The sequence below is a fragment of the Pristiophorus japonicus genome, chromosome 12 (assembly GCF_044704955.1).
Source record: "Pristiophorus japonicus isolate sPriJap1 chromosome 12, sPriJap1.hap1, whole genome shotgun sequence".
Lineage (NCBI taxonomy): Eukaryota > Metazoa > Chordata > Chondrichthyes > Pristiophoridae > Pristiophorus > Pristiophorus japonicus.
Window position 1 is genome coordinate 89,819,408 of NC_091988.1, and position 72,089 is coordinate 89,891,496.

The 72,089-nt window shown below is 46.4% G+C and overlaps 1 protein-coding gene across 2 annotated transcripts; it reads right to left on the minus strand.

The window, feature by feature from the left end:
• Nucleotides 1-20,459: 20,459 nt before the first annotated feature.
• On the minus strand, nucleotides 20,460-57,265 carry setmar (SET domain and mariner transposase fusion gene). 2 transcript variants are annotated; one of them, XM_070894955.1, is made up of 2 exons: nucleotides 56,921-57,265; nucleotides 20,460-21,997 (listed from the first exon to the last, which is right to left on the minus strand). In XM_070894955.1, exons 1-2 carry the CDS (start codon nucleotides 57,212-57,214, stop codon nucleotides 21,200-21,202), a joined length of 1,092 nt encoding a protein of 363 aa, XP_070751056.1. In that variant the 5' UTR covers nucleotides 57,215-57,265; the 3' UTR covers nucleotides 20,460-21,199. The 2 variants fall into 2 exon arrangements, with proteins under 2 accessions (XP_070751056.1, XP_070751057.1); XM_070894956.1 differs by lacking the exon at nucleotides 56,921-57,265 and adding an exon at nucleotides 48,204-48,284.
• Nucleotides 57,266-72,089: the final 14,824 nt, after the last annotated feature.

Consider the following 72,089-nt stretch of genomic DNA (forward strand, 5'->3'; position numbering starts at 1 on the left):
CACATCCTGGTCTTCCGTAATACTATCATCATGCACTGGACCCTCACGTGGGTCTTCGGGTTCCACTACCAGCTCCTGCTGCCTCATGATGGCTAAGTTATGAAGCATGCAGCACACAACAGTGAAGTGACCGACCATCTCAGGAGAGTATTGCAACTGTCCTCCGAAATGGTCCAGGCATCGGAATCGCTGTTTCAATATGCCAATGGTCCTCTCAATGATGCTGCGCGTTGCAATGTGCGCCATGTTGTATTGATGGTCAGCTTCTGTCCGTGTCACGCGTAGAGGTGTCATGAGCCAGGTGGTCAGGCCGTACCCTTTGTCTCCCAGTATCCAGCTCTGCCCTTCTGGCTGCTGCTCAAACATGTCAGATAGAACGCTGTTGCGTAGGATGAACGCATCGTGGGTGCTGCCAGGGTATCTCGCATCGACTGACATGATGCGCTGCTTGTCGTCACACACGAGCTGCACATTGATAGAGTGGAAACCTTTCCTATTTCGGTACTGCTCAGAATCCTCCACGGGTGCTCGCAAGGCTATGTGGGTACAATCAATGCAGCCCTGTACCTTTGGGAAACCGGCAATCCTGAAGAAGCCTACAGCCCTCTCATGGATCGCTTGTGCGGTCATTGGGAAATTGATGAAGTCATTCCTTCGCGCATAAAGTGCAGCCGTGACCTGGTAAACGCAGGTATGTATTGCACGTTGAGAGATGGCACACACATCTCCAGTTGTAGCCTGAAACGATCCCGAGGCATAGAAAGAAAGTGCAGCTGTTACCTTCACTTCAACAGACAAGGCAGTTGTCCTTCTGCTTCTGGGCTGCAAATCTGCTCTCACCATATCACAGATCTCAGTGAAAACTTCTCTGCGAAAACGCAGCCTTTTCACACAATCAGCCTCGCTCATGTCCAGATACGAGCGCCTGGTTCGATATTGTCGATGTGGGTAAGGTCACGACGTTACTGTTGTGGTGAGCTCTAATCAATTCTCTCCTATGCAGTGAATTGATGGCGAACCATTGCATAATATGTGGTGTTGACAATGCAGCACCCATTCTGCAAATGTAAATATAAAACTGTCGATGTGGCTGCCTCTCCCTGTCCAAATGGCCTCAGTCCCCCTCACAGTTCGAAGCCTGCTGCTGTATCTTTGGCTGGCTGCCTGCCTGCCCCTCCCTCTCTCCTCCTCCCCCCCCCCCCCCCCCCCGTTCGCGGGAACATCGCTGAGCTGACTAAGGCTTCCACCTCAAGTGGAAAGCTGTTTGCTGCCTGCCCCTCCCTCCCCCCCCCCCCCCGTTCACGGGAACATCGCTGAGCTCACTAAGGCTTCCACCTGAAGTGGAAAGCTGTTTGCTGCCTCGTTACTGCCTGCCCCTCCCTCCCCCCCTCCCGTTCACGGGAACATCGCTGAGCTGCCTGAAGCACTTTCACACAGGTAGGAAGATGGTTTATTTAATCTTTTCTTTGCTTATAAATGTTTATTCAGGTTGGATTTATTTGTATAAGTATAAATAAGGATTTATTGTCGAATTTAATGAGTTCTCTTTCCCCCCCCCTCCCCCCCACCTCGTTCTGGACGCCTAATTTGTAACCTGCGCCTGATTTTTTAATTTCTACAAAAATCTTCACTTGCTCCATTCTACTTTAGTTTGGAGTACGTTTTCACTGTGGAAACTTTCAAATCAGGCGTCAGTGGCCGGACACGCCCCCTTTTGAAGAAAAAATTGTTCTAAAGTAGAACTGTTCTACCTGACTAGAACTGCAGAAAAAAAAATGTGGAGAATTGCGATTTCTAAGATAGTCCGTTCTCCACCAGTTGCTCCTAAAAATCAGGCGCAAATCATGTGGAAACTTGGGCCCTTAATGTCATGCTATAATTGCACCCTCCCACCACTGGTAGCACTGTAGTGCATCCGTTTTGTGTCTCCCACCTCCTCAGCCTTCACTAAATAGATACTACCACACTTCAACCAACTCTTCTCCATGTTTTAACATTTTACTATGAACACCAGAAACTTGCATTTATACAGCGTCTTTAGGAAAGTAAAACATCCCAAGGTGCTTCACGTGAGCGTAGTCAGACAAAATTTGACACAGCCAAAGAAGGAGACATTAGGACAAGTGACCAAAAGCTTGGTCAAAGAGGGAGGTTTTAAGGAGCTTCTTAAAGGAGTAGAGAGGGGGCGGGAATTCCAGAGCTTAATAATTAATAATAATAAAGTATTGTATAAAAAGGACGGAATGTATGGCCGAATTACATCTGCACACTGGTCTAATTATCTCCTCCCCTCTAACCCCTTTTCCCCTGAAGATTGCACTCGGTTTTGTTTCCCCGTGTGTAATGTCACGGGGAAATCGACTAGTCTGTACTGCTTACTTTTGTTTTGCTTGATCTGAATGACTATTTTATTGGAGCACTGAGTGCTGGTGACCTGATTGGGAGGAGATGACTTACAACAGCAACAATCCAATCATTAAAACTAGCTCCTAGTGTGTTTTGTTAATTCAGCGCCTTCACACAGTTGGGGCTCAACAACTCCTCCAAGCCACAACACTAGCAGTTTAAACAAAAGTACGACAGAAATAAATAGAGGGATGGTAAAGTTGATAATTATTCAAAGTTTAATTTGCTATAGAAAGAGGTCACTGAAGGTGACAGTACCTCATTAATATCAGCTATCTCCCTGGCAGGTAAGAATTACTCTGAAGTGTTTCTCGGTATTTGTGGCTCTGGCTAAGTATAAACGCGTTTGTTCTTCAGTGTCCTTGTCTCATTTATGGAAATACTGTTTTGCAGCTGAATGGTGTTCTGTGGCTGAACCTACCCAGTAGAATTAGCTCATTCTACACAGGGGGTTTTCACAGAAACATTGGTGTGCTTTGGCACTGCAAATGTCTCCGAGTATGTTACACATCCCCAAAGGAAGAAAGACTTTCATTTATATAACACCCTTCACAACTTCAGGACATCCCAAAGCGCTTTACAATCAATTAAGTACTTTTGAAATGTCATGGCTACTGTAAAGTAGGAAGCGTGGCAGCCAGTTTGCACACAGCAATGAGATAATGACTAGATTATCAGTTTTATGTATTGGTTGAGGGATAAATATTGGCCAGGGTGCCAGAGAAACTCCCTGCTCTTCATCAAATAATGCCATGTGATCTTTTACAGCTACCAGAGAGTTTAATGTCTCATCCAAAAGATGGTTACCTCTGAGCCTAGATTATGTGCTCAAGTCTCTGGAGGGGGGACTTGAGCCCATGACCTCCTGATTGAGAGGCGAGCTTGCTACCACTGAGCCATGGCTGGCACATATCTTGCTTCTGGGAGCAATGCCACTCCAAGGAGCTTTCAGTGTACGATGCAAAACACTCACTTTGCCAGAGAATGGAAGCAATGCAAGGAGAGGCCTGATATTCAGAGCACACAACAGTGTTAAACACCCCTCTGTAATTCATTGCAGATTGGTTGTGCTCACTTTATGTTGATTGCAAAAGAAAATTCAACGGCAGCAATTCCTAATGTGTATAAAAGCTGTAAACTAAAGATCTATCCTATGTGTATGTTTTGTTTTATACATTCTTGGGATATGTGCATTGCTAGCAAGGCCAGCATTGATTGCCCATCCTTAGTTGTCCTTGAGAAGGTGGTGGTGAGCCACTGCAGTCTATGGGATGAATGTGTTATTGCTCAAAGAATCCTACTCAAAACTGTCCATTAAACAGTGCCTTTACTAATGAATCCTGCTGCAGTGGCTCCGTGAGTGCACCGCATGATGTGGTACTAAGCTCAACATCATTATAGACAGTCCCTCGGATTCGAGGAAGACTTGCTTCCACTCTTAGAATGAGTCCTTAGGTGGCTGAACAGTCCAATACGAGAACCACAGTCCCTGTCACAGATGGGCCAGATAGTCGTTGAGGGTAAGGGAGGGTGGGATAAGTTTGCCACACGTTCTTTCTGCTGCCTGCGCTTGTCTTCTGTATGCAGTCGACGATGAGACTTGAGGCGCTCAGCACCCTCCCGGATGCACTTCATCCACCTAGGGCAGTCTTTGGCCAGGGACTCCTAGGTGTCAGTGGGGATGTTGCACTTTATCAGGGAAGCTTTGAGCGAGTCCTTGTAACGTTTCCTCTGTCCACCTTTGGCTCATTTGTCATGAAGGAGTTCCGAGTAGAGCGCTTGTTTTGGGAGTCTCGCGTCTGGCATGTGGACAATGTGGCCTGCCCAGCGGAGCTGATCAACTGTGGTCAGTGCTTCAATGCTGGGGATGTTGGCCTGGACGAGGACACTGATGTTGGTGCATCTGTCCTCCCAGGGAATTTGTAGGATCTTGCGGAGGCATCGTTGGTGGTATTTCTCCAGCGACTTGAGGGAAGCTACACAAGCACTAGGACACGGTCTGATCCCTGAATTGTGCTGCGTTGGCTGATCAAGGTAGGACACCAGCACAGCTAACCTCAGTACCCTGAGCTATAGAGGTCATTAATGTGGTAGGGCATCCGATCCTGTTTACTATCCAGCGATCACGTTGGACAGCGCGGGTACATTAACAAATGAGAGAAGGCTCGGCTGCCATACCCCTCTCCCAGTTGAATAGTTTGCCAAACCTCCTAAACTGGGTTCACGCTCGATGAATGGCCTTTGGGGTGAAGTACAGGATGGCTGCCGGCAAAAAGAAGCAGCTTCAAGGAAGCAGAAGCGAATGAATAGGAAGAAGCCCTTTATTGGGGTGTGGGAAGGAATCAGAATGCAGGCACTACATTTTCTCAGCTTTCTGTAGGATTTATCATTTTGATAAACTGTGAATAAGGGGAGGATGGTGAAGTTAGCAGTTCTATAAATACCAGCATTGCCTTGAGATTTACAAACAATCTTAATCGGGGATGATGCGTTATTTGACTATTTTCACAAGTGATAAAGCACATCAGTAACTCTTTAGATGACACATTGCTCTACTTATTTCATGGGTTTTTAAGCCTCTGCTTTAAATTTTCTTCCTTACCTCTCCGCTCTTTAGGTTTTCCCCAGCTGACAGCAGTGAGTGCCTTCTCCCCATGCCCCGACTGATGCTGCTCTGTAAATGTTGGTGAGGAGGTGCAGTGCTCTGTGTTAAGGAACGGCTAATAGTGCTAGGAATTACAACTACCAACCCATCCACCTAACTGGCGTGAGGGTCATTGCAGCAGTGTCTGGTCAACTAGAACCCTGAAATGAGTGAGGCCATTCCAACATCATATCTAGTTTCTTTCTGGAGTATGCCAATAAACCCCACCCATTGTCTCAAACTGCTATGGATAACTGTTTTAATGTCGAGCTCATTTCCTTTGGGCGAGAATGGCCTACTCCTGCACCTATTTTGTATATGTATGTTTCTATGAGACCATGGAAATCCCTAGCCGTCTCTGATTCAGCAGCTCTAGGCCGCTTTCTTTCCTGTAGGTCCGGTCAGAAAAGTATGCTAAACCTTTGGGCTTGAACCCTTTGGAGTCCGGGCCCTGAATTTAGATCAAAACCATATTCTAACTTAAACCAAAAAATCGTGAGTTGTGACAATCCTTCTGACGGGGCCTCATCTGTGTTGGAGCTCTTAAAGGGGCAGAGGCTTTTTATTAAATTGTCTCTCAATATTTAATTGGGTTTTTAGTATTACATTGTTTTAGAATTGTTTTTTTTTAGCCATTTTTAAAACTTTTCTGGAATAATATTTATTTTGTCGTAGTTCATCAGATGAGCTTAAAAAAAAAACTATTCTTAGTAACCAGAAAGCTGACTGAAAGTGCAGCAATTGCAAGGCTTCAGTAGAATGGGACTAGATGGGGGGGGTGGGGGGGGGCGGAGAAAGAAAGGGCACATGAAAATGAGTTCTTCCACCATCAACTTTTGTAGGAACTCAAGGAGCTACAGCGTCCTGTGGCCTCCGCGGAGTCAAGTTAAAAATGAGGGACAGAGGTTGGTTCTCATGTGCCCCAAATATAGTATTTCATGGTTGAAGTGGTATGAGATTAAAAGTTGCCAGGATGATCAAGAGCGAAGTTGCCTGATTACCTGCACCCACAAAGCTGCCACCAGGAATTTCTGCAGGGTCTGAGACACGGGCTAGCACAGGCTGAACAGGAGCAGTCAACTGGAGCTGAAAACCTGGCTGCACCTTCTTGCAGACATCATCATAGACAGTCCCTTTAAAATCGAGGAAGACTTGCTTCCACTCTTAAAATGAGTCCTTAGGTGGCTGAACAGTCCAATACGAGAGCCACAGCCCCTGTCACAGGTGGGACAGATAGTCGTTGAGGGAAAGGGTGGGTCGGACTGGTTTGCCGCACATTCCTTCAGCTGCCTGTGCTTGATTTCTGCATGCAGTCGGCGATGAGACTCGAGGTGCTCAGCACCCTCCCGGATACACTTCCTCCACTTAGTGCAGTCTTTGGCCAGGGACTCCCAGGTGTCAGTGGGGATGTTGTACTTTATCAGGCAGACTTTGAGGATGTCCTTGTAACGTTTCCCCTGCCCATCTTTGGCTCGTTTGCCATGAAGGAACTCAGAGTAGAGCTTTGAGAGTCTCGTGTCTGGCATTCGAACGATGTGGCCTGCCCAGCGGAGCTGATCAAATGTGGTCAGTGCTTCGATGCTGGGGATGCGGCCGTGCCGACCTATAAGGATGGTATAATGGAATGGCTTAGAGAGCAACCCCTCGCCTGCACTTCCATGGCACTACCTTGACTCCAACAGCTATCGAACAGGTCAGGCACTGGGCTGGTCCATTACTTATCTGCAGATTCATGCCTGCACCTAGCCTTCCCCTTTTTCTGTTCATGTTTGCCTACCACTTCTTAATCCCTGACCCGTTCAGCCTTGGGAAAAGTTCCTGATGTTTAGATAGAATTTATGGCTTTTCAAAAGCATGTTGAATTATTGTTTTCTCCCAGCATTGTGTGGCTCTTCTCTTTAATTGCCCCCACCCTTTTAAATTTTACTGACAGCCAATTTTCCTTTTCTTTCCAAGAGTTGCCTGAATTTGTACCCAGAGTTGTGAATAATTATACAAATGAGCTTAGACTGGAGTAGGAAAGAAATGCACGTGCTTCTTTGCGACAGAAAAATCGGCAACGTATTCGGCAACAGCACAGCAGCTCCGGGCTCCTCAGCAAAGTAACGTGGTTAGCAGCAAATCCGGGCTCGATACAGGTCTCACTGCCGGTTTCAGGTTCGAGTGTGCGCATGCGTGGGACAGAGGAGGCGGAGTCCAGGGCGCGCATACGCAGAAGGACGCACAAAAAACTTGAAAATAATCACTCCGTTTACACAGACGTCTTTCCCAACTACTGCATGTCCCAAAGTACTTTACAGCCAATGAAGTACTTTTGAAGTGTAGTCACTGTGTTCTAATGTGGGAAACACGGTAGCCAATTTGCGCACAGCAAGATCACACAAACAGCAATGAGATAAATGATCAGATGTTGATTGAGGGATAAATATTGGCCAGGGCACCGGGGAGAACTCCCCTGCTCTTCTTCGAAATACTTCCATGGGATCTTTTATATCTACCCGAGAGGCAGATGGAGCCTCGGTTTAACATCTCAGCCAAAAAAATAGCACCTCTAATAGTGCAGCGCTTCCTCAGTCCTGTGCTGAAGTGGAGTGGGACTGCAAACTCACTTCAAAGGCAAGAGTGGTACCTCTGAGCCACAGCTGGATTAAGTGGCAAAATGCTTCCCACTGTTTAGAAGGTTGTGGGTTCAAGTCCCACTCCAGGGACTTGAGCACATAAATCTAGGCTGACACTCCAGTGCAGTGCTGAGGGAATCCTGCACTGTCGGAGGTGCCGTCTTTCAGATGAGACGTTACACCGAGGCCCCGCCTGCCCGCTCAAGTGGACGTAAAAGATCCTGTGGCACTATTTTGAAGAGCAGGGGAGTTATCCCTCAATCATCATCACTGAAACAGATTATTACCTCATTATCACATTGCTGTTTGTGGGAGCTTGCTGTGAGCAGATTTGGCTGCTGCATTTCCCACATTACAACTGTGACTACACTCCAAAAGTACTTAATTGGCTGTAAAGCACTTTTGAGACGTCCGGTGGTCATGAAAGGTGCGATATAAATGCAAGTCGTTCATCTTTTAGGGTTTTGCCATCCGCTTTCTGCTGACAATCTATTACTGGTTAGGTTGCTGTGCTTTTTTTCTTGCCAAGTTGCAGCTTAATTTGGACTTGCTTCCACTCATTGTGCACTGTATGTTACAGCAGTCATGTCCATGAAGATGGCACAGCCTCTCAAAGAGGTTAGTGCTGCAAACTTTGAATGGGAACTTGGGATTACGGCTACAACTGAGTGAACTACTTTGCAAATATATAATAGACAGAGCTGTTCGTGGCCTGATTATTTCAGTCCCCTCTCTTGGGGGGCTGAAAATGGTGCTGTTATTAGTGGAATGTGGGACAGTGTCTAACGTTTGCAGTTAATTGAACAGCACAGTGCCCCACATCTCTTAGGCACAATTAGCAATCATTTCCAGCCACTCAATTAGAACAAAAAGAAACACCTGCGAACATTTGTATGGTCCCTCTTCACATCCCTCAGAAACGTGCTTTACAGACAATGAGTGACTTTGAAATGCACAGACTTCAGATCTCATATAAAGGATTACAATACAAAATACTACAAGCCATGTCAGAGACTTAAAAACGAACATATAATTAACAACAGCCCTCCCCCTCCTGCCCCAAGCTGAGTTACAAAACGAGTGGCTGAATTGGATTTCAGGAATAGAGTGCAAGAGAGCGAGTTACTGGCACCTTGTCCACCACAGTCGAACCAGAGGACATGGCCTGCACTTGAAGTGGGGTAAATTCAAAACTAATCTGCTGAAACATAGGGCCTGAAATTCCGATTGAGGCCTTCCCGCGGGAAAACGCGTGAAATAGGGAAAAGATTTACGCACTTACCTGTTGCAGCTGCGTCCACTGGAACTTCCGAGCTTGAGGCCTCTCGTGACTGCACGTTGTAGTGCGTGCACGTGGGGACGTGTGCAGGCCGGGAGCTGCAGACAGCAGCCAATCAGATGTGGCATAGATTCTCATTCAAGTCTGGAACTCCTATGAGAACCCCCCCCCCCCCAACAAACACCCCAAAACACAATAAAAAATAGTAAATAAACTACATATTTAACATTCATTTAAATTAATTTTCTTATTAAAAAAAACATTTTTCCGACTTTTTAAAACGTTTTTTTAATTAAGTCTTAAAATAAACTTACCATAGTGGGGAGGCTTTTTAAAAATACAATTTGTTTTTCTAACTTTGTTTTAAAATGTTTGTGTATTTTTAAACACTTGCGCCTGTAAAAGTAGGCTATACATAGAAACATAGAAAATAGGTGCAGGAGTAGGCCATTCGGCCCTTCGAGCCTGCACCACCATTCAATATGATCATGCAACTTCAGTACCCCATTCCTGCTTTCTCTCCATACCCTTTGATCCCTTTAGCCATAAGGGCCACATCTAACTCCATTTTGAATATATCTAATGAACTGGCCTCAACAACTTTCTGTGGTAGAGAATTCCACAGGTTCACAATTCTCTGAGTGAAGAAGTTTCTCCTCATCTCGGTCCTAATTGGCTTACCCCTTATCCTTAGACTGTGACCCCTGGTTCTGGACTTCCCCAACATTGGGAACATTCTTCCTATATCTAACCTGTCCAATCCCGTCAGAATTTTATATGTTTCTATGAGATCCCCTCTCATTCTTCGAAATTCCAGTGAATATAAGCCTAGTCGATCCAGTCTTTCTTCATATGTCAGTCTGCCATCTGGGAATCAGTCTGGTGAACCTTCGCTGCACTCCCTCAATAGCAAGAATGGCCTTCCTCAAATTAGGAGACCAAAACTGTACACAATATTCAAGGTGTGGCCTCACCAAGGCCCTGTACAACTGCAGTAAGACCTCCCCTGCTCCTGTACTCAATTCCTCTCACTATGAAGGCCAAGATGCCATTTGCCGCCTTCACCCCCTGCTGTACCTGCATGCCAACTTTCAATGACTGATGTACCATGACACCCAGGTCTCGTTGCACCTCCCCTTTTCCTAATCTGTCACCATTCAGATAATATTCTATCTTCATGTTTTTGCCACCAAAGTGAATATCCTCACATTTATCTACATTATACTGCATCTGCCATGCATTTGCCCGCTCACTTAACCTGTCCAAGTCACCCTGCAGCCTCTTAGCATCCTCCTCACAGCTCTCACTGCCACCCAGCTTAGTGTCATCTGCAAACTTAGAGATATTGCATTCAATTCCTTTGTCTAAATCATTAATGTATATTGTAAATAGCTGGGGTCCCAGCACTGAACCTGGGGTACCCCACTAGTCACTGCCTGCCATTCTGAAAAGGACCCGTTTATTCCTACTCTTTGCTTCCTGTCTGCCAACCAGTTCTCTATCCACGTCAATACATTACCCCCAATACCATGTGCTTTAATTTTGCACACTAATCTCTTGTGTGGGACCTTGTCAAAACCCTTTTGAAAGTCCAAATACACCACATCCACTGGTTCTCCTTTGTCCACTCTACTAGTTACATCCTCAAAAAATTCTAGAAGATTTGTCAAGCATGATTTCCCTTTCATAAATCCATGCTGACTTGGACCGATCCTGTCACTGCTTTCCAAATGCGCTGCTATTACATCTTTAATAATTGATTTCAACATTTTCCCCACGACTGATGTGAGGCTAACAGATTTATAATTCCCTGTGTTCTCTCTCCCCTCCTTTTTTAAAAAGTATGGTTACATTAGCTACCCTCCAATCCATAGGAACTGATCCAGAGTCTATAGAATGTTGGAAAATGATCACCAATGCATCCACTATTTATAGGGCCACTTCCTTAAGTACTCTGGGATGCAGACTATCAGGCCCTGGGGATTTATCGGCCTTCGATCCCATCAATTTCCCTAACACAATTTCGTGACTAATAAGGATTTCCTTCGGTTCCTCTTCCTCGCTAGACCCTCAGTCCCCTAGTATTTCCGGAGTGTTATTTGTGTCTTCCTTAGTGAAGACAGAACCAAAGTATTTGTTCAATTGGTCTGCCATTTCTTTGTTCCCCATTATAAATTCACCTGATTCTGATTGCAAGGGACCTACATTTGTCTTCACTGATATTTTTCTCTTCACCTATCTATAGAAGCTTTTGCAGTCAGTTTTTATGTTCCCTGCAAGCTTACTCTCATACTCTATTTCCCCCTCCTAATTAAACCCTTTGTCCTCCTCTGCTGAAGTAAAACTTTCTCCCAGTCCTCAGGTTTGCGGCTTTTTCTGGCCAATTTATATGCCTCTTCTTTGGATTTAACACTATCGCTAATTTCACTTGTTAGCTTTTTCAGGCGCAAGATTTTAAAGGACATTTGCTGGGCAAGATATTGGTAAATATCGGAAATCTTTCCCTGCAAGTGTCCTCGCTCCCGATATGAGCAAGATCTGTCAAGCCAAAAACTTAACAGATCGGAAAAACTGGTTTTCATCACATGCGCATTGAGTGCTGAAACCCAGCTTTTCCGATGCTTTCCCGGTTCTGTAGAAACTTCATACAGCCCCGGGACGTCGGAATTTCAGGGCCATTATTTCTGTGAGCAAGTGGTCAATATGTGGAACAGGTTCCCTCGGAAGACAGTGCAAGCAATTAGTATTGGTCCATTCAAATTAAATAGATTTCTTTTGAGATACAGTCTGTGAGTAATTTGAGACATGACTAAAAGCAGGAAATTATAGACTAGTTCGCCGAACATCTGTCATTGGGAAAATGCTGGAGTCCATTATTAAGGAAGCAGTAGTAGGACATTTGGAAAAACATAATTCAATCAAGCAAAGTCAGCATGGTTTTATGAAAGGGAAATGTTTGACAAATTTGCTGAAGTTCTTTGAGGATGTAGTGAGCAGGATGGATAAGGGAGAACCAGTGGATGTGGTGTATTTGGATTTCCAGAAGGCATTCAATAAGGTGCCACATAAAAGGTTACTGCACAAGATAAAAGCTCACTGGGTTGGGGATAATAGATTAGTATGGATAGAGGATTGGCTAACTAACAGAAAACAGAGAGGCGGGATAAATGTGTCATTTTCCGGTTGGCAAACAGTAAATAGTGGGGTGCTCCGGGGATCAGTGCCGGGGCCTTAACTATTTATAATCTATATTAATGACTTGGATGAAGGGTCCGAGTGTAATGTAGCCAAGTTTTCTGATGATACAAAGATGGGTTGTAAAGCAAATTGAGAGGAAGACACAAAAAGGGATAGAGACAGGCTAAGTGAGTGAGCAAAAAATTGGCAGTTGGAGTATAATGTTGGAAAATGTAAGGTTATCCACTTTGGCAGAAAAAATAGAAAAGCAAATGATCATTTAAATGGAGAAAAATTGCAAAATGCTGCAGTACAGAGAGACCTGGGGATCCTTGTGCATGAAACACAAAAAGTTAGTATGCAGGTACAGTAAGTAATCAGAAGGCAAATGGAATGTTGGCCTTTATTGTAAGGGGGATGGAGTATAAAAGCAGAAAAGTCCTGCTACAATTGTACAGGGAATTGGTGAGGCCTCACCTGGCGTACTGCGTACAGTTTTGGTCTCCATATTTAAGGAAGGATATACTTGCATTGGAGGCTGTTCAGAGAAGGTTCACAAGGTTGATTCTGGAAATGAGGGGCTTGACTTATGAAGATAGGTTGAGTATGTTGAGCCAATACTCACTGGAGTTCAGAAGAATGAGAGGTGATCTTATCGAAGATATAAGATAATGAAGGGGCTCGACAAGCTGGATGCAGAGAGAATATTTCCACTCATAGGGGAAACTAAAACTAGGGGACGTAGGGCTAGAACCTCCACTTTTGTGCTTATCGGCCAAAAATGGGCGTTATTTCCGGCGTGGGCGGTAAAAAAGGGTTTTCAGATCGCCGACTTCTCGCCCACTCTCAAAGCACCTAATCTCCATTTTTGAAAATGTGCATTACCGCGAGCGATATGAAATGGGCAATAGCGTTAAATTTTTTTACCTTCTACCGTAAAGTGTAGCCATTCTTAGCAACGGCATGGCATGATTCCCATGATTCAGGAGGTCAAGAGTCATCATGACATGAGCAGAAGAGGAGAGAAATAGGGTGCTCTGATGCACTGAAAGCGTGTGGCTGTGGTGTGTGCTTGTCTGGCTGTTGTGGGAGGCACGAGGGAGATTCACCAGCAGCAAAAAGCCTACTAAGCACCAAGAACATAGTTGGCACCGAGTTTTTGTCCAACAAATAAGGTATAACATGGAAGGGATGGAGGAAGCCCTGGAGCTGGTAGCCAGGAACACTGGTGGCAGAGGTCTCGCAGTGGTCTCTGAGTGTGGCACTGCACCCCAAGGTGCCGCACCCCCATTGCCAACCACACGGGACAGGAGCAACATCTTGCTTCTGGCTCGGAGCATATTCCCACCTCGGGACCGTCCTCTCCCGTATCCATCCAAGCAGCGCTTCGGCCGTCAGCCCGCCGCACCCCCCCACCCCCACCCCAATGAAGCATCGCCTGAGGAGCTCCTCGGCCAGGCGGCTTGGAGTCAGTAGGGGAAGGGGTAGAGGCAGTGAGTTGAAGCAGGCGGGGGTGAAGCGTTGGTTTGTACAGAAATACTGACGATTTCAGACTAACGTTCGGTTTAAATGTTTTTTATTTAACAAACCCTTGTAGCGCATTGGCTCAGCTAGCTGCACCACTACACGCTGGTGATTTCTTATCAAAGGGTATAATTACACTTAACTTCAATCAACTTAAACTTTAACTGTCACCAAGGTGATGCCCACCATTGATGTATGACCTGCACACCCAGCAGTGTGTCAGCCTTGTAAATAACACCAACGTTCTTTCAGACAAAGCGATCATTGATGAGCTCCTGATGTAAAGCTCTTGCAGCTATCATGCCACCACGTGCCCTTTCATGCGGTCTACAGGGGGGCGGGGGCATGGCTTCAGCGTCAGCCTGATTGTCTGGCCCGATGTCAGTGTCCACCTCCTTGTCCTACTCCTCCTCTCTCTGGTGAGGTGGACTGTCAGAATCATCAGGCAATTCTTGTCCCCTCCTGATAGCCAAGTTGTGTAGCATGGAGCATACCACCATGAATTGAGCTACCTACTCAGGGTGGTATTGGAGCTCGCCTTCTGAGTGGTCCAGGCATCTAAAGCGCTGCTTCAGCACTCCCAATGGTTTTCTGAACGATATTGCGAGTTGCTCTGTGGCTTTCTTATCGCCTCTCGGCTTCGGTGTGGGTGTCATGCAGGGGGGGTCATCAGCCACGTGGCAAGGCTATATCCTTTGTCACCAAGCTTCAAGTATTGACCTTGTGGCTGATTGTTAAACAAGTCAGGTACAGTGCTCCCACGCAGGATGTGAGCATCATGGATGCTGCCCAGAAATTGAGCATTCACTGCCAGTATAATTTGCTGGTGGTCGACAACAAGTTGGACTTTCAGGGAGTGGAATCCCTTACAGTTCCTGAAAACTTCAGTATCCTGAACAGGTGCCCGCATCGCAATGTGCGTACAGTCTATTGCTCCCTGCACCTTGGGGAAGTTTGCAATTCTGGAGAATCCTAGAGCCTTCTCATTCTGTGCCTCCCTGGTCATAGGGAAGCTGATTAAGTCCCTCCTGCGTGCGTACAGGACTTCAGTGACCTATCTAATGCTGAGAAAGTCCGCAAATGTCTCCAGCTGTGGCCTGAAAAGAACCCGAGGCATAGACCGACAGTGCCGTGGTGACTTTGACCTTGTGGACAGAGCAGTACTGATGGTGCTGGCAGGCTGCAGACCTGCCCTTATCAGCTGGCAAACCTCAGTGATAACCTCTTTGTGGAAGCGCAGTCTCCGAAGGCAGGTGCTGTTGGGCAAGTCAAGGTAAGAATGCTTGCGGGGGGTGTAACGTCTGGTCCTCCTCATCAGTCTGTCACGTCTTACATTGGGCACATAATGCAGTGGAGCGTACCTTCGGCAATGTCAAGTCTGCTGGTCACCAAGAGAGGGTGAGAAAGGACAGGCCTCATTGCAGTAGCTCTCTGTTTTCCACCGATTGGTCACAAAGAAGGAATGTCTCGCCGAAGATACCTATTCAATTCCAATCGGTCACTGTATGGTCAAGATGTTTGTAGAGACGTTCACATCAACTCCAACGACCTCCACAGTACATCCAAACTCCGCCGAGGTTGAAGCACAGCAGCCTTTTAAAGGATGCAACATGTAATCTAGAACATGGCGTCCATAACACTGTGATTAGTTCCGGTTAGTTCCACTTTTTCTGGGTGGTTTTTTGGGCGAGCGATATTGTGGGCAATATGTGTGCGAGGTGGTGAAATTGATGCTGAGCGATCTCCATGGCCGCTAGTTTCGGTAAATAATCTCTTTACTACAAAAAACAGTGGGCGGGCGTTAATACTGAATCTCGGTGTTAATTCCGTGCAGAAAGTAACGCTGGGCGATATTATGGGCATTGATTTCACCCATTCTGATGATTTGGCCCAAAAAAGTGGGTGGGCTGTAATATTTTTCCCCAGCATTAAGCACATGGGGAAAGTAACGCTCAGTGATAAGTTTATGAAAAATGCCTGTCGGTTTCCATTTTGTGCCAAAATGGGCGATATATGGGCGTTATACGTCATTTCAGCGGTAAAATGGGCGTTAAGTGGGCGTTAAGCATGCAAAAAAAGTGGAGGTTCTAGCCCATAGTCTTAGAATAAGGGGCCGCCCATTTAAAACTGAGATGAGGAGGAATTACTTCTCAGAGGGTTGTAAATCTATAGAATTCTCTGCCCCAGAGAGCTGTGGAAGCCGGGTCATTGAATATATTTAAGGCGGAGATAGATAGATTTTTGAGCGAGAAGGGAATAAAGGGTTATGGGGAGTGGGCAGGGAAGTGGAGCTGAGTCCATAGAAACATAGAAAATAGGTGCAGGAGTAGGCCATTCGGCACTTTGAGCCTGCACCACCATTCAATAAGATCATGGCTGATAATTCACCTCAGTACCCACTTCCTGCTTTTTCTCCATACCCCTTGATCCCTTTAGCCGTAAGGGCCATATCTAACTCCCTCTTGAATATAAGCAATGAATTGGCATCAACAACTCTCTGCGGTAGGGAATTCCACAGGTTAACAACTCTCTGAGTGAAGAAGTTTCTCCTCATCTCAGTCCTAAATGGCTTATCCTTATCCTTAGACTATGTCCCCTGGTTCTGGACTTCCCCAACATCGGGAACATTCTTCCTGCATCTAACCTGTCCAGAATTTTATATGTTTCTATGAGATCCCCTCGCATCCTTCTAAACTCAAGCGAATACAGGCCCAGTTGATCCAGTCTCTCCTCATATGTCAGTCCTGCCATCCCGGGAATCAGTCTGGTGAACCTTCGCTGCACTCCCTCAATAGCAAGAAAGTCCTTCCTCAGATTAGGAGACCAAAACTGAACACAATATTCCAGGTGAGGCCTCATTAAGGCCCTGTACAACTGCAGCAACACCTCCCTGTTCCTATACTCAAATCCCCTAGCTATGAAGATCAACATACCATTTGCCTTCTTCACCGCCTGCTGTACCTGCATGCCAACTTTCAATGACTGATGTACCATGACACCCAGGTCTCGTTGCACCTCCCCTTTTCATAATCTACCTCCATTCAGATAATATTCTGCCTTCGTGTTTTTCCCACCAAAGTGGATAACCTCACATTTATCCACATTATACTGCATCTTTCATGCGTTTGCCCACTCACCTAACCTGTCCAAGTCACCCTGCAGCCTCTTAGCGTCCTCCTCACAGCTCACAACGCCACCCAGCTTAGTGTCATCTGCAAACTTGGAGATATTACATTCAATTCCTTTATCTAAATTATTAATGTATATTGTAAATAGCTCGGGTCCTAGCAATGAGCCCTGCGGCACCCAACAAGTCACCGCCTGCCATTCTGAAAAGGACCCGTTTATCCCGACTCTCTGCTTCCAGTCTGCTAACCAGTTTTCTAACCACGTCAGTACATTACCCCCAATACCATGTGCTTTAATTTTGCACACCAATCTCTTTTGTGGGACCTTGTCAAAAGCCTTTTGAAAGTCCAAATACACCACCTCCACTGCTTCTCCCTTGTCCACTCTACCAGTTACAACCTCAAAAAATTCTCGAACATTTATCAAGCATGATTTCCCTTTCATAAATCCATGCAGACTTGGACCGATCCTGTCACTGCTTTCCAAATGTGCTGCTATTTCATCTTTAATAATTGATTCCAACATTTTCCCCATTACTGATGTCAGGCTAACTGGTCTATAATTACATGTTTTCTCCCTCCCTCTTTTCTTAAAAAGTGGTGTTACTCTCCAGTCCATAGGAACTGATCCAGAGTCGATAGACTGTTGGAAAATGATCACCAATGCATCCACTATTTCTAGGGCCACTTCCTAAGTACTCTGGGATGCAGACTATCAGGCCCTGGGGATTTATCGGCCTTCAATCCGATCAATTTCCCGAACACAAATTCCCACCTAATAAGGATTTCCTTCAGTTCTTCCTTCTCGCTAGACCCTCGGTCCCCTAGTACTTCCGGAAGGTTATTTGTGTCTTCCTTCGTGAAGACAGAACCAAAGTATTTGTTCAACTGGGCCGCCATTTCTTTGTTCCCCATTATAAATTCACCTGAACCTGACTGCAAAGGACCTACGTTTGTCTTCACTAATCTTTTTCTCTTCACTTATCTATAGAAGCTTTTGCAGTCAGTTTTTATGTTCCCAGCAAGCTTCCTCTCATACTCGATCTTCCCCCTCCTAATTAAACCCTTTGCCCTCCTCTGCTGAATTATAAAATTCTCCCAGTCCTCAGGTTTGCTGCTTTTTCTGACCAATTTATCTGCCTCTTCCTTAGATTTAACACTATCCTTAATTTCCCTTGTTAGCCATGGTTGAGCCACCTTCCCAGTTTTATTTTTACTCCAGACAGGGATGTACAATTGTTGAAGTTCATCCATGTGATCTTTAAATGTTTGCCATTGCCTATCCACCGTCAATCCTTTAAGTATCACTCGCCAGTCTATTCTAGCCAATTCATACTATCGAAGTTATCTTTCCTTAAGTTCAGGACCCTAGTCTCTGAATTAACTGTGTCACTCTCAATCTTAATAAAGAATTCTACCATATTATGGTCATTCTTCCCCAAGGGGCCTTGCACAACAAGATTGCTAATTAGTCTTTTCTCATTACACATCACCCAGTCTAGGGATGGCCAGCCCTCTAGTTGGTTCCTCGACATATTGGTCTAGAAAACCATCCCTAATACACTCCAGGAAATCCTCCTCCACCGCATTGCTACCAGTTTGGTTAGCCCAAATAATATGTAGATTAAAGTCGCCCATGATAACTGCTGTACCTTTATTGCACGCATCCCTAATTTCTTGTTTGATGCTGTCCCCAACCTTACTTCTACTGTTTAGTGGTCTGTACACAACTCCCACTAGTGTATTCCATAGCTCCACCCATACCGATTCCACATCATCCAAGACAATGTCTTTCCTTACTATTGTGTTAATTTCCTCTTTAACCAGCAACCTCCTTTTTCTTTCTGTCTATCCTTCCTGAATGTTGAACACCCCTGGACGTTGAGTTCCCAGCCTTGGTCACCCTGGAGCCATGTCTCCGTGATGCCAATTACATCATATCCGTTAACAGCTATCTGCACAGTTAATTTGTCCACCTTATTACGAACACTCCTCGCATTGAAGCACAGTGCCTTCAGACTTGTCTTTTTAACACACTTTGCCCATTTAGAATTTTGGTGTAATGTGGACCTTTTTGCTTTGGGTCTATCTTTTGCTTCTGCCCCCATTCTACTTCCCTCTGTCTCCCTGCAAAGGTTCCCAGCCCCCTGCCATATTAGTTTAACCCCTCCCCAACAGCACTAGCAAACACTCCCCCTAGGACATTGGTTCCGATCCTGCCCAGGTGCAGACCGTCTGGTTTATACTGGTCCCATCTCCCCCAGAACCGGTTCCAATGTCGCAGGAATTTGAATCCCTCCCTTCTGCACCACTCCTCAAGCCACGTATTCATATGAGCTATCCTGCTATTCCTACTCTGATTAGCACGTGGCACTGGTAGCAATCCTGAGATTACTATCTTTGAGGTCCTACTTTTTAATTTAGCTCCTAGCTCCCTAAATTCATCTTGTAGGACCTCATCCCGTTTTTTACCCATATCGTTGGTACCTATATGCACCATGACAACTGGCTGTTCATCCTCCCCCTTCAAAATGTCCTGCAGCCGCTCAGAGACATCCTTGACCCTTGCACCAGGGAGGCAACATACCATCCTGAAGTCTCGGTTGCAGCCGCAGAAACGTCTATCTATTCCCCTTACAATAGAATCCCCTACCACTATAGCTCTCCCACTCTTTTTCCTGAACTCTGGTGCAGCAGAGCTACCTACGGTGCCATGAACTTGGCTGCTGCTGCTCTCTCCTGATGAGTCATCCCCCTCAACAGTACCCAAAGCGGTGTATCTGTTTTGCAGGGGGATGACCGCAGGGGACCCCTGCACTACCTTCCTTCCACTACTCTTCCTGTTGGTCACCCATCCCCTATCGGGCTGTGTAACCTTTACCTGCGGTGTGGCCAACTCACTAAACATGCTATTCACAACATCCTCAGCATCACGGATGCTCCAGAGTAATTCCACCCGCAGCTCCAGTGCCTCAATGCGGTCTGTCAGTTGCTGCAGCCGGATACACTTCCTGCACATGTAGTCGTCAGGGACACTTCCCACATAGCATAGTGTCCGAGCTCTCCTGCCATGACTTAACCCTTAGATTAACATAATTTGGCCATCATCAGATCAGCCATGATTTTATTAAATGGCGGAGCAGGCTCAAGGGGCCAAATGGCCTACTCCTGCTCCTATTTCTTACGTTCTTATTGGTCAGTGTAGCGTGCTTGGGAGGAACAGGTGACTTTGGACCTGTTGTTCCCAAAGCTCTCCCCCATTGGCAGTTTTCCTCGCCTCATGTCTGGGTTTGTTGTAGATTAATCGATAGAGATTGATGGCCATAATTAGTCAATTATTGTTTTTATCATGTGACTACCAGGATGGACGGACCGTGGTCCTATTTTCATCTAGCAATTCCTATGTTCTTATGTGGGGTTTCAATAATATCCACGAACACCAGCTTTGAGTTAACGGGAAGAATCACCGAGCCACTATCAAAGCCAACTAGACCAGTGTTCTGCAATAGAAACTGACTAGCCACAGAAGAGCCTACGGCACTAATTTTAGTTGAAAATTGCCGTACACACAGTCACACCATACAGGTAAACGTACTTCGCGGGTGTATATGTACTTAACAAACATCCAGCACCATTCAGTAAGCAAGGAAGTAAAGGACTCAAAAAACACTCACAAACTCTACTTTTCATCTTACCATTTTACCAACAAATGCACAAAGGTTAAAGTTCACATGCATACATGTGCTAATATGAGTACTGAGAATCACATGACCAACAATGGTGTCTTGCTCATTTTTAGTCACTGATCGGAAATGCAGTTAGCCACATCTGGATTCCCAATTGGCCAGTGGCTGATGTATTGAACAATACTGATCTAGGCAACAAAGTATTGGAAGCTTCCGAGTAAGGTAATAATAATAATAAAAATAATAAAGTGCAACCTCAGCCTTACCTCCTTCCCTTCCTGCCTGTATAACAACAACTTCAAAACGCACGCTGAGATGAGTCACTGTGAACACAATAATGGACCGATGGTTGATGGGAGTCAGTACAAATTAATCGGTTGGTTCTGCCACACATTTATTCGGATACTCACACGAGTACAAATGAATTAAACATTTTCTCTGATCGGAACAAATTTCTCCAGTTCTCTGATCAAAGGACCTAAATTACCCTAAAAGCTTAAGGAAAGTAAGAAAAATGGTCATTGAAATATATAATTGAAATGTTCTTTCTGAAAACTAAACACAAGTGGCTACGTAGCAACTGTGACCAGTTATAAATAAACCCAATCGGTGTTTTCATAAGTATATACTTCAGGAGTGCAAATTGCAAACACATTCACCACCTGCAATATCAGTATGCATAAATTGCAACGTCAAATCTATTAAACGAAGATATGATAGGCTGCAACAAGCCAGCACTAGATTGCACTCCACTTGTCCTTCAGGTTATAGAGTGAGCTGTCAAATGGAAGAGAGCCAGTACATGACTGTGCACCACAGTAACACGGTTTCAGGGCACGAGTGTCCCTGCAGGACTCTTCCTTTGTCGTGCCTTCCTTTGGAAGATTATTGAACCTTCCAGAGTAGTCATATGACAGTTCCTCCTCAGCTGCGATGTCACAAGCTGCAAAAAGAGCTAATCTTGGAAGCAGGGAATTGACACGGACAGGAACCATGTACAGATTGGGATTGCAAGAATGGTTGAGGAATCGACCCACATTGCCAATGTGGGTAGGGTCGACAAATGTCTGTAGTACTTCTCCGCTGCTCACGTGTTCTCTCACTGCGATGATATAGTTCATGTCACCTATATTTTGGGACTGAATTCGTCTGCTGGCTTCTGGAAAACTGATGACTTCACCTCCATACTCGCACACAAACCTCCCTCTCCTAATAGGTTCCAGTGTACGAAGGCCCCATCCTTTCTTTGAGGTCTTGAACACCTGCAGTTTGAATGTGAGGCCTCGTTGGACAAGCCTGTTCCTGCAGGCCTCACTGCATTTGCACATAATGTTACACTCAAACACTGGCCTTGAGTAGCCCGTCTCCTCCGTAGAGTCCACAAGACACAGGTTATCATCATAAGCTCCTTCGTAGCGCTGTAGGCAAGTGCATGTGTCCCACTCACAGGAAGAGCTAGAGCACTCACATCCTGGAAGGGTTATTTCAGTGGGATCGAGATCTTCTCCTGGTCCAGCCACGTTTTCAGGCGTGTACTGCAAGACAAACACAAAACAGTCTTAAAAGGGGTTTATTCCACACAGTCTCTTTCAGAAGGTCACTGCACCCACTGTAGACACTATGGAGTTCATACTTAACTACTAAAGGGATAAAACCTTCAGCTATGTAACAGGTTCCTGCCTCATTACAAAGATATTGCTGATAAGTTAGAACACTCCACAAGTCATGCATGATCAAGGCACAGTGCCAAAGGTAACTCATTTCGGCAATGTTTAGTGTGTTTAAATGCTGCTTAAATACACTCAGCGCTGCATGGAAACTTTGTACACAGAGCAGCGTTTGGGAATTCCAGCATCCTAATACTAAAGCAAAAGTACTCGTAATCGGGCACCTGTCACATTATTACTCCTCTTGGTACGAAACTGTCAGCATAACGTACTTTGTGCATGAAAAAAAGAGACGGTATAACAAAGTATATAAACAGAGAATTCCAAAAATGATTCCAATCATCGTCAAACACAACAAGCTGTGCAACAAAAGTCCCAAGTACATCACCGCACATCCCATGGCCAACCCATCCTGACCTACAAAGCAATGTTTACTTACTTACATTTAAAATGACAGCAGCCTGACCAAGGGAACGTTTAGAGTCCAGGTTAGCGAGACTTCATTGCCCACATCTCAATCTGGATTTCAGTGTCTCTCAACAAGAACTTAACAATCTTGGCCTTAATTAACTTGTGTAAGTATGGCTTTCAGATAAATGGTCCCTGGGCTCGGTATAACGTGCTATATCTACTAACTGAAGTGGGAAAAGCAGGCAGGCCAGGCACACGGAGCCCACTGACAGTGCCCTTTTCATGGAATAGGGAGGAACCAGGGGGGAAAAAGGAAAAGAAGAGAAGGATATAGTCCAAGTTGCCAAATGCACACTTAGGGGTAAAAATTCACCTCCGCCCGAAGCGGGGCGCACCTTCCGTGTTTTCAAGTTTTGGAGGGCCCGTCGATATTCGGAACTTCTTTGTTCGGGGTGGGTGTAGTCGCGGCTGAAAGGTGGATGTGCCCTTGCAGCAACTCGGCCGCCCCGATCACTCACCAGCACCGCACTGACGCGTCACAGTGTCTTCCGCTTCAGTTAAAGGGGAGGGCCGCTGCGAGCTCGACATATTTTTAAGTTATGTCCACTGGGCTACCAGGGAGGGTTTTGGCCGGGCCAGCGGCCTGGCACCCAAGAGGCTGCCTGCGGACGGCCCGGCCGAACCGGGGGGGCATAATTGTCGGGCCGACCTGGCAGTCGGCCAACAATAAAAAATAAAATGGCGTCGCCGGAAGCGCCACCTCCCCTTTAAGGGCGGTCGCGCCGCTGACCAACAGGAACCAACAAGGAACGCACCGACACAAAAAGCTGCCAGTGGGACCACTCGATCGGCAAAAAAGATATTTCCAGCGGGGCAATCTCGGGAAGCAGTTGCCGCTGGTCGGTAAGGGGTCGGTGCGTGCATGCCATGGTGGGAAAACAGGCGGAGCAGTCCCGTACATTGCTCCGCCCCTGATGAAGGGCATTTGCAAAATGGCAGCCATTCCACGCCGCCCCGTGGCCGCATTATCGGTTTGGGAAGTTTTGGCCCGGCAGTCATAAGAGGGGGTGAATTATAGAAACTGCCAAATAAGCATGATCCATCCAATAGAGTGGGGAGGAGAGAAGGTTATATAAAAAAAAAACTGCACCCATGCATGCCCATTTTTAATAAATATTGAAGCGTTCACCTAAGTCTCTCAAACTGGTGTTGTACCAGGAGCAAAGGGTTAGCAGGAGGACTGTGCCCAGCTTACCCAGGTGGTGGTCCTTCTTTAGAATCAAAGAAATTTACAGCACAGGAGGGCATTCGGCCCATCGTGTCCGCGCCAACCGAAAGAGAGCTATCCAGCCTCATCCCACTTTCCAGCTTGTGGTCCGTAGCTGTCACGTATTCAACTATCATTGTAACCCATGTATAAGCTGACCTAAGTTGTACACCTTGAGAACATTGACCACAAGGGGGTGAACTTGTGGGAGACACTCCTAACCTGGACTTTTAGGTATAAAAAGGGAATCTCCACCCACCTTCATCACTTGAGGTCTTGGTAATAAAGGTAACTGGTCACAGAGTGACCTTCTCTCAAGTTTGGGCCTCTTGTGCATTTGTACTGTATAGTAAGGACATATCATTGGCGACGAGAAACTGTGATTTAAACCACGCGAGCATGGCCACCAGCAGCACAGAAGAGAGGTGCTGTGTTGGTGATGATTGGGACGACTTTGTTGAGAGACTACAGCAAAGTTTTATCACTAAGAAATGGTTGGGACAGGATTCGGCCGACAAACGCAGGGCTCATCTCCTGACGGTTTGTGGATCCAGAACGTACTCCCTGATGAAGGACCTTCTAGCACCAGAGAAGCCGGCGGACAAGACGTTCGAAGAGCTCAGTAAGTTGATTGGGGAACACCTTAAACCGGCGAGCAGCATGTACATGGCGAGACAACGGTTTTACACGCACCGGCGGCGAGAAGGGCAAAGCGTTCCAGACTTCGTGGCAGATCTCCGGCGACTGGCGAGCCTATGTAAGTTCACAGATGCATGCAGATCGGAGATGCTGCGAGACTTTTTTATTGAGGGCATCGGGCACGCTGGGGTTTTCAGGAAACTGATTGAGACCAAAGACTTGACCTTGGAAGCGGCGACTCTGATAGCCCAGACAATTATCTCAGGGGAGGAAGAGAGCAGAATGATGTATGACAAAAATCTTGGCTCAAATGTGGCAAACGACCAGGGAGCCAACATTGTTAACGCGGCACACAGTTCTCTAGGCAGACAAGGCCAATCGGACATGCCCCAGCATGTAGTCGAACCCAAAGGGGGAATTCAACAGAGACAATGGCTAGCTGAACGGCAAGTCATGCCATCGCAATGGACAATACGGCCAGTAATGGGGCCATCAACACCTGTTAATGGTGCGCTTAAGGATAGTTACAGAGGCAGTCAGAGACGATCGACTGGTAATGGACCTTTTGTTTCCAACAACCGGGCCTCCAGCTCATGCGAAGTTCAGCGAGTTCAGGTGGAGCACATATACAGTTCATACACCAGGACGCCACCGATAATGATGAAAGTGCTCCTCAATGGCATCCCAGTATTAATGGAGCTAGACACGGGGGCCAGCCAGTCCCTGATGAGTATCAAACAGTTCGAAAGGTTGTGGGTGTCCAAGGCCAGGAGGCCAAAATTATTGCCGAATGACGCACAGCTACGGACATATACAAAGGAAATCATTTCGGTGCTAGGCAGCGCCACGGTAGTCGTGACCCATAAAGATTCGGAGAACAGGTTGCCACTCTGGATTGTCCCAGGGGACAGTCCCGCACTACTGGAGAGGAGTTGGCTTGCTGTCATGAACTGGAAATGGGGCGATGTCAATGCAATTTCTTCTGTGGAACGAGTATCATGCTCACAGATCCTGGACAAATTTGACTCATTATTTCAACCCGGCATCGGCACTTTCATGGGAACCAAGGTAGTGATTCACATAAACCCAGACGCCAGGCCAGTACACCACAAGGCCAGAGCGGTGCCGTACGTGATGCAGGAAAAGATAGAATGCGAATTGGACCGCGTGCTAAGGGAAGGCATCATCTCGCCAGTCGAATTCAGTGACTGGGCGAGCCCGATCATGCCAGTGCTCAAGGCGGATGGATCGGTTAGGATATGTGGCGATTACAAGGCCACCATCAATCGGGTGTCACTCCAAGACCAGTACCCGATACCGAGAGCGGTGGACCTCTTTGCGACGCTATCCGGTGGCAAACTGTTTTCAAAATTGGACCGGACCTCAGCTTACATGATCCAGGAGCTGGCGAGTGAGTCGAAGAAGCTGACCACCATCACGACACACAAGGGGTTGTTTGAGTAAAACAGATGTCCGTTCGGGATTCGTTTGGCCGCCGCGATCTTTCAGCGAAATGTGGCAAGCCTCCTCAAATCGATTCCAAGGACGGTGGTTTTTCAAGACGACATCCTCATCACGGGTCACAATACTGAAGAACACCTCCACAACCTGGAGGTGCTACGCAGAGTGGACTGGGTAGGGCTGTGACTGAAAAGGGCGAAGTGCGTCTTCCTAGCTCCAGAGGTAGAATTCCTGGGGAGGAGGGTAGCAGCAGACAGGATCAGACCTACTGTATCCAAAACGGAAGCGATTCCAGAGAGCACCCAGACCCCGTAACACGACGGAGCTGCGTTCATTCCTGGGGCTCCTGAACTATTTTGGTAACTTTCTTCCCAAATTGAGCACACTGTTAGAGATGCTACACGTGCTCCCACACGATTGGGTCTGGGGGGACAGCCAGGAAAGGGCTTTTGATAGAGCACGAAATTTATTATGCTCCAACAAACTGTTAACGTTACATGACCCGTGTAAGAAACTTGTTTTAACGTGCGATGCGTCGTCCTATGGTGTTGGGTGTGTGTTGCAGCATGTGAATGCCAATGGTCAGTTACAGCCGGTAGCTTATGCCTCCAGAAGTCTGTCCCAGGCAGAAAGGGGCTACGGGATGGTAGAAAAGGAAGCGCTAGCATGTGTATATGCAGTAAAAAAAAATGCACCAGTACCTGTTTGGCAGGAAATTTGAGCTGGAGACAGGTCACAAACCGCTAACATCCCTTTTGGCCGACAACAAGGCCATAAATGCGAATGCATCCGCCCGCATACAGAGGTGGGCACTCATGTTAGCCGCCTATGACTACACAATTCGGCACAGACCGGGCACTGAAAACTGCGCCGATGCACTCAGCAGGCTCCCACTAGCCTCGACTGAGGGGGCAACTGAGCATGATGCTGAGATGGTCATGGCTGTTGAAGCTTTCGAAAGCGAAGGCTCATCTGTGACAGCCCGTCAGATTAAAGTCTGGACAAATAAGGACCCGCTACGGTCTTTAGTTAAGAAATGTATCCTGAATGGGGACTGGGCAGCCAAGTACGGGCCTACTGTGGGGAAACCGAGTAGTCATGCCCCAGATGGGCAGAGAGGTGTTTATCCGAGAACTTCACAATGCGCACCCGGGCATTGTCATGATGAAGACAATTGCCAGGTCACACGTTTGGTGGCCAGGGATAGATGCAGACCTGGAACTTTGTGTTCGCAGGTGCAACACGTGCGCCCAGCTGGGTAATGCGCCCAGGGAAGCCCCCCTTAGCCCCTGGTCCTGGCCCGCCAAGCCATGGTCACGCATCCATGTGGACTACGCAGGTCCTTTCATGGGAAAAATGTTTTTGGTTGTAGTAGACGCCTACTCCAAATGGATTGAGTGTGCCATTTTAAATTCAAGCACATCCTCTGCCATGGTAGAAAGTCTACGGGCAATATTCGCCACCCATGGTCTACCGGATGTCTTGGTCAGTGACAATGGCCCGTGCTTCACAAGCACTGAATTCCAGGACTTCATGGCAGACAATGGAATCAACCATGTCAGAATGGCACCGTTCAAGCCGGCCTCAAACGGCCAGGCAGAACGAGCAGTGCAGATAATCAAACAGATGATGCTCAGAATCCAAGGGGGTTCCTTACAAAGCCGCTTATCACGCCTCCTGTTGGCCAATAGATCCCAACCACACTCGCTCACAGGGGTTCCTCCTGCAGAGCTGCTAATGAAAAGGACGCTCAAAACCAGGTTATCCCTTATACACCCCAATATGAAAGAAATTGTTGAGAGCAGGCATCAGTCACAATGTGGCTACCATGACAGGAATGCGAGGGCGCGATGTATTGATGTCAATGACCCTGTTTTTGTCCTTAATTACGCTGCAGGGCCCAAATGGCTTGCAGGCACTCTGATTGCCAAAGAGGGAAATAGGGTTTTGGTAGTGAAACTTACCAATAGACAAATCTGCCACAAACACGTGGATCAAACTAAAAGGAGGTTCAGCAACCCCATAGAAGAAGCAGAGGAAGAACATGACGTAGAGTTTACTCCACCACAGGTGACCGAACACCGGAACCAAGTGGAGGAGAGCCCAGTCACTGTAGGCAGTCCGGACAGGCCTGAGGCACTGCAAACAGCAGACACTCAGGCCAGCGCCCAACAACCGGAGCCCCAACTCAGGCGCTCTACAGGGAGCGTAAACCACCAGAGAGACTTAACCTGTGATCCCAATAAGACTTTTGGGGGCAGGTGATGTCATTATTCAACTATCATCGTAATCCATGTATAAGCTGACCTAAGTTGTACACCTTGAGAACATTGACCACAAGAGGGTGAACTTGTGGGAGACACTCCTAACCTGGACTTTCAGGTATAAAAGGGGAAGCTCCACCCACCTTTATCACTTGAGGTCTTGGTAATAAAGGTAACTGGTCACAGAGTGACCTCTCAAGTATGGGCCTCGTGTGCATTTATACTGTATAGTGAGGACATATTAGTAGCCTTGTAGGTTACGGCACTTCATGCGATGAGGATTTCTGCCTCTACCACCCTTTCAGGCAGTGAGTTCCAGACCCTCCACCACCCTCTGCATGAAAAAAGTTCTCCGCAACTCCCCTCTAATCTTTCTACCAATTACTTTAAATCTGTGCCTCCTGGTTATTGATCTCTCTGCTAAGGAATCTAAAATTAATTCTCTGAGTGTAGGCATCGCTGGCAATTATTGCCCATCTCTAGTAACTAAGTGGCGTGGGACTGGAGCCACGTGTAGGCCAGACCGGGTAAGGATGGCACATTTCCTTCCCTGAAGGACATTAGTAAGGCAGTTGGGTATTTAACGACAATCTGGCAGCTTCGTGGTCACTTATTACCGATACCACTTTTTGGTTTCAAACTCTCACACTGCCATGGTTTGACTGGAACTCGTGTTCACTGGATTATTAGTCAGTGACATAACCACGGCACAACACCAGCACCGATAACAGCAGCAGGAAGCTAAAGTCTGGGATCCACACGGTCACCAAGAAAATACGTGGGCCCCCAAACGTTGGGGATTTATAAAAATCACACCATTCGTTGCGGGAAACATGAGCCAAGGTGAGCTGGCTGTACTCATCACTATGGTTATAAAGGTGCAGAAGGAAATAAGGGTTGGAATTTCCTGTACCAGGAACTGTGACCACTTTGACAAAATTCCAAGATTCACATCCTAACAATTCTGAGATTTTGTAAATTATTTGACAGCCAAAATATTGGAATTTTGACACTGTAGCATCCTCACAAAGTAAAATTAATCTTCAGCTGATACATTCGCCTCGAAGTCAGAAGTTTGTGGGTTCAAATCCCTCTCCAGGGACTTGAGCACATAATCTAGGCTGACACTCCAGTGCAGTGCTGAGGGAGCACTGCACTGTCGGAGGTGCCGGCTTTCGGATGAGACGTTAAACTGAGGCCCCGTCTGCTCTCTCAGGTGGACGTAAAATATCCCATGGCACTATTTCGAAGAAGAGCACAGAGAGTTATCTCCGGTGTCCTGGCCAATATTTATCCCTCAATCAACATAACAAAAATACAGATTATCTGCTCACTATCACATTGCTGTTTGTGGGAGCTTGCTGTGTGCAAATTGCCTGTCGCGTTTTCTACATTACAACAGTGACTACACTCCAAAAGTACTTCACTGGCTGCAAAGCGCTCTGAGACGTTCGGTGGTCATGAAAGGTACATCAGTCATTGTGAAATGTAATAATCCTTCTTTTAAATCATGGCGCCGTCTTTTGCTTCACCACCAGTATTAATTGAGTGGTATTATTTTTATGAGGGCTCTATGGCCACCCCTCAGTGTCTGGGTGGGGTTATCACTGTGATGCAGAGGGAATGAATTAGTGAAATGTGCAGCTTCTGACTAAAGCAGGATGTGTCCAGGAACAGTGTTCGCCCACCATCCACCGTCAATCCGTTCACAACATAAGGAACAATGGGAAACCAGCTCTCTCAGCCTGCATTCACCTTTCCATTCCCTTGGATCGGCCAGGCACCCCCTTATATCGACAGCAGAGCACAATTCTGATCCCAGTTGGGATCCCAGGATTTCATAGAATCATACAAATTTACAGCATGGAAGGAGGTCCTTTCGGCCCATCGTATCCGTGCCAGTCGAACAAGTGCTATCCAGCCTAATCCCACTTTCCAGCTCCTGGTCCGTAACCCTGTAGGTTACAGCACTTCAAATGCACATCTAAATATTTTTTAAATCTGGTGAGAGTTTCTGCCTCCACCACCCTTTCAGGCAGTGAGTTCCAGACCCCCACTACCCTCTAGGTGAAGAAATGTCCCCTCATATCTCCTCTAAACCTCCCCCCAATTGCTTTAAATCTATGTTGCCTGGTTGTTGACCCCTCTGCCAAGGGAAACAGGTCCTTCTTATCCACTCTATCCAGGCCCCTCATAATTTTATACATTTCAATCAGGTCTCCCCTCAGCTTCCTCTGTTCCAAAGAAAACAGACCCAGCATCTCCAATCTTTCCTCAGCCAAAATTCTCCAGTCCTGGCAACATTCTTGTAAATCTCCTCCGCACCCCTTCCAGTGCAATCACATATTTCCTGTAATGTGGTGGCCAGAACTGCACGCAGTACTCCAGCTGTGGCCTAACCAGTGTTTGCGAGATAAAATCACAGGAACCCAACAGAATTTCCGCCCCATTGTACCATCAACCTTCAAGACTGTGGGTTTACTGATAGTCTGGCATCAGTTTCCTTTTGTGTTGGGTTAACTTTTGGGTTCAAGGTAACTAATGTCAGCACCGAGGAATGGAGTATTCCAACTTAGGTCCCCAGCTCGGCTTCAATCACTCCGAGTCAGGTATAACTGACAGGATCCATCCAGAATGAAGCTTTCAGTACTGCCATAATGTGGCTTAAGTCCAATCTCAAAGAGCTCCCTCTTCTGCACAAATCTATTTCCATTTGTCACACCAGCCATCCTATTGATCTCTTCCAATCAGGCTGGTCATTCATCACATTGTTGTTTGTGGGACCTGGCTGTGAGCAAATCAGCTGCCACATTTCTTACATTACAACAAGTGACTGCACTTCAAAAATGCTTCATTGGCTGTAAAATCTTTTGGATTGAGCGGAGGTCGTGAAAGGCGCTTTCTTTTAATGCTCAGTTAATGGGACGTTCTGTGCTGCCTAGTGGTGTCGACACTTATTTCACCGAGTATATTTACAGCTGGTCGAGGCAGGAGGCATTTATTCCATCAATCTGCATTCCCTCCCTGGTCTCAGAGGTGAAAGGGCAACGTGCTAATCCACTGCACCACACAATCCCGCAATGTGCCAGGTCTTCAGTTGTAAGCTCAAGCATATTCTGTACTCAAATCAGACGAGGTATCTGCTGGGATCTCACTAGATACAGGTCAGCAGGGTTGTTCTGTCCCTCATAGTTCATCTAGAAAGATGTTAAAAGCCCCGTCATGGCATCAGACCCTTTTTGTAAATGATTCTGTGGATGTTACCATCATTACTCTGGAAATACATTCCGTGTACCAATCACTCTGTGTGAAGGAGGACTCGATACCTGTGACTCCTTGGGGGAGAAATTCGGTTGGGCCTCAGTTGGTGATAGAGTATTCAAACAGACTCATTTAGACAGACTGTGAAAATTCACAGACCCCCAAGTCAAGGCTGCTACATGCAGTTCGGCATGTTGCATTAACTCATCAATCAACTTGACATTTTCGGACCTTGGGTAGCGAGCCAATGAAACGTTAAAAGACTTTCAATTGAGCCAATAAGGTCAAAGAAGGCGAGTTCTTTTCTGTAAATTGATCCAGGTATAAAATACAGCCATTTTGACCATGTGTCTCAGTAAGACAAAGAAACTGGCAATCAGCCAGCAGCTTGTTACTCTCTGTCAAGATTAAAAAGTTACCATCGGAGTTCGTATTTCATTGGAAATTAAGAGATCTAACAATTTTGGCGCTGCGAACAGGATCGCGGAGGAAAGAAACTGAATTTTGGACATCGGACCTACATATTGAGGTAAGGACTCCTCTTTTTAAAAAAAAGTCCTCGGTCAAAAGTCTAAATTCGCCTCTCCTACGCGATTCCGAAAGCCTCCGGTTTGCGAACCCTCCGGTTGGTAGTCGGCTCGAGGTCCCATAGACGTCTAAACTTTGGCGGTGTGTTAGTTAATTAATCACCGACCTATTGATCGGCTAGCAGGCCTACGACTCGAGACCCCAGTATAGAACCCTAGTAAAGAAATGGCAGCAGGAGACATGAACAAAGAATTGCCTACAACTGTTAAAGGTGGGCAGGCACCACCTGGAGTTTCTTTAGATTTAATTCTCGAACAGTTGAAAGAATACATAGAGCAACAATTCAACTTATCTAAAACCTGTATTGAGATCGAACAAAAGTACAGAACCTCCAAAGGACAATGGTCCTTGGACGAGATTAAAAGGGTCTGGGGAAAAACGACCAGTATGAAAAATAAAGAGCGAACTAGATGGTCCCTAGCGGTTATGGGCCAGATTCGAAACCGGAATGAAATTATAATGCGTTCCCAACATGATCGAGAACTGACCATACAAAGGATCAATTGCAAGCAGTTTGTGCACAGCTGCGACAAAAAAAGCTTGAACTTGAAAAGCTGGAAGCGGAAGTTAAAGATCTTAAAGGTGAAATTAAAGAATGGAAAAAATCATTAGGTCAAGAGACAGTAATAGGAAAAGGAAAATGTATTGATCAATTCCCAGGGTACCCATGTTTGGATAAATTAAAAGCGCAAACCCGAAGACACGACCGAGGAATAGATACGGTTTCTGAATCCTCCGACAATACAGTGTCGGAGGATGATGAAGAATTAGGGGTGCGCTTTGCCCCGTTTAAAAAAAGACGAGTTGTAGTCAAATCAGAAGAGACTGCAGATGAGGGCGGAACCAAAAAAACAAAGAGACGGGTGTACGAAGAATACTTAGTTCATGATCCGGCAGACCCAGAGAAAATTGATAAATGGTCCAAGGAATTGCCCAATCCAAAGAAAGGGGGAGTAAAAACGTGGGACCAATTGGACCGCTTAAGAAATATATATCAACTTCATCCCTGGGATGGAGTGCAAATTTTGACCATAATGGTGCCAAAAACACAGGGAAGAAAATTGCACGACAAGGTAGATGAAGCTTTGGGGCAGAATGAGCAAGAATTAGACACAGGATGGGAAGCAATTAAACACTGGCTGCAAGCCTTCAGTCCAGCTAAGACAGACTGGGGAAAAATTGCAGCCTGCCAACAGAAAGGAACAGAGGAGGTCCTGGAGTATGACGAGCGGTTTAGATGCACGTGGCTAGAACATTCGGGTATGAATAATACGGATGAGGAAATGGATGAACAAGCGTTTGGACCCCTGAAAGCAGCTTTCGTGGCAGGTCTAAAGCCAGAACTGTCCAAAATGCTTAAGGTAGTGTTACCGGACTGGGAAGGTAGAGGAACTACATTTGCAGCATTGGTGGATTAGACCGGGATATGCGAGCTAAAGTCCGAGCTGTACAGGCTATGGGATGGAAATCCCAGGATTCTGATAAACAGTCATTAGGAAAATTACCCGGAAAATGTCATTATTGTGGGAAAGAAGGTCACTGGGCCAAGACGTGCAGGGCAAAACAGCAAGGTCGTGGCTGGGGAAGAGGACGCAGACAGGGATACAATTCAGCCAACAAGCCAGGCTTGTCACAAGATAACGACCTCATAGAAGCATTTAAGCGACTGACAATACAACAACAGAAGGAGTTACTTGGAATAGCAAAAAACGATTAGAGCCCACCCTGGCCCCCCTCCTCGCACTAATACAACAAAGAGGAGATGGGATATATATAACTGTGAGGGTGGGCGATAAGGATGTGGACTGTCTTTTCGACACAGGGGCGGAATTAACATGCTTACCCCAACAATATCCTGCTAGCTTCAAACACGGAAGAACAGCATGAACAAGATTTACGAGCTTTGCTGGATCACCTTCGGTTGAAAGGACATAAAGCCAGCATCGACAAAGCACAAATCACCAAGAAGGAACACCATGGCCCCAGGCACTACCAATAGTGCTATGTAGCATTAGGGCAACCCTGAACAGAACTACAGGTCTAAGCCCATTTGAAATTATAACAGGAAGACCCATGTCGCTGCCAGGAACTATCGATTTACGGAAAGCTGATGTTCACTTAATGAGTGACACTTTGTTATCATACTATCAGAACTTAACCAATGCTATTAGTTCTGTTTCCCGACAGGTATCGGCAGCTTGGGGTAATCCACCCGAAGGAGGACACGACATCATCCCGGGAGTCTGGGTGTATGTGAAAAAGTTGCATAAAAAAACCTTTGGGTGCCAAGTGGGAGGGACCTTATCAAGTGTTATTGACCACCCAGGCAGCTGTTAAAGTCCAAGGAAAGAAAGCCTGGATCCACGCTTCACACGTTAAACGAGCACCCGTAACTGAAGCTTAAATCTAATAAGGACAATTACTTTTTGAGAAAATGTATAAATTTACTGTATTATTGATTGTAGGTATTCTAGGCATAGGCCTACTTCTTACTAGCCGACCCTCTGCACCAAAGGGAAATAGTAGGGTAGCAAGGGAATTACATGTAAATACCTTTTTATATATGTCATACATTTATGCCAAACAAGGTAACATTTCTAGTTGTTGGGTGTGTATGCATATTCCTATTCACTCAAAGGGAGGGATTCCCTTGAGGCCAGTTCCCTTGAATATCTCGGAAATGGCTGAGTGGATAATTAATCAAAATAAAACAGGCAATGCGTTTCAGGATACGGAAAACTGGGCACGTAAATGGAAGTCAGCAGGTTACAATCTGACTACCTTTGAAGGGGGATACCAACCATGCTACAATAATTCCAAACGGCCCCCATTTTTTGTTATCACTAATACAACGGGAATAGGAAGACCGGGGGAATCGGTCTGTCTGATTAGAAACATCAAAGGAGGCCAAAATATGGGGTATAGTAACTGCTCCCGGAATTATAACATAATCAAGCCACGGAACCGTCCAAACTGGGCCGATGTGGGAATTTTTAACGTAACGGGGATTCTGAATAAAACGGATGGAAAAGCCTGGACAGGCCCCGGAGTGTTACTGACAAAGAAACAGCTAACATTCATTGCATATAATGGCACCTATTGGGTGTGTGGCACAAGGCCTACCCTTGGCTGCCCCAGAATTGGATGGGATCCTGCTATTTAGCCTACATTGTGCCTTATATGTATCATATAAAGTCACTGTCAGAACATTTACACCATCCTAAGAGAGCTATCACAGAAACAGAGAGGTTCTCTGCCATCCTGATCCCTGGGTATGGGACCGCCAAACTGACAAGGGAATCCATTAACATGGCATCCGTTGTGGAACGAGTAGCCAATGATACCTCAGAGGCCCTAGTTAAAATCAATGCAGAAATGGTAGCAATCCACACAGTAGCCCTACAGAATAGACTGGCCCTTGATTACATCCTGGCTGAAAAGGGAGGTACTTGCACCCTACTCGGAACTGAGTGTTGCACATATATCCCAGATAGCTCCGAAGAAATTACCCACTTAGCGGAGCATATCCAAAAGGAGGTAGAAAAACTTAAGCAACCCCCATCATTCACTTTGTGGAGCGGAGCCACTGAATGGCTAGGTTCAATAGGAACTTCATTGGTGAAAGGTTTAATTCTATTTGTTGTAATTGTTTTACTTTTATATTGTTTGTTTATGTTGATTAAATGTTGTTGCGACCAGGCGGCTGTAGCTGCTGTCCCGCAGGTGAGACACCTTGCAGGTCCCAGCAGACCGTCTGTACGTGGCACAGGAGTATGTTATGCTTAAGGAAAGGTTGTTTACTGGTTAAATTAAGATATTGATTTGGATTAAATTGGAATAAAGTTAATTAACCTACTAAAACCAGACTTCCATTGTGGCCACGATGGAACTCGGGTTGGTGTAAATTTGTGTGGAAGCTACTAGTCCGGACATGTGGCGAAACACATCAACAAATTTTAGAAGGAAACTCTATTAACATGTATGAAATTATTTTGTAGAATGTTTAACCAGTGATACCTGAAGTTTTATGATTCAGTTTGTGAAAGAATCTAAGGGGGGATTGATAGAGTATTCAAACAGGCTCATTTAGACAGACTGTGAAAATTCACAGACCCCCAAGTCAAGGCTGCTACATGCAGTTCGGCATGTTACATTAACTCATCAATCAACTTGACATTTTCGGACCTTGGGTAGCGAGCCAATAAAACGTTAAAAGACTTTCAATTGAGCCAATAAGGTCAAGAAGGCGAGTTCTTTTCTGTAAATTGATCGAGGTATTCTGACCATGTGTCTCAGTAAGACAAAGAAACTGGCAATCAGCCAGCAGCTTGTTACTCTCTGCCAAGATTAAAAAGTTAAAGCTACCATCGGAGTTTGTATTTCATTGGAAATTAAGAGATCTAACAGTTGGGGCGGTAACCTGGGTGGAGCGGTAATTTTAACGCCTTGAAAAAGTTTGCGCCTCCCGCTGAGGAATTTGTCAGAATTGGGCGACGAGTTGAAGGTGGCGCAAAATCAGGCATTACACACCTGACCTGAGGAGGCGCTAACGAAAATGCCGGTGCTAACTTTAACCGACCCATTGCGCATGCGCCGATCTCCGATTGCGATCCCGAGAAAAGCCGATTCTTAAAGGTAGTATTGCACCCATTAACGTCTTCAAAATCACTTGTTTTCAACCTGCACTGTTATGTCTGTCTGGCGCTGCAAACTGGGAGGCTCACGCACCGTGCCGTGTGTAAACGTTGCACTGACTGTCACCGCCGAGGGAAGTGCTTTCTCATCCCTTTAAGTAGCCACCAGTTAACGACTCTGCAAGCCTGGACCGACTGTTTTTCCAGACGTTGTTATTGGCGGGCGCTCAATGAGGCAGCCGCACAGAATTTACCGACCGGGGCGCAAGTGTGGGCATTGCGCCAGAACCTGACGTCATGATCAGAGTGATCGTCAGCAGCCAGGCGCAAACGGTTTGCGTCCCCGGGCGCTAAACCTCGAACAAATTTTCCAGCGGGACACTAAAAGCTGCGCAGCCGGTCGCTAAGCTTAAACGCTCACATTACTGTCCTCTCTGGGCACTAACTGCGGCTACAGACAACCGAAATTCCAGCCCCTTGTCTTACTGTCACAGTTTAACATGAAGTAATGTTCACTTTATTCTAGATCAGTCATGGCTGTTTTATACATGGAGTGGCAGGGTTCAGACATAGAGACCTAGAAATTGGATACCTCTAGAAAGCGGGCACGGCAATGCGAGATATGCCTGCGCATTTCAAAAAGTGCAGGCACACGTCAACTTTGTGCTGCCTGCTAATTACCACCATTGTAACACACAACGTACCGCTGAACACGCTGCTGACAGGCTGTGCGCTTACCGGGGGGCCAAAGTTCGCGTTGCTGGAGCGAGGCTGGCTTTACTTAAAGCTAGCTTGCACCTCTTAAAGACGATCTGCACCTCTTAAAGCTGAGCTGTATTCTGCAGATAATAACATTTAAATTCCTTTAGCACGAGGTGGTCTGCACCTCCAAAAGGTGAGCTGTCTTCTTATCAAAAATGCAGAAAGTGCTTCAACACTAACACACATGGCTCAACAGGCCCAGGGTCTCGCACACAGCACTAGAGCTTTGTGCAAAGGATCAACACTAGAAGAGTGGTCCTCTACCCACAGGGGGGGCCTTCCAGAAAGAACGATGTGGGACCAGATTGCCAAAACGGTCACTGCCAACAATGTCGCCCCTACAACCTGGCCCCATTGCCCGAAGAAGTTTCATGACCTCAGACCAGTGGTCAAAATGAAAGATTTGGATTTATATAGTGTCTTTCACAACCACCGGACGTCTCAAAGAGCTTTACAGCCAATTAAGTACTTTTGGGGTGTAGTCACTGTCAAGGTCAGTGAATGCATCTTCAAAAGCCATCTCTTATCAACTGCACCACTAGCCTCACACTGCTCAATGCACAACACCCCCACCTCCCAATCACTCACCTACCAACAGCCTCTACCAAACACAAGGCACACCTCACATTCCTAGCATCACCTCCCTCCCTTGGAGAAGACAGTGCTGGCCATTCTTGGCAGGAGTATGGTTGAGCCCTTGGCCAGTGGTGAGGCTGAGAGAGTACAAGGTGCCAGTATCCTCATACATTAACCTCCTGCACACATTCCACTTCTTCCTCATCCCACAATATCTTCTGATTTACAAGCTGCACATGATGTAAGCATGCACCTCTTTCTTTACTACCCTCCAATCACCACAACCCTAACCTTGTGTCTTCCTCAGTTCACACACCCAAGAAATGCAGCCTGCCCAGCCAGTGATTGACCAAGAAGAGGGAGAAGAGCATTAAGAACAAACACCGTCACTCGATTTCACTCTCCCAGCCACCAGCTCCTCGAGATCGTCCTGCAAGGCCATCAGCAGTGTCCCCCACTAAAGGCCTTCCACCAGCTGTGCTGCAGCCACTGGGGTAGCACTGCATAACATCACGAGGATCGGCGAAGGCACGTGCAAGACAGTCACTAAGGGAATGCACAAGGGTGATTAGTTGATTACTTTGATGTAAAACTGGATGAATATATGGATAAAGTTGGATTGGAAAGTTTGCTTTGTCATGACTTTTATTTCAGCAATATGGTCAAGAGAACGCTGTGATGATCAGTAACAGAGGGAAGGCATGGTGTGGAACAAATGTGGAAAGAAGAATTGGGGTTGTGTTCACTGGTATCGCTGGCAAATGATTCGATCCCGGATATCCCAGCCAGAAAAAGGCTGTCTGAATAGCTTCCTTCCTTCATCCTCCTCTTGTTCCTCTCCTGCTTCCCCCTCCCTCTGCGAGCAGCTTGTTCCATTTGCGGCCTCTGCTCCATCTCCCTGTGATGCTGTAGCCCAAGGAGGACTGCAACTAGAGCCGCCAGGACTGGGAGCAAGTGGGCTTCTCAGAGGCCTTCCTTTACGGATGCATCTATTTGTACTAACTGAAATGCAGCCGTTTCTCTGATTGGCTCTCCAGACCTATTGCTGATTGGTCCCCTTGGAGGATAAGCCACACCCTGAAGTTCCTCTGTAATGTGTAACTGGAACCGCTCAGCCCAAATTCTGAGTGAATTTCCAATTTGTAATTCGATCCATTACCCCAGCATAAGTGCATCTCTCGGCCAGGTCAGCCCCTTACCCAAGCGCAAGACCTTACCCCCCCCCACCATAGACGGGGCATTGTATACGGATTGTTAACAGGTTTATTGGGTAGGAAGTGAACAGTGACAGTGTCGAGACTTCTGGATTTCATCCACCCCAACGATGTCCCTTGTAACACACACACCTAGTTTACACGCACCAGGGGATAGGAAGAATGTGATCTGTCTTCTCTGAGTTCCCTCTCTCACCTTCGACCCCCCCCCGCCACCTGTGTCTCTCTCCCCCCACCCCGCCCCACTCACCCACCCCCCCCCAGGCTCTCTCTCTCTCTCCCCCCAACACCCCAAGCCCGCTCTCCCTGCCCCTCGCTTTCCCCACCCAATCCCACTCTCCCCCCACCCCAAGCCCACTGTCCCCCCCAAGCCCGCGCTTCCCCCCCCCCCCAAAAGCCCGCTCTCCCTCCCCCCTCAAGCCCGCTCTCCCTCCCCCCCCAAGTCCGCTCTCCCTCTCCCCAAGTCCGCTCTCCCTCTCCCCCACCCCCAAGCCCGTGCTCCCCCCCTTCGGCTGTCTCTCTCTCTCTCCACCCCACCCCTACTCTCCCTCACCCCAAGCTCGCTCTCCCTGAACTGGTTCTGGCCGCCCGCTGCCTGATGGGAGGCTCGGGGCTGCTGATGGATCGGAGGCAATGGAGGCAACCTGTGGGGCCAGATCAGGCCGCTTTCGGATGGTGGGGTGGGGGGCGGTGTCGGAGATATTTGTCCTAACTCTCACTTGACGCATGGGAGATGCATGAGCAAAAGGGAGACTTAGTACAAACCTTTAACTGCCAAAGCCTTGCAAATCTCCAGCAGCACTCCCTGCACACTTGAACAACTTTTAAAATATATTACCACAAGCCACTACTCAATTGAGTTTCGTTAAATAATTAGATCAAGACTCCGATTGATCTCATTGGATTCAGCAGTTAACCACAAAGGACTGAGAGCGTATAATTCTTAAGATGGGTGGTCAAATGGATTACTGTGCAAGGGAGTATCAGGAGAAAGCAAGCGAGACTCGATCATTCATGCACAAGCAAGAACACACTGTTAAATAACCATGAACCTGCGATCTGTGGTACTGTTATGGTCCATTCTGAATATCGAGAATCCAATGATCAGGTTTCCATCTATACCACTTTCCTCTCAGTAATAACGTTCTGATTGGGTGGAATCTGATTGGGTGCTGTCAGAATCAGCCAAACCTTTAGAAAACTGGACTGAGGTGCAATGTTTCTGTTCACCGTTGGCCAATTATTTTATGGGGAGGTTTTCATTATTAATTCTTGAGATGTGGCTGTCGCTGGCAAGGTTATTACCCATCCTGAGTTGCCTTTGAGAAGGTGGTGGTGAGCCGCCTTCTTGAACCGCTGCAGTCCGTGTGATGAAGGTTCTCCCACAGTGCTGTTCGGCAGGGAGTTCCAGGATTTTTACCCAGCAACCATGACATGTCCTGGGGCCAATATTTATCCCTCAACCAATAATACTGAAACAGATTATCTGATCAATATCACACTGCTGTTTGTAGGAACTTGCTGTGCGCAAATTGGCTGCTGTTTCCTACATTACAACAGTGACCACACTTCAAAAAGTACTTCATTGGCTGAAAAACGCTTTGGGACGTCCTGGGATTGTCAACGGCGCTATAGAAATGCAAGTCTTTCCTGCATGTCTGAGCTGATCAGATGCTGTGAGGTGTTATGTGATGGTTGAAGCATTCAGCGGAGGGAGCCAGACAGCATCAAACTTGGCATTGGTGTTAACCGAGAACATGATCAAATTTCATTTCTGTTGTAACATTTCTGGAATGAAAAGTGCAGTTCAGCGTCGATGGACTGGAGCCAGCACTGGTCTACACTCACTCCCTCTTCTCACTTCCCAAGCCTGACTTAATTTCCCCATTTCTTTCATTATTAACGCAAGCTATTGCTGTTTAACACCTCTGCTCGCACTGCGTTGCTGGGCCATTTTATTTTACTTTAGCGATTGAAGTGTCAGTGATGTTCTGTGGTCAGGAAACGAGCTCCCCCTGGCCCGTGGTCACATGGCCTACGTCAGTAATACTGCTACCTCACCCCGGCAGGATGTTGCTAGTGGTCGATTGACGGTTTAGATACTGTACTTGAAACCCACGGTTGTTGCCGGTATGTGTGCGGTTTGCAACGTCGGATGGGATCACTGCCGGCGGGCTGCTTAGAGGGCCGTCAATTCGCACCAACTCCCCACCCGTCAGCCAGCTATTGCTCAGGACACATAAGAACATAAGAAATAGGAGCAGGAGTCGGCCATTTGGCCCCTCGAGCCTGTTCTGCCATTGGCCTCAACTCCAGTTCCCCTCCCGCTCCCCATAACCCTTGACCCCCTTACCGTTCAGAAGGCTAAAATGGTCATTGGACCATCCTGGAATCATACAGCACAGAAGGAGTCCTTTCGGCTCCATTATAGCTCTTTGAAAGAGCGATCCCATTGGTCCCACTCCCCTGCTCTTCCCCCACAGCCCTGCAGAATTTCTCCTTGTCAAGTATATATAGAAAGTTACTGTTAAATCTGCTTCCACCAGTCGCAACTCAGACAGCATAAGCCAGCCACAGTCCTACAGGAATTCCTGTGTGGTATCAATACTCTCACACTCGACACCACCCGACAACAGTGTCAGCATCCTTCTGTATTTTCACTTCGCTATTCATCTCCTTCACCCCTTTACCCAATTTCCAGTGGCTCAATGGCAGCACTCTCGCCTCCGAGTCAGAAGGTTGTGAATTCACACGCCCACTCCAGCGACTGGAGCACCAAATCCAGATCGAAACACTGCGGTGCCGCACTGTCGGAGGGGCCGTCTTTCGGATGAGATGTTAAACCGAGGCCCCGTCTGTCCTCTCAGGTGGCCGTAAAAGATCTCACGGCACTATTCGAAGAAGGGCAGGGGAGCTCTCCCAGTGTTGTGATGAATATTTTTCCCTCAACCGACATCACAAATACAGATTATCGGGTCAAATAATCTGGACATAGCTGTTTGTGGGAGCTTGCTGTGCGCAAATTGGCTGCTGCATTTCCCACATTGCAACAGTGACTGCACTTCAAAAGAAATTCACTGGCTGTAAAACGCTTTGGGATGTCCTGAGGTTGTGAAAGATGTTATATAAGTCTTTCAATTTCTTTTTAGGAGTGAAAGGAAGGAAATTGTGGGGAGAGGGTCGGAAAATACAAAAGGCATCTACAGTAATGTGACCTCTTGGATAAATTACAGCAGGCCCGATATCTTCCAAATAACATACGATGCAAAGGGATAAGCAGAATGATAACGTCAAGGCCCGATATCAGGAGGGCAACAGATCAGGAGAGAATGTGGAACTCGCCTCCACAGAGTATTGAGGCAAATAGCACAGGTGCAATTAAGGGGAAGCTCGGTAAGGATTGGAAGGAGATGTTGAGAGGGTGAGAGGAGGCTGGTGCGGTGCATAAAACCGTTGGGCCGAATGGTCTGTTTCTGTGCTGTAACTTCCATGTGACAAAGGCTGGCAATCACAAGAAAGAAAAACTTGCATTTCTACAGCACCTTTCACGACCACCGGACGTCTCAAAGCGCTTTACAGCTAATGAAGTACTGTTGGAGTGCAGTCACTGTTGTAATGTGGGAAATACAGTGCAACATGCCACAGCTGGATGGAGGAGATAAAACAGCTCAAATTTGTGCAGAATGAACTGTGTTAAAACAGAAGATTCTACCTCTCTGCACCAACAAAGTGCCTTAACCACTAACCTTGGAAGAGTGCCCCCTACTGTACCAGTACGTAGAAACATAGAAAATAGGTGTAGGAGTAGGCCATTCGGCCCTTCGAGCCTGCACCACCATTCAATGAGTTCATGTCTGATCATTCACCTCAGTAACCCTTTCCTGCCTTCTCTCCATACCCCTTGATCCCTTTAGCTGTAAGGGCCATATCTAACTCCCTCTTGAATATATCCAATGAACTGGCATCAACTCTCTGCGGTAGAGAATTCCACAGGTTAACAACTTTCTGAGTGAAGAGGTTTCTCCTCATCCCGGTCCTAAATGGCTTATCCCTTATCCTTAGACCGTGTCCCCTGGTTCTGGACTTCCCCAACAACGGGAACATTCTTCCTGCATCTAACCTGTCCAGTCCTGTCATAATTTTATATGTTTCTATGAGATCCCCTCTCATACTTCTAAACTCCAGTGAATACAGGCCCAGTCGATCCAGTCTCTCCTCATATGTCAGTCCCACCATCCCGGGAATCAGTCTGGTGAACCTTCGCTTCACTCCCTCAATAGCAAGAACGTCCTTCCTCAGATTTGGAGACCAAAACTGAACACAATATTCCAGGTGAGGCCTCACCAAGGCCCTGTACAACTGCAATAAGACCTCCCTGCTCTTATACTCAAATCCCCTAGCTATGAAGGCCAACATACCATTTGCCTTCTTCACCGCCTGATGTACCTGCATGTCAACTTTCAATGACTGATGTACCATGACACCCAGGTCTCGTTGCATCTCTCCTTTTCCTAATTTGCCACCATTCAGATAATATTCTGCCTTCGTGTTTTTGCCACCAAAGTGGATATCCTGACATTTATCCACATCATACTGCATCTGCCATGCGTTTGCCCACTCACCTAACCTGTCCAAGTCACCCTGTAGCCTTTTAGCGTCCTCCTCACAGCTCACACCGCCACCCAGCTTAGTGTCATCTGCAAACTTGGAGATATTACACTCAATTCCTTCATCCAAATCATTAATGTATATTGTAAATAGTTGAGGTCCCAGCACTGAGCCCTGCGGCACCCCACTAGTCACTGCCTGCCATTCTGAAAAGGACCAGTTTATCCCGACTCTCTGCTTCATGTCTGTCAACCAGTTCTCTATCTACGTCAGTACATTACCGCCAATACCATGTGCTTTAATTTTGCACAACAATCTCTGTATGGGACCTTGTCAAAAGCCTTTTGAAAGTCCAAATACACCACATCCACTGGTTCTCCCCTGTCCATTCTACTAGTTACATCCTCAAAAAATTCTAGAAGATTTGTCAAGCATTCCGTTTCATAAATCCATGCTGACTTGGACCGATCCTGTCACTGCTTTCCAAATGCGCTGCTATTTCTTCTTTAATAATTGAGTCCAACATTTTCCCCACTACTGTTGTCAGGCTATAATTACCTATAACCGGTCTATAATTTCTCTCTCCCTCCTTTCTTAAAAAGTGGTGCTACATTAGCTACCTTCCAGTCCATAGGAATTGATCGAGAGTCGATAGATTATTGGAAAATGACCACCAATGCATCCACTATTTCGAGGGCAATTTCCTTAAGTACTCTGGGATGCAGATTATCAGGCTCTGGGGATTTATCGGCCGTCAATCCCATCAATTTCCCTAACACAAATTCCCGCCTAATAAGGATTTCCTTCAGTTCCTCCTTCTCACTGGACCCTCGGTCCCCTAATATTTCCAGAAGGTTATTTGTGTCTTCCTTCATGAAGACAGAACCAAAGTACGTGTTTAACTGGTCCAGCATTTCTTTGTTCCCCATTATAAATTCACCTGAATCTGACTGCAAGGGACCTACGTTTGTCTTCACTAATCTTTTTCTTTTCACATATCTATAGAAGCTTTTGCAGTCAGTTTTTATGTTCCCAGCAAGCTTCCTCTCATACTCTATTTCCCCCCTCCTAATTAAACCCTTTGTCCCCCTCTGCTGAATTATAAAATTCTCCCAATCCTCAGGGTGGCTGCTTTTTCTGGCCAATTTATATGCCTCTTCCTTGAATTTAACACTATCCTTAATTTCCCTTGTTAGCCACGGTTGAGCCACCTTCCCAGTTTTATTTTTACTTTCTCATTACACATCACCCAGTCTAGGATGGCCAGCCCTCTGGTTGGTTCTTCAACATATTGGTCTAGAAAACCATCCCTAATACACTCCAGGAAATCCTCCTCCACCGCATTGCTACCAGTTTGGTTAGCCCAATCAATATGTAGATTAAAGTCGCCCATGATAACTGCTGTACCTTTATTGCACGCATCCCTAATTTCTTGTTTGATGCTGTCCCCAACCTCACTACTACTGTTTGGTGGTCAGTACACAACTCCCACTAGCGTTTTCTGCCTTTTGGTATTCTATAGCTCTACCCATACCGATTCCACATCATCCAAGCTAATATCCTTCCTTACTATTGCGTTAATTTCCTCTTTAACCAGCAACGCCACCCCACCTCCTTTTCCTTTCTGTCTATCCTTCCTGAATGTTGAATACCCCTGGATGTTGAGTTCCCAGCCTTGGTCACCCTGGTGCCATGTCTCCGTGATGCCAACTACATCAGTACAGCAGTGTGGCACTTCCATGCCCCACACCAGCCACTCTTGGGGCCTCCGAGTGAGTATGTCAATTTACTGCAAAATAATCGGTAGCTTGGTGGTGATGGACACGCACTCACGAGGATAAAGGACACTGGCCACATTCATTTCAGGTAGGTCCCGGAAAGTGGGTAGAGAGTTGTTCCATCCCTCTGGGCCAGATCTAAATCCAGATCTTGCCCTCCCCAGTTTGTACCTCTCTCTCCCGAGTTTGTATTTCTCTCTCCAGTTTGTCTTTCTCTCCCGCCCTATTTGTATCTCTCTCTCGCTCTCTCCAGTTAGTCTTTTTCTCTCTCTCATGTTTTTTTCTCTTTCTATCTCTTCCCAGTTTGTGTTGCTCTCTCTCTCTCCAAGTGCATGTTTCTCTCTCTCGCTCCCCCTCCCCAGTGTGTTTTTCTTTCTCTCTCTCTCTCTCTCTCTCTCCAGTTGGTCTCTGGGAACTGTGGGAGTTTCCAGGTGAGTTCAGTTGCCCTGATGCCACTATCCTCATTCCCGGCAATGCAGCGGAACGTTCCGGACAGCGGGAGGGGGGGGGGCAACGGGCCAGACAGTGGGGGGGTCAGCATGGGACAGCCGGGAACAGTGGGGGGGTCAGCGGGGTGACAGCCGGGGTCAGCGGGGCCCAGACAGCGGGGGGTCAGTGGGGGCTGGACAGCGGGGGGGGGTCAGCGGGGCCCGGACAGCGGGGGGGGGGTCAGCGGGGCCCGGACAGCGGGGGGGGGGGGGTCAGCGGGGGGGGGGGGGGTCAGCGGGGGTCAGTGAGGGCTGGACAGGGGGGGGTCAGTGGGGGCTGGACAGCGGGGGGGTCAGTGGGGCCCAGACAGTGGGGGGTCAGCAGAGTCTGGACACGCTGTTTGGTTGCAAGCCACGACAGCCAGGGTGCTGTGCATCCGCGAACCGCACGTTCAGAAACTGCTTCTCCCAAGTTTCCACAGCAACAAAACAACTTGTTTTTATATAGTATCTTTAACGTAGTGAAACGTTCCAAGGCACTTTACAGGAGTATTATGAGATAAAACAATTTGACACCAAGCTGCATAAGTAGAAATTAGCGCAGGTGACCAAAAGCTTGGTCAAAGAGGCAGGTTTTAAGGAGCGTCTTGAAGGAGGAAAGAGAGGTAGAGAGGCGGAGAGGTTTAGGCTGGGAGTTCCAGGGCTTGGGGCCTCGGCAACAGAAGGCACAGCCAGCAATGGTTGAGCGATTATAATCAGGGATGCTCAGGAGGGCAGAATTAGAGAAGCGCAGACATCTCGGGGGGTTGTGTGGCTGGAGGAGATTACAGAGATAGGGAGGGGCGAGGCCAATCCAACATAAGAAATAGGAACAGGAGTAAGCCATACGGTCCCTCGAGCCTGCTCCGCCATTCAATAAGATCATGGCTGATCTGATCATGGACTCAGCTCCACTACCAATCCAAAGCGAGAGGTTGGGAACACGATGTCAGAGGTGCTGCCCCTTCAGATGGGATGTTATGCCAGCAGCCCATCTGTTTATTCCGGTGGATCTGAAAGATCCCATTTTGTCAGGGAGTTCTCCCAGTAGTCGAGGAGAATGCCCTGCTCCAACATTCCGGTCTCAACACACATCACCAAAAACAGATTAAATGCTCAGTTATCTCATTGCTGTCTGTGCTGCGTGCCAAATGCATGTGATGTTTGTTTACATAACAGTGACTGCGCTTCAAATTAATTCATGATATTGAGTCCCTGTGGGATGCCCTGGAGATGTGGTAAGGTACTTTAGGAATGTGAGCTCTTGCTCTTAAAGCCAGTTTTCTTAGAGTACAACGCCATCTGCTGTTATTGTGCTTTCATTACATGCAATCATCTCACTACAATGAGCTTAAAAATGTTCCAGACCTTTGACATATATATATCATCATCATAGGCGTTCCCTTGAACGAGGATGACTTGCTTCCGCAAGAGTTCACGGATGTTTCAATGAAGGACCCGATGTTCCAGTCCTGAACTCCAATTGAGGGGGTGGAAGATGCCTGTGCGTGGGTTTTTTTAACGTGTGGTGACCGTTGCACATCAGCCACCACATGGGCTCGACAGAGCTAGGCCTTTATCCAGTGGCAAAGGTTAACCAGGACAACTGGAGACATGCTCTGCTGCACGGACCTGGTGCGCACACACACGTGACAGGGCCGCGAACAATGACTTTTGCTGTCACAGTTCAGATGCGTGCTATATAATACAACATTCTGACCTTTGTAAATTTGCCTTTCTCCCTGAAGCTCAGCATACTGCATGCAGCTTCTTCCAGACCCCCCTCCCTCTCCCCAGGTAAAGGCCACCACAGGTTTCCACCTTCCTTAGCCTCCAGTCCCCTCTTTGCTGATATCTGTCCTGAGCGGTACCCAGACAGTGCCATTTGTTTCCTTCTCAGGCACTTCCCAATTGGCATCCAGGTTAAGGAAAGGTTGCTGGTCAGGGTTAACGCACAGGGCCACTCACTGACACTCCCATAGTTGATGTCAGCCAAGCACCACCCCCTGCTGTATGGAGAGTTCTGAACTGGCAGGGCTAGAGCCAGAATACTACTAAATCTGTATTAGCAAAGTCTTCAGCATTGTTCACATTACTTGGCTGGCAAGGATGTTTTATATTGAAATAATCTGTCATGTACTTACCTTCTCCGTTAAGATACCCATTAACCCATCAAAAGGTCACAGTTCGGGTAAATCAATGTCATTACGAGCTTGGAAGAAGCTACTGGACGCGATGTTTGGCACCCCCTTGTGCCCGAAACCGGTATTACATCAAAGCGTTGTAAAGCCTACCTTTGATAACACACATGACCACAGGTTTTAGCAGAACATATGCTGCACCAGCAGTGCAAAATATCAAATTATATTCGAAATTATGCCGACAAGCCCGACAAATTTGAAAAATATATATTTACAGGCATTCATTTGCTACACAAATGCAATATTTAATGGAGTGCTTGGAGTTTAAGAATTTGTGGGATGATGTTACCAAAATTGTCAATTAGTCCCTTTCTTCTGGCACTGTTTCAAAATTACTATCATCCTTAAAATGCCTTCCTTTGATTTCTTCAACTATTGCTTCATCTCCAACATCTTCTATTGCGCCAGGGTTATGGAACATGCCCTCGCCATCTTACTCCATGCCCAACTCTCCCAGTTCAAATCCTTTCTGTCTGCTTTGCGTCCCACCCACAGCACGGAGATCTCCCTGCTCGTAGTCACCGATGGCAATCTGTGTGGCTGTGACCGCACCTCGTTATCCTTCCTCGCACTCTCTGCAGCATTGGGCACACCACCCTGCAGAAACCTCGAGCCTAGCCTTCCACTATATCTCTTTCCTGGATACCTGCTGAAGCTCAGACTGGCAGTGTGCACCCTCACTATTTGCCTGACCTACCAAATCCCACATCCGGCCAGGACAACCTCCGAAACACTGCCCGCCTCTGCCCCTAACTCACCCACTGCCACTGAAATCTTCCATTGCTGATTTTTCATCTCCGCGCTCAATTTCTCCAACTCTCCTTTCTGGGCGCCCGAGCACAAACTCCACCTCCACACCCTGTCCCACACAAGGTCCGGCTCACCTACCATCCCACCACCCCGATCCTCGCCAACCTTCACTGGCTCGTCGCGCTCTAGTGGATCAACTTCAGAATCCTTATCCTCATGGACCAGTCCATCCACGGCCTTTCTTCTCCTCCCTCCATCAGAACTATGTTCCCGCTTGCACCCTCTGCTCTTCCAACTCTGGTCTACTGTGTGTCACCCCCTCTCTCTGTTGCTTCCACACTCTAGAATCCTCTCCCTAAATCACCCCCCCCAACTTGCTACATCTCTCCCACCTTCAAATAGCACCTCAAACACCACCTATCCAACAATGTCCTAATCCCCCTTTGACTCCTGCTCAGGTAGGATTACCTCGAGTGACATAATCAGCTATTTAATGTCAAGTTTACTAAGCATGCCTGTGCAACAATCCCTCTTTATTCAAGTCCTCTATCTCCTGCTTTCTGCAACTCATTCTGCAGTTTCTACTAATCGTTTACATGGCATCCTCTTCGCATGGTCCCTGCCAGCAGCAAGATCAGTTAGCAAAACCAAATGGTGCGTAACTCCACACTGATCTAATCTCACTTCTCCAGTGTTCTTAAACTGAGCGAGCCCCCAGTTATTTCTTGGTTAGTTACAAATCCTACAACTGAGCTATTTTAGGCCAGAGGAAACATGGACATTAAAATAGCCCCAATTAGCAGGACAAAACAGCATGGTAAAACTGCAGATGACAGAGCACAGAACCTCTAAATGAGCAAAGTAAAGGCAGACATAGGGGCTGCAATAGTTGTACCTTTGGCCGACATTTCCCTTTCTGGTCCTACTCTGATAATACAATGAGGGGGAGGGGGGCACGGCAGCTGGTTATGTTAATAATCCAGAGACACACAAGTTCAAATCCCACCATGGCATCTGGGGAATTTAAATTCAGTTAATTAAATAAATCTGGAATAAAAAGCTAGTATCAGCAATGGTGATCATGAATCTATTGGATAGTTGTAAAAACCCTTCTGGTTCACTGATGTCCTTCAGGGAAGGAAATCTGTCGTCCTTACCAATAGTGGCTCAGTAGCACCACTACTGACCGAGTCCTGAAGGGCATAGCAGCCAGACTGTGCCTGCAGCAGGTGGTGAGACAACCAACACGAGGGAAAAACCTACTTGACCTTGTCCTCACCAATCTGTTGCAGATGCCCCTGTCCATGACAGCATTGGTAGCGGTGACCACTGCAGTCATTGTGGAGACCAAGTCCTTGTGTGGCACTACCACCATGCTAAATGGGATAGATTCAGAACAGATCTAGCAGCTCAAAACTGGACATCCATGAGGTGCTGTGGGCCACCAGCAGAACAGAATTATATTCCACCACAATCTGTAACCTCATGGCCTGGCATATTCTTCACTCTACCATTACCATCAAGGCAGGGGATCAATGAGGAGAGCAGAAGAGCATGCCAGGAGCAGCACCAAGCGTACCTAAAAATCAATTGCCAGCCTGGGGAAGCTGCAACACAGGACTACATGCATGCTGAACAGCGGAAGCAACATGCAACAGACAGAATCAACGGATCAGATCAAGGCTTTGCAGTCCTGCCACATCCAGCCGTGAACGGTGGTGAACTATTAAACTAACGGGAGGAGGAGGCTCCATGAATATCTGCATCCTCAATGATGGCAGAGCCCAGCATGTGAGTGCAAAAGGCAAGGCTGAAGCGTTTGCATCCATCTTCAGCCAGAAGTGCCAAGTGGATGATCCATCTCAGCCTCCTCCCAAGGTCGCAACCATCACAGAAGCCAGACTTCAGCCAATTCGATTCACTCCACGTGATATCCAGAAACGTTTGAGTTCACTGGATACAGCAAAGGCTATGTGCCCCAACAACATTCCGGCTGTTATGCTGAAGACCTGTGCTCCAGAACTAGCCGCACCTCTAGCCAAGCTGTTCCAGCACTGGCATCTATCTGACAATGTAGAAAATTGCCCAGGTAAGTCCTGTCCACAAAAAGCAGGACAAATCCAATCCGGCTAATCAGTCTACTCTCAATCATCAGCAAGGTGATGGAAGGTGTCATCGACAGAGATAGTAAACTGCACTTACTCACCAATAACGTGCTCACCAATGCTCAGTTTGGGTTTCGCCAGGACCACTCACCTCCAGACCTCATTACAGCCTTGGTCCAAACATGGACAAAAGAGCTGAATTCCAGAGGTGAGGTGAGAGTGACTGCCCTTGACATCAAGGCAGCATTTGACAGAGGATGGCATCAAGGAGCCCTAGTAAAACTGAAGTCAATGGGAATCAGGGGAAAACTCTCCACTGGCTGGAATCATACCTAGCACAAAGGAAGATGGTTGTGGTTGTTGGAGGTCAATCATCACAGCCCCAGGACATCGCTGCAGGAGTTTCCCACGACAGTATCCTAGGCCCAACCATCTTCAGTTGCTTCATCAATGACCTTCCCAAACCCGCAACATCTACCACGTGGAAGGACAAGGGCAGCAGGCACAGGGGAGCACCATCACTTCAGAGTTCCCCTCCAAGTCATACACCATCCTAATTTGGAAATATATCACCACTCCTTTATCGTCAGTGGGTCAAAATCGGATCTCGCTCCCTAACAGCATTGTGGGAGTACCTTCACCACACGGACTGCAGCGGTTCAAGAAGGTGGCTCACCACCACCTTCTCCAGGGTAATTAGTGATGGGCAATAAATGCCAGCCTTGCCAGCGACGCCCACATCCCAGGAATGAATTTTTAAAAAGCACCCTCCCATGATGATTTTCAAGCATAAAAATGCATTATTATTTCTATGGGGTCAATTTGATTGTGTTTAATTTGTAACGTTACACTTTGAGGTGATTTAAGGCCATATACAGATGTGGATTTTTAAATACACTATCAAGAGCAGGGTTTGTTCTCCTTGGAACAGAAGAGGTTGACAGGAGACCTCATTGTGGTGGATAAAATTTTGAGGGGCCTGGATATACTGGATAGCCAGGGCCTATTTTCCTTGGTGGAGGGGTCAGTTATAAGGGGGCATAGTTTTAAAGTGGTTGGTGGAAGGTTTAGAGGGGATTTGAGGGGAGGCTTCTTCACGCAGAGGGTTGTGGGGGTCTGGAACTCACTGCCTGGAACCCACTGGAAGGGTGGTGGATGCAGAAACGCTCATCACATTTAAAAGGTGCTTGGATAGACACTTGAAGTGCCATAATCTGCAGGGTTATGGACCTAGAACTGGTAAGTGGGATTAGACTGGATAACCTCTTGTTGGCTGGCGCAGATACGATGGTAAGTACTTCAGGGAATCGAATATGGCCAGAGTGGTCTCCTGGATTAGTTTCAATGAGTCGGCGAGGAATTTACCCAGATTTTTTTCCCCAATTGGCCTGGGTTTTTAATCTTTTTTTTGCCTCTCCCAGGAGATCACATGGCTCTGGTTGAGGTGGAGTGCAGAATGTTGCGATGCAAGGGGTGTCGCAGATGTGTGGGGTGGACTGGTTGGGCCAGATGCTCTTTATCTTTCCGCCATTGTTCAAAGGTTTATATGCAACCTTCAGGGCTGCTGACCGAGGGCCATGTGGTTCTTTGTCGGCCGGCGTGGACACGATGGTCTGAAGTAGCCTCCTTCTGCGCTGTAGATTTCTATATTTCTATTTTTATATCTTGCATTCATCTTAAAAGTCAAGGTGCAAAAAAAGCCACTTGGCCTATTGAAACTCATTCTTCTAGTATCCTAAATCTGCCATGATACTCTCCAACTCTATTTTGGACTTCCCGAAAGTTACTGCCTCCACTTCCCAGCCAGCAGATAATTCCAAACATTGAGTAAAGAAGTTTTTCCCAAATGTACTTTTTGCTGATTTAAATTAACGTCCCGTGTCTACTTTCCTGGTCTGATTTGCAGCACTGGTCAACACCGAGCACTCAAGGCGATATTAGGACAGGTGCCCAAAAGCTTGGTCGAAGAGGTAGGTTTTAAGGAACGTCTTAAAGAAGGAGAGTAGTAGAGAGGCGGAGTGGTTGAAAGAGCTTCGGGCCTAACTCCAACTGGACTTGTCGGAGTATTGTTTTATCTTCCGGCCTGTGATAGTGAGCTGCACTTTCTCCAAGGTCTGGCCACAGTGCAGAAAGAAATGTAATGATCTCATCAGAAGTACCAAGTGAAGATTCTCCTTCGCATTTCTCATTCTTTCTGTACAGCTTTACAGGACCCTCTGCACTATCAATCATTCCCTTCCCCCACTTCCCATGGTTGTCCATAGATCAGCAGAAAAGACCGCTCTTCACCTCCTCTCTGCTTCCCTTCAAGGTTACTGTTCGCCTCACAACTATTTCTCCCTCTTGGTCACACATCCTGTCACCATTATGGTAAGCTGGCTCAGACACGGGGAGGGCTGAAACATAAGAACATAGTAAACAGCAGTAGGAGCCGGCCATTCGGCCCCTCGAGCCTGCTCCACTATTCAATGAGATCATGGCTGATCTTCTACCTCAACTCCAACTTCCTGCACTGTCCCCATATCCCTTGATTCCCTTGGTATCCAAAAATCTATCGATCTCCATCTTGAATATACTCAATGACTGAGCATCCACAGCTCTCTGGGTTAGAGAATTCCAAAGATTTACAACCCTTTGAGTCTCAGTCCTAAATGGCCGACCCCTTATTCTGAGACTGTGACCCCTGGTTCTAGACTCCTCAGCCAAGGGAAACATCCTCCCAGCATCTGTCAAGCCCCTTAAGATTGTTATTTGTTTTAATGAGATCACCTCTCATTCTTCTAAACTCTAGGGAATATAGGCCTAGTCTCCTCAATCTCTCCTCGTAGAACAATCCCTATTTTTACATACATCAAGGATGTCTAACCCTTAACATTTTTTTTCGAAACTACGAACAAATGAACAATGACGGACCGGGAAAGACCAACTGGTCCATTGAGCCCATCCCACACAATTGCGATACCGTCTCTAATCTTTCCTCATTGTTCATCCCTTTTACACTTGGGAGTCGTCTTCTCCAATGCTTGTCAAAGTTTGTTGGGGCACGGTAACCAGAATTGTATGCCCCAAGTGTGGTTCGAGCATTGCATTATAACACCTCAGCACAACCACTGTAGGCTTGTACGCCACTGCTCTGACTGCAGCATTTCATTTGCTTTTTCTAACTGCTTTGCCACGTTGCTTAGACATTTAGAGTGGTCAATTTTTCATCACGTCCACATCCCTTTCTACGTCTTCCCAGACCAATTCAGTCCCATTCATTGTATGCTTCCAACATATATTTTTTGCCCAATCTGCAATTCTTTACATTTTTCATTGTTAAATTTAATTTGCCATTTGGGTACGCAATTTAGACAATGTAAATTCTTCCATCATTCTTTAGCCGCATGCCCCGTCTCTCGACTTTAATGTTGTCAACAAACTTTGCAAGCTGAGATTTATTTTCGTAGATTAGAGACAACAGCGGTCCAGGTACAGACCCCAGAGGGATACCGCTCCACAAACCTCTCCCCCTCCAGTTGGACACTCCCAATATTCACTGATTCCGATATTTAACCAAGTTCTTATCCAGTCCCCACGTTCCACTCTGTGGCGTTTGATTTGGTTCGAAATCTTTCATGTGGAACTTTGCCAAAAGCTTTCTGAAAGACCTGATACAGTAAGCATAAGAACATAAGAAATAGGAGCAGGAGTAGGCCACCTGGCCCCTCGAGCTTGCTCCACCATTCAATAAGATCACGGCTGGTCTGATCATGGACTTCCCTGCCCGCTCCCCATAACCCTTTACTCCCTTATCGCTCAAAAATCTATCTCCACCTTAAATCTATTCAATGACCCAGCCTCCACAGCTCTCTGGGTCAGAGAATCCCATAGATTTACAGCCCAGAGAAGAAATTTCTCCTCATCTCAGTTTTAAATGGGCGGCCCCTTATTCTAAGACTATGTCTCCTAGTTTTAGTTTCGCCGATGAGTGGAAATATCCTCTCTGCATCCACCTTGTCGAGCCCCCTCATTATTTTATATGTTTCAATAAGATCACCTCTCATTCTTCTGACCTCCATAGATCATAGGAAGTTCTACTTCACCTCGAACATAGAATGAGATCTTTCAGGTAGAAATTTTCCTTTTAATTCCACAATGCTTGTTTCTTATGAACTTAGTTATTAGGTTTTACTTTTTATCCTATCCCTTGGAGTAGTTCTGTTTTTAAATATGTCACCGATGTTACTCTAATGAGCCCTAGCTACCTGTCCTTTCTCCATGCATCTTTGCCAGGACTGTTTGCAACAATAACCGCAAAGATACCAAGGCATTGGAAAGGGTGCAGAGCCAGTTAAAGAGGCCACACACAAAAAGAAAATTAGAGAGAATATTGGTGCGGAGGAGATTTACTCGAATGGTACCAGGAATGAGGGACTTCAGTTATCTGGAGGGAAGAGAGAAGCTAGAATTGCCCTCCTTAAAGCAGAGTAGGTTAAGGGGATATTTAATAGGGATGTTCAAAATTATGAGAGGTTTTGATATAGATAGGGAGAAACTGGTTCTACTGGCAGGAGATTCGCTAAGCAGAGGACGCAGATTTAAAATAATTGTCAAAAGATATTTTTTTACTGCGTCCCCGCAATATGCATCAAAAAAAACCCCTATACATTGCCATTCCAGTACAGATCATCCTTTTTTGCCTCTCCTAGTAGATTACATGGCTGGGGGAGTGGAGAACACGGTGGAGGAGGAAGTAACTAGTCATGATGTGGAGCAGGCTTGATGGATTTGCTGGTCTTTTCCTGCCCATCGATTTTGTATGTTTGATCACCCTGATGGTTCCTTTGCACTGCTTCCCGCCCTTGGCGATCAGAACTGGACGTCGTGTTCAAGGTGTCTGACCACAGCCCTGTGTAGTCCTGCAAATCCCCTGGGAGGACAGACGCACCAACGTCAGTGTTCTCGCTCAGGCCAACATCCCCAGCATCGAAGCACTGACCACACTCGACCAGCTCCGTTGGGCGGGCCACATCTTCCGCATGCCCGACACAAGACTCCCAAAGCAAGAGTTCTACTCGGAACTCCCACATGGCAAGCGAGCCCCAGGTGGACAGAGGAAATGGTTCAAGGCTCCTTGAAGAAGTGCAACATCCCCACCGGCACCTGGGAATCGCTGGCCAAAGACCGCCCTAAGTGGAGGAAGAGCATCCGAGAGGACGCTGAGCACCTCGAGTCCCATCGCCGAGAGCATGCAGAAAGCAAGCGCAGGCAGCGGAAGGAGCGTGCGGCAAACCAGACTCCCCACCCACCCTTTCCCTCAACCATTGTCTGCCCCACCTGTGACAGAGACTGTAATTCCCATATTGGACTGTACAATCACTCAAGAACTTACTTTTAGAGTGGGAGCAAGTCTTCCTCAATTTCGAGGGACTGTCTATAATGATGTAGTTTGATTACCACCTCTTCTGACTGTTTTTGCCTATGTAGTTCAAACTTCAGATACAATTCAGAAGAACATAACATTTGCTCGCTTTAATTGTCATTTTGTGAAAAAGGTCATAATTGGGGTGGAAGTAAAACTATATTTTGTGTTGCAACAAAATACAAATATCACAAATTCAATATGATCTCTGTACATGTGGGTTCCACTAGTTTGTGTTGGATAGTTACTGAAGCAATTACTGGACAAGTGTGAAAGGGTTCAAGAAAGAAATGGAAAAGACTTGCATTCATATAGCGCCTCTCAAGACCACCGGACGTCCCGCAGCGTTTTACAGCTAATGACGTACTTTTGGAAGTGTTCGGATATAAAGGCTGCTGTACCTGCACGGAAGGCAGACACTCATCGTCCACTGCATTGATGGCTGGCACTGGCAGGCTCTCCAGGCCACAGCACACGTCCCAGGCCAGGGAACGGCCTGATCCCACCGCCCGGGGCCTGGCGCTGGCCATGGCACCCGGGGACAACGGGAGGTGAGGTGGGCTGTGGGGCTCCTCTCTCGCCTCTCCGCGGCTCCCGTCGCTCATGTAGCCATGTCCTCGCCACATTGTTGCCCCGTCCGAAACCCCGCCCCCTCTAGCGCCGCGAGCCCATTGGCGGCGGCGCCTGGCAGTCATTCGCTCTACCTATCGCCTGCTCGGGCCTGACGTCATTCGGGTAAAGGGGCGGGGTCTCCTCCAAGGGGCGGGAGGCGTAGAGAGTGTCTCTTCCCTCAGGGCCCCCTGCCGCGCTGTCCCTGTCGGTCGGAGGTTCGGAGGTTAACCTTAATATTGCACAGAGCGCCGAAGCTGGCGCTATTCCTGATCAGTCCCAGGGCTGAAATGGGAGCAAAGGGCGCTGTCCTAGAAATTCGTATCGGGCGGTGGCGCAGAGTGGGTGGTATCGGATCAGCTTCCCGTTATACGCAGCGCCTGATATTCAGTTGAGTGCAATGGAACCGCATGCCGGGCGTTGTGTATAACGGGCAGCCGATCCGATACTGCCCGTTCTGCGCCACGCCCCGAGATGAATTTCATATAATCATAGAAATTTACAGCGCAGAACGAGGCCATTCGGCCCATCGTGTCCGTGCAAGCCGACAATGCCATACAGCCTAATCCCACTTTCCAGCTATTGGTCTGTATCCTTGTAGGTTCCGGCACTTCAAGTGCACATGCAAGTACTTTTTAAATGTGATGAGGGTTTCTGCCTCTACCATCCTTTCAGGCAGTGAGTTCCAGATACGCATCACCCTTTGGGTGAAGAAAGTTCTTCCCAAATCCTCTCTGAACTTCCTTTAAATCTGTGTCCACTGGTTGTTGACCCCTCTTTCTACCCACTCTATCTAGGCTCCTCAATTTTATACACCTCAATTAGATCTTCTCTCAGCCTCCTCTGTTCCAAAGAAAACAAACCCAGCCTGTCCAATCTTTCCTCATAGCTAAAATTCTCCAGTCCAGGCAATATCCTCATAAATCCCCTCTGTACCCTCTCTAGAGCAATCATATCTTTCCTGTAATGTGGTGACCAGAACTGCACGCAGTACTCCAGCTGTGGCCTGACTAGTGTTTTATATAGTTCAAGCATAACCTCCCTGCTCTTATATTCTATACGTTGGCTAATAAAGGCAAGTGTCCCGTATGTCTTCTTAACCACCTTATCTACCTGCTAACTTCAGGAATCTGTGGACCTGCACTCCAAGGTCCCTTTGTTCCTCTACACTTCTCAGTGTCCTACCATTTAATTTATATTCCCTTGCCTGTTAGCCCTCCCCAGATGCATTACCTCAAACGCCTACGGATTGAATTCCATTTGCCACTCTTCTGTCCATCTGACTATTCCATTGATATCTTCCTGCAGTCTACAGCTTTCTTCTTCATTATCAACCACACAGCCGATTTTTGTATCATCTGCAAGCTTCTTAATCATACCCTCTACATTCAGGTCTAAATAATTGATATATACCACAAAAAGCAAGGGACCCAGTACTGAGCCCTGCGAAGCCCCACTGGAAACAGCCCTCCAGTCACAAAAAGCTCCCATCGACCATTACCCTTTGCTTCCTTTCTCTGAGCCAATTTTGGATCCAACCTGTCACTTTGCCTTGGATCCCATGGGCTTTTACTTTCGTGACCAGTCGGCCTTATTAAAAGCTTTGCTAAAATCCATATACACTACATCATACACACTGCCCTCATTGACCTTCCTTGTTACCACCTCAAAAAATTCAATCAAGTTAGTCAGACACGACCTTCCCTTACAAAATCCATGCTGACTGTCCTTCTAAATGAAGATTTATCATGTCCCTCATAATTTTTTCCAATAATTTTCCCACCATCGAGGTTAGGGGCTGACCGGCCTGTAGTTATTCGGTCTATCTCTTTCTCCCTTTTTAAACAAAGATACAATGTTAGCAGTCCTCCCATCCTCCAGCACCACACTAGGCGCATCCCTGCAAGTGTTTCATGCAGCTAGGCTTTATCAGAAGCTTTGTAGGTTCACCTTTACAAATGAGCATGCAGCAATTATTCCAGTTGTAAGTTCCAGCTAGGAAGTTTGCTCTATTGCAGCTTAGATATGTACATAAAGGTATGAAAGAGCTGTAATAAAGAAAGACTTGCATTTAGTTAGCACCTTTCACAACCTCAGAAAGTCGCAAAGCGCTTTATAGCTAGTGAAGTACTTTTGAAGTGTAGTCACTGTTGTAATGTAAGAAGCACAGCAGCCAATTTGTGCACAGAAAGGTACCACAAACAGCAGTGTGATAATGGCCAGATAATCTGTTTCGGTCATGTTGAGGGATAAATATTGTCCAGGACACTGGGGAGAACTCCCCTGCTCTTCTTCGACGTAGTGCCATGGGATCTTTTACATCCCACTGAGAGGGCAGATGGCGCATCGGTTTAACGTCTCATCCGGAAGACAGCCCCTACAACAGTGCAGCGCTCCCTTAGTACTGCACTGGAGTGTCAGCCCAGATTTTGTGCTCAAGTCTGTGGACTTGAATACACAACCTTCTGACTCAGAAGCAAGAGCGTTACCCACTGGTCCATGGCTGATACCTCTGAGTGCTCTACTTGTGGCATCAGTCACAATGAAGCAAGTTGAGAGGGAAATCTTTGTAACAGAAAACAGAGAGTCGGGATACATGGAATATTTCCGGTTGGCAAACTGTAACTAGTGGGGTGCCACAGGGATCGGTGCTGCAGCCTCAACTATTTACAATCTATATTAATGACTTGGATGAAGGGACCGAGTGTAATGTAGCCAAATTTGCTGATGATACAAAGATAAGTGATAAAGCAAGTTGTGCGGAGGATGCAAAGAATCTGCGAAGGGATATAGGCAGGCTCAGTGAGTGGGCAAACATTTGGCAAATGGAGTACAATGTTGGAAAATGTGAGGTTATCCACTTTGGTAGGAAAATAAAAAAGCAAATTATTATTTAAATGGAGAGAGATTACAAAATTCAGTGGTACAGAGGGATCTGGGAGTCCTTGTACATGAAACTCAAAAAGTTAGCATGCAGGTACAGCAAGTAATTAGGAAAGAAAATGGAATGTCGACCTTTATTGCAAAAGGGGTGGAGTATAAAAGTAAGGGAGTCCTGCTACAACTGTACAGAGTGTTGGTGAGACCACACCTGGAGTACTGTGTAGAGTATTGGTCTCCTTATAAGGAGAGATATACTTGCATTGGAGGCCGTTAAGAGAAGGTTCACGAGGCTGATTCCTGAGATGAAGGGGTTGTCATATGAAGAAAGGTTGAGCAGGTTGGGCCTATATGCATTGGAGTTTAGAAGACTTTGAGGTGATCTTATTGAAACGTATAAGATTCTGAGGGGGCTTGACAGGGTAGATTCCCTCCTGGAGAATCTAGAATTAGGGGGCATGGTCTCAGAATAAGGGGTCACCCATTTCAACTGAAATGGTGAATAATTTCTTCTCTCAGAGGGTTGTGAATCTTTGAAATTCTCTACCTCAGAGAGCTGTGGAGGCTGAGTCATTGAATATATTTAGGATGGAGATAGACAGATTTTTGAAAGATAAGCAAGTCAACGGTTATGGGGAAAGGGCAGGGAAATGGAGTTGAGGCCAAGATCAGACCAAGATCTTATTGAATGACAGAGTAAGCTCGAAGAGCCAGATGGCCTACTATTTTAATGACTGCTCCTATTTCTTATGTTCTTATGTTGACATGCACACCTTGCCAGCTACTTTGTATAGAGGAATGCTGGGTAGTCTTACCTTGGCAGAAAATCTGAGGCTGCCAAACCTTTTCCTTAACTATTCCCATCTCATCTCATCCCATCTGAGTATTCAACACCTTGTTAGCTCTATGTCGAGAAAGGGGTATGGCGAGAAAGCAGGTAGGGGGTACTGAAGTGCATGTTCAGCCATGAACTCATTGAATGGCGGTGCAGGCTGGAGGGGCTGAATGGCCTACTCCTGCACCTATTTTCTATGTTTCTATGTCAGCTCCTCCCACATATTCCAGACTGCTGCACTGGTTGAAGGGTGCCCTTCAGTGACTAACAGATCCCTTTTTTATTGGCCACATTATGTAACTCAACAACTTCACTGGGAAATGCAGGAGTTTTTGTTGGTAAGCTCGCAGATCCATGTTTGAGCACCTCTGAACACTGTTGCCTCCTTTCTCCCTCTGCAGTCCCTCCTTCCTCCCTCTGCTTCCTCCCTCCCTCCCTCCCTTCCTCCCTCCTTCCTCCCTCCTCCCTCTTCACTCTCGCCTTCCTCTGCACTCTCTCCCTCTGCCCTCCTTCTCCCTCTGCCCTCCCTCCTCCCTCCCTCCTTCTTCCCTCTGCCCCCCTCCCTATGCACTCCCTCCTACTCCCTCTGCCCTCCCTCCCTCCCTCCTTCCTCCCTCTGCACTGCAGTGTGGTCCCCTAAATTGCTGTAGCCCTTGTAAGAGCTGCAGCTGGACATTAATTCCCATCCCTTCAGTCAGTGAAATGAAGCTCCGGACCAATCCGGGAGCTCAGCTTGAATATGACCACTTTGGGGAAGTACCAGAGGATGACTGGTGCCCATGAAACTGTAGCCTAGTATTGGGCCAATGTCTTCGCAAAGTACGGGGAAAATTGGCCGAAATACAAAAGGAGGAAGGGCCAATATAACATCAACATTTCTTCTTTGTTATGTTAATGAGCGAGGTTCTGTAAGAAACGGTGATGAGACAGCTTGGTGCTTTACAAAATCATCACAAACACAAACCTTATACCACAGCATACCAAATCATCATCATAGGTAGTCCCTCGGGGTCGAGGATGACTTGCTTCCACACTAAAAATGAGTACTCAGGTGACTGATGAACTCATTTTAAATGGTGAAAGGTGCCAGTGTATGAATTATTTTTATGTGGGGTGGCCGTTGCACACCAGCCATCGCACGGGCTTGGTCCAGTGGCAAGGGGTTCCAAGACGACTGGAGACCAGGCTCCGTCGCATGTGCCAATACATACACACAAACTGAAACATACTTCTACTGTCCTCCTTCCTTCCTCCTTCCCACAGGACCTCTCTCTATGTGGAATTCACAGTACGCAATGTGAGCCTCACGACCTCACAGCCTCGCTATTGGCCTGTGCTGCGCCTTCTCTTGGTCTTGTCCATGATATATATTAATGCTAGCTAATACAAAAGCAAAATACTGCGGATACTGGAAAACTGCAATAAAAACAGAAAATGCTGGAAACACTCAGCAGGTCAGGCAACATCTGTGAAGCGAGAAACAGAGTTAATGTTTCAGGTCAATGACCCATCTTCAGAACTGGAAAAAGTTAGAGATGTAACAGGTTTTTAAGTAAATGTAGGGGCATCCGTAGTATTTTACTCTTGTGTATATATACTAACTATTTTTAAAAATTGAAATACACCATTCACTCAATGAACCAGGGTCCCAGCCAAGCTCGCAACTCCTTTGTCCCAAGGCACAGGTTCTTTCTCAGATGTTCCAACATTTGGGGCAAAATTGTCTTTAAAATCAGTTTAAATTGCATGTGTATTCAGATAGACCCACTGTTACACACGACCGTCTATTTTCTTCCACAGTCTAATGGTGTTTTATAGTTTGCGTTTCTCCTCTCGGCTATTAGATTCAAGCCTGTATGGATACTAAATTAAAAACTGCAGTTTCCTCACAAATGTCTTCTGACCAACTGCATCTGTTTCAGGTCACTAACTTGCTCCTCTCTCTAAAGCTTCAATGTCCAGGCAAATTTCTGCAATAGTTGCTGACTAATGGCACTTTAGAAAAAATACTTTCCCTTTTGCTCGTGTGTTGTTTTTTAATCAGAGGTTAACTGGGTCACTGCAATGGCAGACATGTCAGGTTCCGGGTCTGTGGACAGCAGGTTGTCACTGGCCTGGACTAATCTCTCTCGGACAATTACGGATTTCCCAAGAGCTTAACAGGATAAAAAGTGATACGGATTTTACATTTTGAAGTAAATTTTCATGTTATTTTTAAGCTTTTACTACTTTTGAAATGCCAGAAATCTTTAAACGAAAATGTTTCCATGCTCAATGAATGTGAAGTGAATACAGTTAACACATTGTGCTTAATAATTTAAAGCTTAATGTAGTGCGGAAAAAGGAAAATAAAATTAAAATCTAATCACAGGAGAGATACCTCTTCTGATATGAAAATATTGGAATGCACTTTTGCAAGCCGAAATGGTAAACTACCAGCTAAAACCAATTCCTAATGAACAGATATTCCTTATTGACAGGTGAAACAAGACCCCACTCAATATTGTGTCATCATTTTCTTCCAAGTATCTTTTAATGGCTGCAAATATATTTTCCATCAGTCTATTTCCAGATCAAAATGGCATTTCCTGCTTGATCAATGTGAAGATAAAGAACCATCAACTATTTGGATGGGATAATTCATATGGCTTCAACCAGCTACATTATGCATGTTTAAAGGTAATTGGAGCAGTAAACCGCTTTGGGCTGTTCTGAAGATGTTTGGAAAAGCATAATTCGGTCTGGCAGAATCAGCATGGATTTATGAAGGGGAAGTCATGTTTGACAAATTTGCTGGAATTCTTTGAGGATGTAACAAACAGGGTGGATAAAGGGGAACCAGTGGATGTGGTGTATTTGGACTTCTAGAAAGCCACATAAAAGGTTTCTGTACAATATAAAAGTTCACGGGGTTGGGGCTAATATATTAGCATGCATAGAGAATTGGCTAATGAACAGAAAACAAAGAGTCGGGATAAATGATTCATTCCCTGGTTGGCAATCAGTAACTAGTGGGGTGCCTCAGGGATCAGTGCTGGGACCCCAACTATTTACAATCTATATTAATGACTTGGAAGAAGGAACTGAGTGTAACGTAGCCAAGTTTGCTGACAATGCAAAGATGGGAGGAAAAGCAATGTGTGAGGAGGACACAAAAAATCTGCAAAAGGACATAGACAGGCTAAGTTAGTGAGCAAAAATTTGGCAGATGCAGTATAATGTCAGAAAGTGTGAGGTCATGCACTTTGGCAGAAAAAATCAAAGGAGAAAGATTGCAAAGTGCCGCAGTACAGCGGGACCTGGGGGTACTTGTGTTTGAAACACAAAAGGTTAGTATGCAGGTACAGCAAGTGATCAGGAAGGCTAATGGAATCTTGGCCTTTATTGCAAACGGGATGGATTATAAAAGCAGGAAAGTCATGCATCGGCGGCAGTCGGGAGCAGCGTCGAGGAGGTCCGTTGGTGAGGCCTATAAAAGGCACAGCAGGGAGTCCGGAGCCCAGTGTCGGCGGCAGTTGGGAGCAGCGTCGAGGAGGTCCGTTGGTGAGGCCTATAAAAGGCACAGCAGGGAGTCCGGGGCCCAGTGTCGGCGGCAGTCGGGAGCAGCGTCGAGGAGGTCCGTTGGTGAGGCCTATAAAAGACGTACTTGTGCAGCTACAGGAGAAGGCAAAAAAGAAGTAGAAAGAAACAGGAAGGTGACGTCACAGCCAAGGGGGTAAGTGATTCGCTGGTGATTGGTGAGTAGTTTTTCCTTTTTCTCTTCGATAATAGTGAGTAAACTTTAGCATTGTTGTTGCCTATCTAAGGGTTAAGTCATGGCAGGAGAGCTCGGTCGGGTGTTATGCTCCTCCTGTACCATGTGGGAACTCAGGGACGACTCCACTGTTCCTGACGACTACGTGTGCGGGAAGCGTATCTGCCTCCAGCTCCTGACGGACCGCGTTGCGGAGTTGGAGCTGAGGGTGGATTCACTCTGGAGCATCCACGATGCTGAGAATGACGTGAGTAGCACGTGTAGCGAGTTGGTCGTACCGCAGGTAAAGGGTCCACAGCCAGCTAGGGAATGGAAGACCAGTAGGAAGAGCAGTGCAAGGAAGGTAGTGCAGGGGTCCCCTGTGGTCATCCCCCTGCAAAACAGATACACTGCTTTGAGTACTGTTGAGGGGGATGACTCATCAGAGGAGGGCAGCAGCAGCCAAGTTCCTGGCACCGTGGCTGGCTCTGTTGCACAGGAGGGCAGGAAAAAGAGTGGGAGAACGATAGTGATAGGGGATTCAATTGTAAGGGGAATAGATAGGCGTTTCTGCGGCCGCAACCGAGACTCCAGGATGGTATGTTGCCTCCCTGGTGCAAGGGTCAAGGATGTCTCTGAGCGGCTGCAGGACATTTTGAAGGGGGAGGATGAACAGCCAGTTGTCATGGTGCATATAGGTACCAACGATATGGGTAAAAAACGGGATGAGGTCCTACAAGATGAATTTAGGGAGCTAGGAGCTAAATTAAAAAATAGGACCTCAAAGATAGTAATCTCAGGATTGCTACCAGTACCACATGCTAATCAGAGTAGGAATCGCAGGATAGCGCAGATGAATACGTGGCTTGAGCAGTGGTGCAGCAGGGAGGGAATCAAATTCCTGGGGCATTGGAATCGGTTCTGGGGGAGGTGGGACCAGTACAAACCGGACGGTCTGCACCTGGGCAGGACCGGAACCAATGTCCTTGGGGGAGTGTTTGCTAGTGCTGTTGGGGAGGAGTTAAACTAATATGGCAGGGGGATGGGAACCAATGCAGGGAGACAGAGGGAAACAAAAAGGAGACAAAAGCAAAAGACAGAAAGGAGATGAGGAAAAGTGGAGGGCAGAGAAACCCAAGGCAAAGAACAAAAAGGGCCACTGTACAGCAAAATTTTAAAAGGCCAAAGGGTGTTAAAAAAACAAGCCTGAAGGCTTTGTGTCTTAATGCAAGGAGTATCTGTAAGAAGGTGGATGAATTAACTGTACAAATAGATGTTAACAAATATGATGTGATTGGGATTACAGAGACATGGCTCCAGGATGATCAGGGCTGGGAACTCAACATCCAAGGGTATTCAACATTCAGGAAGGATAGAATAAAAGGAAAAGGAGGTAGGGTAGCATTGCTGGTTAAAGAGGAGATTAATGCAATAGTTAGGAAGGACATTAGCTTGGATGATGTGGAATCTATATGGGTAGAGCTGCAGAACACCAAAGGGCAAAAAACGTTAGTGGGAGTTGTGTACAGACCTCCAAACAGTAGTAGTGATGTTGGGGAGGGCATCAAACAGGAAATTAGGGGTGCATGCAATAAGGGTGCAGCAGTTATAATATGCACATAGATTGGGCTAACCAAACTGAAAGCAATATGGTGGAGGAGGATTTCCTGGAGTGCATAAGGGATGGTTTTCTAGACCAATATGTTGAGGAACCAACTAGGGGAGAGGCCATCTTAGACTGGGTGTTGTGTAATGAGCGAGGATTAATTAGCAATCTCGTTGTGCGAGGCCCCTTGGGGAAGAGTGACCATAATATGGTGGAATTCTGCATTAGGATGGAGAATAACACAGTTAATTCAGAGACCATGGTCCAGAACTTAAAGAAGGGTAACTTTGAAGGTATGAGGCGTGAATTGACTAGGATAGATTGGCGAATGATACTTAAGGGGTTGACTGTGGATGGGCAATGGCAGACATTTAGAGACCGCATGGATGAACAACAACAATTGTACATTCCTGTCTGGCGTAAAAATAAAAAAGGGAAGGTGGCTCAACCGTGGCTATCAAGGGAAATCAGGGCTAGTATTAAAGCTAAGGAAGTGGCATACAAATTGGCCAGAAATAGCAGCGAACCCGGGGACTGGGAGAAATTTAGAACTCAGCAGAGGAGGACAAAGGGTTTGATTAGGGCAGGGAAAATGGAGTATGAGAAGAAGCTTGCAGGGAACATTAAGACGGATTGCAAAAGTTTCTATTGATATGTAAAGTGAAAAAGGTTAGTAAAGACAAACATAGGTCCCCTGCAGTCAGAATCAGGGGAAGTCATAATGGGGAACAAAGAAATGGCGGACCAATTGAACAAGTACTTTGGTTCGGTATTCACTAAGGAGGACACAAACAACCTTCCGGATATAAAAGGGGTCGGAGGGTCTAGTAAGGAGGAGGAACTGAGGGAAATCCTTATTAGTCGGGAAATTGTGTTGGGGAAATTGATGGGATTGAAGGCCGATAAATCCCCAGGGCCTGATGGATTGCATCCCAGAGTACTTAAGGAGGTGGCCTTGGAAATAGCGGATGCATTGACAGTCATTTTCCAACATTCCATTGACTCTGGATCAGTTCCTATGGAGTGGAGGGTAGCCAATGTAACCCCACTTTTTAAAAAAGGAGGGAGAGAGAAAACAGGGAATTATAGACCGGTCAGCCTGACATCGGTAGTGGGTAAAATGATGGAATCAATTATTAAGGATGTCATAGCAGCGCATTTGGAAAGAGGTGACATGATAGGTCCAAGTCAGCATGGATTTGTGAAAGGGAAATCATGCTTGACAAATCTTCTGGAATTTTTTGAGGATGTTTCCAGTAGAGTGGACAAGGGAGATCCAGTTGATGTGGTATATTTGGACTTTCAGAAGGCTTTCGACAAGGTCCCACACAAGAGATCAATGTGCAAAGTTAAAGCACATGGGATTGGGGGTAGTGTGCTGACGTGGATTGAGAACTGGTTGTCAGACAGGAAGCAAAGAGTAGGTGTAAATGGGTACTTTTCAGAATGGCAGGCAGTGACTAGTGGGGTACCGCAAGGTTCTGTGCTGGGGCCCCAGCTGTTTACACTGTACATTAATGATTTAGACGAGGGGATTAAATGTAGTATCTCCAAATTTGCGGATGACACTAAGTTGGGTGGCAGTGTGAGCTGCGAGGAGGATGCTATGAGGCTGCAGAGCGACTTGGATAGGTTAGGTGAGTGGGCAAATGCATGGCAGATGAAGTATAATGTGGATAAATGTGAGGTTATCCACTTTGGTGGTAAAAACAGAGAGACAGACTATTATCTGAATGGTGACAGATTAGGAAAAGGCGAGGTGCAACGAGACCTGGGTGTCATGGTACATCAGTCATTGAAGGTTGGCATGCAGGTACAGCAGGCGGTTAAGAAAGCAAATGGCATGTTGGCCTTCATAGCGAGGGGATTTGAGTACAGGGGCAGGGAGGTGTTGCTACAGTTGTACAGGGCCTTGGTGAGGCCACACCTGGAGTATTGTGTACAGTTTTGGTCTCCTAACCTGAGGAAGGACATTCTTGCTATTGAGGGAGTGCAGTGAAGGTTCACCAGACTGATTCCCGGGATGGCGGGACTGACCTATCAAGAAAGACTGGATCAACTGGGCTTATATTCACTGGAGTTCAGAAGAATGAGAGGGGACCTCATAGAAACCTTTAAAATTCTGATGGGTTTAGACAGGTTAGATGCAGGAAGAATGTTCCCAATGTTGGGGAAGTCCAGAACCAGGGGTCACAGTCTAACGATAAGTGGTAAGCCATTTAGGACCGAGATGAGGAGAAACTTCTTCACCCAGAGAGTGGTGAACCTGTGGAATTCTCTACCACAGAAAGTTGTTGAGGCCAATTCACTAAATATATTCAAAAAGGAGTTCGATGAAGTCCTTACTACTAGGGGGATCAAGGGGTATGGTGAGAAAGCAGGAATGGGGTACTGAAGTTGCATGTTCAGCCATGAACTCATTGAATGGCGGTGCAGGCTAGAAGGGCCGAATGGCCTACTCCTGCACCTATTTTGTATGTTTCTATGTTTGCTGCAGTTATACAGGGTAGTGGTGAGACCACACCTGGAATACTGCGTGCAGTTTTGGTTTCCATATTTACGAAAGGATATACTTGCTTTGGAGGCAGTTCAGAGAAGATTCACTAGGTTGATTCCGGTGATGAGGGGGTTGACCTATGAGGAAAGGTAGAGTAGGTTAGGCCTCTACTCATTGGAATTCAGAAGATTGATTGCTGATCTTATTGAAACGTATAAGATTATGAGGGGGCTTGACAAGGTGGATGCAGAGAGACTGTTTCCACTGATGGGGGAGACTAAAACTAGGGCACATAATCTTAGAATAAGGAGCCACCCATTTAAAACAGAGATGAGGAGAAATTTCTTTTTTCAGAGGGTTGTAAATCTGTGAAATTCGCTGCCTCAGAGAGCTGTGTAAGCTGGGACATTGAATAAATTTAAGACAGAAATAGACAGTTTCTTAACTGATAAGGGAATAAGGGGTTATACGGAGCGGGCAGGGAAGTGGACCTAAGTCCATGATCGGATCAGCCAAGATCGTATAAAATGGCGGAGCCATATGGCCTACTCCTGCTTCTATTTCTTATGTTATGTTCTTCAGTAATAATGATATATAAATGTAAGTTCTTGTTTCCTTTCTTAAATACTGCTTCCTTATTTAACTGCAGATTAAATATTTTCATTCCTTTTCAAAAAACAAATATTGAAATGCAGAGACCGTTAATGCATGATGACATTGTAATAACAAACATTGTGGATGCCATCTTGCCATGCTGGGAATATTAAATAATTTGACCTTTGTTGCAATCTGTCTGCCTTCAGTTTGACAAAGCAATACACAGGAATGTCTAGTCCTCTGCCACAGGGTGATATTCGTACATTACAAGCTTTTTCTATCGTTGGCTATCTGGAGGAGTTTTAATAGGTTCTCGTGTCTTCCAAGTGAGTAAAAGGTTAGAGCATTAACAGTTTGTTTCTGCTATGGCTGACACAGGGATATGATTGTGCAAAAAAGCCAGTGAAATCCAAGTGATTCTACAGCAGAGATTGACATTTTCAAATTACTTTATTTACATTCACAACAAGATAAAAGTTCACAGGGTTGGGGGTATATTACCATGGACAGAAGATTGACTGACAAACAGAAAACAGAGAGTCGGGATACATGGTTCGTTCTCTGGTTGACAATCAATAACCGCAGGGATCAGTGCTGGGATCCCAACTATTTACAATCTATATTAATGACTTGGAAGAGGGGACTGAGTGTAATGTAGCCCAAGTTTGCTGATGATATAAAGATGGGAGGAAGGGTAATGTGTGAGGAGGACATAAAGAGGTTGCAGGGGGACATAGCCAGGCTAAGTGAGTGGGCAAGAATTTGGCAGATGGAGTATAATGTTAGAAAATGTGAGGTCATGCACTTTGGCAGAAAAAAATCAAAGAGCAAGTTATTACTTAAATGGAGAAAGACTGCAAAGTGCTGCAGTACAGCGGGACCTGGGGGTACTTGTGCATGAAACAGAAAAGGATAGTATGCAGGTAGAGCAAGTGATCAGGAAGGTCAATGGAATCTTGGCCTTTATTGCAAAGGGGATGGAGTATAAAAGCAGGGAAGTCTTGTTACAGCTATACAAGGTATTGGTGAGGCCACATCTGGAATACTGCGCGCAGTTTTGGTTTCCATATTTACGAAAAGATATACTTGCTGTGGAGGCAGTTCAGAGAAGGTTGATCCTGGGGATGAGGGGTTGACTTATAAGGAAAGGTTGAGTAGGTTGGGCCTCTACTCATTGGAATTCAGAAGTATGAGAGACGATCTTATAGAAACGTATAAGGGCATGATCTTAGGATAAGGGGCCACCCAATTAGAACTGAGATGAGGAGCAATTTCTTCTAAGAGGGTTGTGAATCTGTAGAATTCGCTGCCTTAGAGAGCTGTGTAAGCTGGGACATTGAATAAATTTAAGACAGAAACGATAAGGGGATAAGGGGTTATGGGGAGTGGGCGGGGAGGTGGAGCTGAGTCCATGATCAGATCAGCCATGATCTTATTGAATTGCGGAGCAGGCTTGAGGGGCCTTATGTCCTACTCCTGCTCCTATTTCTTATGTTCTTATGTAACTTATCGTCTACATTTCATAACTCCCTAATTCTGTTCTCAGTACTCTATACACAAGACTTTCAAGGGTGGAATGTTATCCTTGTAAAATGCTAGATCTATGACAAATTAATTACAAATGATATAAATTAACTTTAATGCCTTTGAGAACATTCCAGTGACTTAGCAACAGTCACAATTATAATCTGACACGGATTAGAGAGAGGGGCATAATCACACACTGAATAGAGAGAGATGACTAATATGAGTTCTCAGGTGACTAATGAGTCCAATGCGGGATCTACAGTCTCTGTCACAGGTGGGCAGATGTTGGTTGGAGGGAAGGGTGGGTGGGGTGCTTGGGTCATCGTGCGCTCCTTCTGCTGTTTGCACTTGATTTCCGCCTGCTCCCGATGAAGAGACTCGAAGTGTTCAGTGCCTTCTCGGATGAATAGAATAGAGAGAGGTACGGAACTATACAATAAATTAACTTTTTCAGTTGATCTCCTGAAATCTGGATCATTTGTATGAAATCTGAAATGAGAAATGTCATTGTCAGGTTGTTAAATTCTACCGTTATCAGATTTCAGATCCCAGACTCCTTTCTCAGTGAACTCCTTCCAACTAAGGTCATTAGCTTTTGTTACCATAGTGACCAAGTAGCACTCTTGCTGCATAACATGATTATGAACACCCTGAACTTATTGTCCAGACACTTGTACATGTTTTCTTAAACCATCATTAAGATTTTTATAATCTACTAATGTTTTCTTTTTGAAGCTTCGGAAATTTTAAATAGCCTTCATGGTGTTATTAAAATGGCTGGGAATACACATAAAAATACATGAAACCCCCAGAAATTTCTGGATGGAAGTGAATAGACACATGAGAGAAAAAAATAACATGCCCCAGCCTTCACGGATTTTGCATCAAGCGTTTCTTGCTTCAATAAATGTTGCTATACAGTAATAAAACTCATGACCAAAACCGTCAGACAAATAGGAGGGAATTTTCCAAGTGAATGCCAACAATGGGGAATCTTGACCTGCCAGTAATCATTGGGAACGATTTTCCATCTGCTGAAATCAATGGATGTATATTTTCCTACACAGTATTTATATACTCGGAAAATTTTTCCTATGGGTTCATTTTATACTAAGAAAAGATTCAAATATTTGCTCTGTTAAAAAAAAAACTAGTTTACGGATTATCTTGCTTCTAGGCAATGGGTCTGAATTTATCCAAGTCAATAAAAAGAGAGTTTATTATTCGAGGTATTAGCCTAGATTTTACGATTGGAGTGGATCTCTGGTGGGACGGGGTTTCTACCC

Excerpts from the sequence above, each read along its gene's own strand:
- setmar (XM_070894955.1), bottom strand. The coding sequence starts at position 57,214 with ATGACTGCCAGGCGCCGCCGCCAATGGGCTCGCGGCGCTAGAGGGGGC. Across the intron at positions 21,998-56,920 it reads AGTGTCTGCCTTCCGTGCAG|TACACGCCTGAAAACGTGGC; the intron begins GTACAGCAGCCT and ends TTTGTCTTGCAG.